The sequence below is a fragment of the Panthera leo genome, chromosome C2 (genome assembly GCF_018350215.1).
Source record: "Panthera leo isolate Ple1 chromosome C2, P.leo_Ple1_pat1.1, whole genome shotgun sequence".
NCBI classification, from domain to species: domain Eukaryota; kingdom Metazoa; phylum Chordata; class Mammalia; order Carnivora; family Felidae; genus Panthera; species Panthera leo.
In genome coordinates this window covers 37,173,973-37,246,061 of record NC_056687.1, presented here as the reverse complement: position 1 = coordinate 37,246,061, position 72,089 = coordinate 37,173,973, and the positions used below count along the sequence as shown (strand labels likewise).

The 72,089-nt window shown below is 33.8% G+C and overlaps 1 long non-coding RNA gene across 1 annotated transcript; it reads right to left on the bottom strand.

Annotated features, from left to right (window-relative positions):
• Positions 1-30,678: 30,678 nt before the first annotated feature.
• LOC122229965 lies at positions 30,679-50,271 on the bottom strand. Its single transcript, XR_006207217.1, has 4 exons — positions 50,223-50,271; positions 39,452-39,617; positions 35,481-35,534; positions 30,679-30,811 (listed from the first exon to the last, which is right to left on the bottom strand). It is a non-coding gene; the product is annotated as an uncharacterized LOC122229965 (long non-coding RNA).
• Positions 50,272-72,089: the final 21,818 nt, after the last annotated feature.

The following is a 72,089-nucleotide window of genomic DNA, read 5'->3' as shown; positions in this document are numbered from 1 at the left end:
TAAGTTGAAAGATTATGAAATGATTTATTTTATATAGAAGGTATGATTTCTCTATCACTTGTCAGGCTCACCCTGAATTATCAGTGATTCTATAGATACAATTAGCATGGTTACTAATATTAACATGAATTCTCCTCATTCATAAAAAAATGAATCTTACTAGTCCAAGCTGAGATATAGACCCTGCCCCATTTTTTTTCTCCCTTTATATACACATCATGTATTAAAGTCCAGGTTATCTACCTGTTCAGTATGTTTGTGTTCATTGATTCACTATTCTTCTTTCCTATGGAAGGTTAATTTTGTCATTCTGTAAGAAAAATTCCTTCTAATGACTATTTTCCTAGAAAGCTTAGCCCTGTATTCAGCCTATAGGCCTGGATTAAAACACTTTTTCCTTTCTTTGCTTTCTTTTCCTTTCCTTTCCTTTCCTTTCCTTTCCTTTCCTTTCCTTTCCTTCTCTCTCTTTCCCACCTTCCCTCTTTGTCTTTCTTTCTCCTTCCTTCCTTCCTTCCTTCCTTCCTTCCTTCCTTCCATCCATCCTTCCTTCCTTCCCTTATAACTAAAGAATGTTATTCTGAATGTCTTTTCAACCTTTGGTAACAGTACCCTAAAGCACAGGAATTTTCTACAATAGCAGAGCCTGAAAAGGATCTATAGCTATAATTTACCAATAAGACAGTCACTGGCAAAGAATCAGAGATTTTATGGAGAACTCGGTATGTAAAATTTCTTTTGGAAAAGAATGGAAAGAAACACTAAGACACAGAGAAATCACATACATACAGTTCAACTCTACATGCTATAATTGAAATGAAGAAAAATTGACTGACAATTATATTCTTTTTCTGAATATAGATTTAAAAGAGTATGAAGACATAAGTGACCTTTTTAAAGCAATTTGTAAAATTTACTGTGAACTAGTTCTTCTCTTCTCTGCCATGAGAAAGCTCCCTTGCCACACACAAAATTGCAGTGGCTAAAAAGGTTAAATAAAATTAGTAAAATGCTTCAGTTTGAATTTTTAATGATACTATATTCAAAAGCATGAGCTTGACTCGTGCTCCTCTCTCACAACCCTTTCTTTTACATCACATTCACTTTCCATTATATATAAGTAACTGAACTTTATCCCTTGAAGTATTTTGAAAATTTTCAACTAAACTGTGTAGGCAGATTCCACTTTACCCAAAAGAAATTTTGCAAAACACCAATTATTTGGAAATCTCTGCTCACAGAAAGTAGGGACAAATCTTTCATTGGGCTATACATTTTCTCTCTTCCTAGAGACAATACAAATTTCAAAAAAATTGTTTTGCTTATTTTAATCAGAAAAATCAAATTTAAATAACCATAGAGGTTTATATCAACCATGAAAAAGTGTGTTTAGTATATTTTATGGCCTACAGTCTTTGCCTATGTTCCCTACAGGAAATAAATGCAATAGTCAGAGTAATTGAGGAAAATTTAATAGACACACATTTAAAGGGGTAAGGAAAGGGTAAGGGAAAAAGAAAACAATGGAGAGTTTAATATTGGGGGGCTAGGAACAGAAGAACACTTTTACCACGTTAGGTCTGAAAGGACAGGGAAGGGATCATATATAAGGACTCAGAGTATAGAGAGCACCCAAGAGGTAGCACTTTATAAAGTGACTCAGCCAGTCCAGAGAGCAGTATTGGTCCTCGCTCTGTTTCTGCCCTGCAATATGCTATTGTGATACCCCTATCTTTTTTTCTTTTCTTTCCTTTTCTTTTCTTTTCTTTTCTTTTCTTTTCTTTTTTTCTTGTCTTGTCTTGTCTTGTCTTCTCTTCTCTTCTCTTTTCTCCTCCTCCTCCCCCCTCCTCCTCCTCTTCCTCCTTCTTCTTCTTCTTCTTCTTCTTCTTCTTCTTCTTCTTCTTCTTCTTCTTCCACTTCTACTTCTTTCTTCTTTTTCCAGGCACAAGATTAAATCCAGTCCCTACTATTCAATCTTGTTTGGAAGTAGAAGTTCTGTCAGATTCCATTTTGATTTCTGATTTGGATTATGATTTATTTTCTTTTTTATGAAATGTGAATCATTTCAAACATGACTAAAACTAAAAATAATGCTAAGCAAATATTCTACTTTCTCCCACTAGTGTTAGTGAATCACAATTTTCTGTCTAACTGGTAGATTTATTTTGAAAATAAAATATAATAATACAGAATAATTGTTGATGAGTAGGCTCTTCACAAAGGTAATATTCTGATAGTCAGCAAGCTTATTAAAATGTTCAATCTCTTTACTCATTAGGGAAATACAAATTAAAGCTACAATAAGATACCATTTTCTTTTCAAATTAGTGTTTTTGTTTTCTTTGGGAAAATATCCAGTAGTGGAATTATTGGATCATGTGGTATTTCTATGTTTTTTTTTAATTTTTTTAGTGTTTATTTATTTTTGAGAAAGGGAGACAGAGTACAAGCCAGGGAGTGGCAGAGAGAGAGGGGAACACAGAATCCAATGTAGGCTCCAGGCTCTGATCTGTCAGTACAGAGCCTGAAGCGGGACTCAAACTCATGAATGGTGAGATCATGACCTGAGCCTAAGCGGACTCTTAACTGACTCAGCCACCCAGGCACCCCTGTGATTTATATTTTTAATTTTTTGAGGAGTCTCCCCAGATAACTAAAATTTTAAATACTGATAATACTAAGTGTTGGGGATGATGTAGAACAAGGGAAACTCTCATTGTCTGCTACTGGGGAATAAACTGTAACAACGATTTAGGTTGTAGTATGTACAAAGTCTCAACACTGGTATACCCTACATTGAGGAAATTCACTGCTATGTATATGTAAGTTATATACATATAAATCAAAAGAAATGTGAATATATGCTCACCAAAAGATATGGACATGAATATTCCTAGGAATATATTCACAATAGGCAGAGACTGGAATTAACATAAATATCCATTGACAGTACAATGACTCAATGAATGAATAATACTTAAATATTAATCTGCAGCAGATCAAAATCCTCTAAAGCAATGAACATTAACAAACTACTTCTATTAAACACAGCAAGCACAAATCTTCTAACCATAAATCAACTTTAGTGAAGGAAGCTAGACACAATAGAACACATAGTTTATGATGCCATTTAGATAAAGTTCAACAATGGGAAAAACAAGCCTGTGGTGAGTAAGGAGAATGGTTGAAATGATCTTGAGAGAATTTTGAAGACACTGTTCCATTACCTTCTATATTCCTACATTGCTATTGAAATAGCTGATAAGAAAGGACAGAGGAGATAGCTTCCATGTTTGGATGTTCTATATCCTGAACTGGGTGATGATAGCATAATTTCATTCTCTTTACATAAGTTTATTAAGTTCACCACTTAGGATTTGTGTACTTTTTAAGGTACATTTTACTTTATATACCAAAAAATTATAACCATGTATAACTGATACAATTAAAAAACCAGATTTCTTTCTCTCTCCATATATATGTATAGCCATTATTGTGAACTTGGAAATTGAATTCCATACAGATTTTTATTATATTAGTATATATTGGCAAAGAGGTATAGATCTAAAAGTAAAATGTTGTGCTTTTTGGATTTCTAAATATATTTTCTATAAATGAATGAAACTGTAATTTATTAATATTTTATTTAATATATTTTAAAATGTATTCATATACATGTTTATATATTATTTATTCATTTTAATTACTGTATATTTTTTCATTAGTAAAATATACCAAAATGTATTCATCTCTTCTCTTATTATAGATATTTAGGATGTTTCCAGTGTTTCCTTATGAGTACAGTATTGCAGTGAACATTCTTAAACATGAGTTTCCATGGGCTTCCCATTGTAAACATACTTAAGATAGAAATCCTGGGTCATAGGCTACTGCACTAAAAATTTTTCAGACTTTATAAATGTATCTCCAGAGATGTTATTCCAAGTTACATATTTTGAAATATTTGAATGATTATGATCCCCATCCCTAATATTCAGAAGTATATTCTTCACCAGAGGTCCTTTCTGTAAGTATTTTCTGAGGATACTAAGAATAATTACATGATTGGTTGGTGAATTTTCCATTCATCTTGCACTTCTACTATTAAGTTACTCCTCCTATAGTTTTCTGGCCATTCTCTAAAGACCACATCTCTAGAACTACCAACCAATTACAAACCCTTCCTCAGACCTTGTTATTCTTCCCATACTTTTCCTCAAGTAACATTTTCCTGAAGACATTCTATTTAGAAATTATCATAAGGAAATTTCTCTTTCTCTCAATCCCAAATGTATTCCATTTCTAGAGGCAAGCATAGTCCAGAACAATTGGTGGCAGGTACATTTACTATCTTACACTAAGTCCCTATTAAATAATTATAATGTAGTCTGATATGGTTCCCATGGCTTGACCTATTAAATGTTTTCTATAGTTAACTTTGTTATTATGACAGTTTAAGCAAACTGTCATATTTCTCTGACCACTTCAAAACCTTTTTGACCATGTGTGGTAAGCTAAACATATATATATATATATATATATATATATATATATATATATATATATATATATTTCCCTTTTAAGCAACTGTCATATTTCTCTGATTATTTCAAAAACTGTTTGACTATGTGTGGTAGCAGAATAATGCCTCCCCAACCCCACCTCCCCATCCAAAATACCCACATTTTAGTCCTTGGAACCTGTGAATATGTTGCCTTTTAAGGCAAAGGGCCTTTATAGTTGTGAGTATATTAAGGATCATGATGTAGGGAGATTGTCCTGAATTATCTGCGTGAGCATCTTACTAGTGAAAGAAGGAAGCAGAAGAGTCAGAGTCACAGGAGATATGACAATAGTAGTATGACTGCTAACTTTAATGAAGGAAAGGGCCACAAAGCCAAGCAGTCTGGTAGCCTCTACGAGCTGGAAAATAAAGGAAACACATTTTCCCTTGGAGCCTCCAGAAGAAACACAACTCTTGTCAATACCTTGGTTTTAGCTCAGGGAGACCCATTTCAGAATTCTGATCTCCAGAACTGTAAGCTAATATATTTATGTTGCCTTAAGTTACCTAACTTGTGGTAATTTATTACAGTAGCAATATGAAACTTACACACTGTGTTTTTCATCAGCTCATTAGGGTAACATGAATGCTCTTTTTGTAGTATAAGCTTCTTGTTTTATACATACAGAATCTTCTCTTATTTCTTAATTCACTTAACATTTTTAAAACCTTTAGAACAGTGTCTGCCACAGAATAAACAACATGTTTGTCAAATAAATAAATAAATAAATAAACAAACAAATAAATAAATAAAATTTGGAAAGTATATGGGCAGTTTTTTAAAAAACATGCTTTTTTATATGCTCTCTTAATTTTTTCTCAGTTAATTTTTTCTCTTTCTCTCTCTCTCTTTCTCTCTCTCTCTCTCCCCTTCTTCCTTTCCTAAAATATTGGCAAAATACAGTCTAATAATATTGAAGAGTACAAAACTAAAACAAATTTGGGAATTAGGAAGATTTATTGACAAGGTAAATGGGTTTTGTTTGAGGCTATTTACGTTTAATAAGAAAGATTAGGCTCTCTTATCTGGACAGTAGGGTGGAGTGTGGAGACAGGGTTTTGAAAGTCTTGGGGTATCATTGTTTAGCATGCACATATTGACTGCACACTACATCCCACTACTGTTCTTTGCACTGGAACCTAAGTAGAGTGCCAATCTTTTGCTCCAGTATCTTTAGAGGTAGAAAATGTCTAAAATTTTCTGGAATTAGTGAATGGTCATTACTTCCCTCCTCAGGCTAGGACTAGTGGCTAGATAATATATTTTTATTAAATGTATTTTGAACCAGTACTTTAATTTTAAATGCTTAGTGTCATCATTTTCTTTTATACCACTTCATGTCTCCTACAACCCAGGGAAGAAGTAGGTCTTCAATATCACAATGTAAACACATGCCCCTGGAGTTAGGTGAATTTCTTTTATACCACAACCTTTTTTTTGTACTCTTGGCTTAGGGAGCATCCCAAAGATTTTCTCTGAGACTGATTGTAGTCCAAGCTTAATAGAATGGCTTTTCTGTTCTTTGGAAAAATTTCCCAACATGGATTTCCTGTAGGGATCAGTAACTGATCATAATATAATAGTATGTTTCTACTAGTCTTATGACATTTTCTTTGTTTATTGTTTCTCCTAATGGGAGGTGATTTTTGTTGTTGTTGTTGCCACTTTGGGATTTCATTAGAAATTATGGAGGAATAAAAGAGAGAGAAAAATTAAGGGTTTGTGGATTTGTAACATTTAAAATTACCAGCGTACTTCTGTCGTTCTCGGTGTGTTTTAGCTCTCTAAATGGTAACACCAGGTTTAATTTTAAGTCTGGGTGGCCAATAAATTAATCATTTTGCTAAACCCATTGAAGTGGTTTTGGTGTTTCTCATGGTATTTTATAATTCCCACTTCAAGGCAGCCTTACAAAGCACACTAGGACTACAAAAGGCCATTATTTTGTGTGTATGTGTGTTTCACTTTCAGTGGAATTGAAACAATATTCCATAGCATAAGGTATGATATTAGAGTCTTTATTCACAGCTTATAAAATTTAAACATTCCTTCTAAGTTTGCCTGTAGATCTGTGGTTCTCTGTGTGTATCTGAGTTCATTCTTCCCAGAAGGTAACAACATCATGTCCTGTATAAATATTTGTAGTTTATCACTTTTTAGAGAGATGTTACAACTAACTCGACTTTGAATGTAATTTCTCTGCATCCTTGAGGACTAGTGAAAAATACAGTCTTAGATTATTAGGTTTTCCTCCCTGCAGAGTCATTTGGAAGGCCCAGATTTTCACACACTGTTAAAGTACTGATTGGCTACTTGGTTAATCTGAGAATGCTTTGAGATTCGGTGGTTCTCAGCCTCTCACACCAAACTTGGAGCCGGGGAACACAGACAAAAATCAGACACTCTAGTGCTTATGGCCCCGCCTTCCTGAGGAACCACTCACACAGCTGCTCTGAGGCCAATACTTAATGCTTAGCAGGTTCCCATTCTTCAAGGATCTCTTTCAAGATTGGAAAATCTTTGTCTCTCCATCCTTGCTCTTCTAAAAAGCACTCCTTGTTTTTCTTTTACTCTTTGAAGTTTCTAGCATATTTAGTTTAGTCATTTTAGGTTTTTACAAATCACAGGAAGAATCATTGACTTGAACCAGCATCTGATACTAGGACAGCAAAATTGCCTCAGACAAGTAAATGCAACGTATGGCTAACTTATGGAAGAGAGACTCTAAAAGATTAAATGCAAAGTAACATCTGAGTAAATTATCTTGCCTCATTTATATTCATCAAATTAGTTTTTTTTTTGTACTGTATAAGTTATTTATTTATTTTACCTATCTGTCATGAAGTGAAGTCCCAGAGTTATCTAATAAAAAATCAGAAACCTTTAATGCTTTCAGACAGAAAAAGACTTTCTTTTGTTTTTAATGTTAAAGTTTGTTGTTGTCTTTTATGTTGGTGCATAAAAGGGACATTATTTCAGTCTTAGGAGATTGTATATTTTGAACAAATACATTGTGCACTTATCATGCTGCTTCCAGGAACATCAAGGGAATGGAGAAAACTTATCTGCTCATCTCTAATCCAATTCTCCTTCATTGGCTCCTGTACTTTAACTTCATGAGCAATATTTCTCAAATAAATGATATCTATTCCTATAAAGGAGAGTCCCATAATTCCATTTGAAATCTATAACAACACAAATTTCCTTTCTTTTCACAACTTATACTATTTGAAATAAAGTAGCAACTACACCAGTGAAGGAACTCTTTAGAGCTTTTACTAAAAGTATACTTTTAGGGTTTGCATTTTAACCACTAAAAAATCAGTCATGAAAAAATTATGTATTGGCCATGCAATATCATAAAAAAGTTCTAGGTCATGATTTTTTTCTGTAATATATAGTCATTTAATTTGGTCTTAATTTTCATCACTTCTTATACTAAAAGCATACATATCTAAATGGTAAATCATTTAAAAATATGTTTTCTAGCATATTTAGGAATGTTACTAGCAATGGCTAAAAGAGTATTGGATTGGAGTCATGTTTCAGATTTGTTTCTATTGCTCACTAGCCAAGACTTGACTTTGATTATATTTCCCCAACTGCTAAGTGGTGGTATTATTCTCTCTCACAGGGAAGAAAGAAGAGGAAGGGGGATGGAAGAAGGAGTGAGAAATAGAACAAAAGCCAAAATTTGGAAAGCAAGTGTATCATGACTCACAAAATAAACTGAACAAACAATGCCATGCAAAATAACTTGAGTTAAAAAATTTTTAACAGTAGCTTGTTAAGGCCATATTTTCTAGGATAAAAGCATAGAATGATTTAACTCTAACATTGTATAGATTCATGTTCCAAGGATGAATTCCCAATTTTTCTAGCAAATTGTCCATTTTACCAAATATCACTAATTTCTCCAGACTTCCCCTTTGAGACATTCCTGAGATTCTGCAAAGATTGCACTCTGCCTTGAAATTTTAATAAAGCCAGCTTTGCATGACCACAAGTTTTTCTGGTGGTCTTAATAAGAAAACTTCAACAGAAAAAACAGCTAGAAGAGACAGAAGGAGTTTGAGAGTATAAGTTGTATACAAGAAGACAAGCAGTATTATAGAAGGAAAAAAAAAGTCATTTAAAACCGCAAGACGAACATAGCTGTAGAAATTTGTGTGAATTATAGTCATTTGTGGCCAAATATTAACTGTAAGAATGACCTCGTAAAAAATGAAAAAAAAATTAAGTAACCAACTGGGAGAAAACGTGAGAAACTAAAGGAGGGAGGAAAACCGAATATGAAAAATAAGCATGAAAATGAAAAGAAAACAAATTACATTTTAAAATGGCTTTGACTAGTTTATCATTTTTGTTATTATCTGTTTAGGCAGTTTCTTTAGAGGTGCAAGAAAAACAGAAAACCATGAAGCTACTTGCCCAGCAAAGGAGTAAGTGATTACTAATTCAACTGAGATTAATCCAAACTCCAAGAAATAAAGCATCTGATACGATTTTCGGATATCTAGGATAAAGTGCACATATTTCAGACATTGTTTCAAGTGCAAAATGTCCAAGACATGTGAAAGAGTGACCTAAAATTAATGATCAATACACAATTCACAATTCACTCTTTAGGAAAAATAGATATGAAACACATAGTAATTCAAAAATAATTTTTGCAATTCCAATAAAAGTAGCAGATAAAAGTGAGGTTTTGAATAAGATAATGAAAAGAGCTATTATTTATTGAGTATCTTCTGTATGCCAAGCAATGTTTAAGGAACTTTAAATTATACCACATTTAACCCCAGTCAACACAGGTAGTATAATTGCCATTTTACAGCTGAGGGAATTGAGGTGTTAGTAGACTTATTTTTTAAGTTTATTTATTTATTTTGAAGTGGGGGGGGGGGGAGGTCAGAGAGAGAGAGAAAGAGAGAGAGAATCCCAAGCAGGCTCCATGCTGTCAGCACGGAGCCCAAGGTGGGGCTCAATCCCATGAACTGTGAGATAATGACCTGAGCCAAAACCAGGAGTTGGCAGCTTAACCCACTGAGCCATTCAGGTGCCCTGAGGTGTTAGTAGAATTAAGTATTGCTTATTAATCATGTTAGTCTGAATGCACATTTTAAACTCTTTCCTTTACTCCAGGCTACTTCAATGTATGCAGGATTGCAAACAGAAAGTAAGCTTAAGCCCGTCTCAATTATTTTTTTTTCATTTTGTTTTCATTTCATTTTTCATTTTGGTTAAAACTAGCATTGGATTAGACTGGAATCAGGCAAAGTTATGCTGTAATTAGTAGTAAAACTCTTAATGTGGAAAGTGTTTTTTAAATGTCTTTTAAGAGTATAAAACAAATAGAACATACTTGCACGCAGACTGTCCTGAAGCGTTTCATAATCAAAGGCATGATGGTATGGCTTGACTTATGCTAATTCTACTGCTGCAACTACATTACCACTATCAAACCACTATCAAATTACTACTACTCAAAAACATAATTTATTACATACTTGTTTGGTATGAGCCTGTGTGTGCTATATGTTTTATGTACCTTATCACATGATAGTTTTTAATTACTCAAAAACTTGTCATTACTACCATTTTGTAGGAAACAACTGAAACTCAGAATTTATTAAATTTCTCAGAATACACAGGAGGTGAGAGGCAATCCTAAAATTAACTAGAAGTCAGTTTAATCTTTCTACAGATTCTCTGATGATCAGAATAGCTAACATTAACAATACAAAAAACAACAGGTATTGGCAAGGATACAGAGAGAGGGAAACCCTCTTGCACTGTTGGTGGGAACGCAAACTGGTGCAACCATTCTGGAGAACGGTATATGGAGCTTCCTCAAAAAACCAAAAATAGAACTACCCTACAATCTACCGATTGCACTGTTAGGTATTTACCCAAAGGACACAAAAATACAGATTTGAAGGGGTACATACACCCCAATGCTTAATTTTTTTAATGTTTATTCATTTTTGAAAGACAGAGACAGAGCATGAGTGGGGGAGGGGCAGACAGAGAGGCAGACAAAGAATCTGAAGCAGGCTCTAGGGTCTGAGCTGTCAGCACAGAGCCTGACGCGGGGCTCAAACTCACAAACTGTGATATCTTGACATGAGCTGAAGTCCGATGCTTAACCGACTGAGCCACCCAGGCGCCCCCATACACCCCAATGTTTATAGCAGCATTATCAACAATAGCCAAACTCTGGAAATAGTCCAAATGTCCATTGACTGATGAATGTATACTAAAGAGGTGCTCTTCAGCAATGCTGTTTGCCTATTTAGAAGTCACTTCACTTTTGGAATTGAATTTTTATATGCAATTTTACATGTATTTTACATACAGTTATTCTGAATTTACTTTTTACAGTAACGATGAAATGGGCAAGTCAGACGTTAGTTTTGTTTTTGTTTTGTTTTGTTTGTTTTAACATAAGGAAGCTGAAGCTTAATTTTCAGTGCAGACAGTACAACAAGAGACGTGCCTAATCATATCCTAACAAAGATAGAGGCAGGACTAAAACTTCAGAAAGTTTTCTTGGACCACTAAAAATGCCTTTGTATTTGCCATACCTGTGTGCCTCCAGATTCAATAGTTTATACTATTAAAATGTCTACTTGACTGTCATTTCTTTTCTCTTTGCTTTGACTTGTTTTGTCCTGAATTGTCTTTGTTGTTGTTGTTGTTGTTGTTGTTGTTATCTTGCCCTGTCTTCTCCTGTCCTATCCTGCCGGATTCTGTCCTGCCTTGTCTTGTTTTGTCTTTCTTTCACAATTTTCAGTAGCTTTCTATTTGCTAAAGAAAAACATCTAAATTTCTAGCTTTAATTGACAAAGGTCTACTCAAGCTGGTCCTTACCTAACATTCATACTTTATTCTGCTATATTTTCCACTCATCTAATATTCTCCAGCCATGTCTACATTTTTATTGTTCCTACAATATTCTGGATTCATTTCCAATTTGTGCTCTATATATTTCTTTTTCTTCTGCCTAGATATCCTTCTAATTTTACCATTTCTCGCAATTACTTTATTAGGTGGCCATAAATCCAAATTTGTCTTACAGGATTAAAGTCAAAGTGCCAAAAGTGCTGGTTCCTTCTTTTTTTTAAATTTTTTTATTACATTTATTTATTTTTGATAGAGACAGAGAACATGTGGGGGAGGGGCAGAGAGAGAGGAGACCCAGAATCTGCAGCAGGCTCCAGGTTCCAGGCTCTGAGCTGTCAGCACAGAGCCTGATATGGGGCTTGAACCTACAAGCCACGAGATCATGACCTGAGCCGAAGTCGGATACTTAACTGACTGAGCCACCCAGGTGCCCCAAAAAGTGCTGGTTCCTTCTTGAGGCTCTAGGGCACAATCTGTCTTTGGCTCTTCCAGCTCCTGATGGAATCTGGCATTCCTTGACTTGTAGCTACATCACTTCAATCCCTACTTCTGTCTTCATATTACCTTCTTTTCTGTTGTCCAACTCCCCTCTCATGAGGACTTCTGTCATTACCTTTATGTTCTACCAAGGTAAACCAAGATAATCTTTCCATCTCAAAATCCTTAACTTAATTACATCTTCAAGGTCCCTTTTGTTATATAAAGTGATTCATAAGATCCAGGAGCAGGATTTTGGAGGTGTTATTTAGCCTATGACAAGAGAATAGAAAAAAAAATGTGAGCTATTTGATATCTATATTAAAAATAAATTAACAGGTGGGGTGCCTGGGTGGCTCAGTTGGTTAAATGCTCAACTTCATCTCAGGTCATGATTTCACGGTTCCTGAGTTTGAGCCCTGCATTGGGCTCTGTGCTAACAGCTCAGAGCCTAGAGCCTGCTTCAGATTCTGTGTCTCCTTCTCTCTCTGTCCCTCCCCTGCTCTCTAGCATGCTCTCTCTCTCTCTCTCTCTCAAAGTAAACATTAAGAAATAATTAATTAACTAACAGAAAAATTAAAAGTTTTAAAAGTATTCTGGCTCGTATATGATTACTCATCGTGGATATTCTATAGTTTTTCTTGATGCTAACCTTAAAGCTGAACTCAGTACTTATAGATGAAGAGATAATCAACTCTACAAAATATTAGTGATGAATGTGGATATTTTGAAGATTTTCATGGATACATAGGGGTGTTCATACTATATAACAAGTAATTTAAAGAAAATTTCATTTTTATTTTTATATTACTCCATAAATTACTCTTTCTGCCATTCTTTACCAGACTTCATTCTTATCCTTGCACTTTCCTCAAATCAGTCTTTAATATCACTTCCATTTTTTTAAAGACATATTATATACGTTCAAATTCTCTCAATCCTAACAGGTAGATTCAAGGCTCTGTTGTTCTAATTTCAGACTGTGCTTATTAAAATATTAATTTATTTACATGCTTCTCTCTATAAATGATGAGGATAAAGGTGGGCTAATCGTTTTGCTACAAAAATATGTGTTTCTCTTATATCATTAACTGATGATAAAAAATATTCTTACAAGAATTTATATTACCTATATTACCCCTGTGGGATAAAGTAAATCAGATTGGAGTATTACTTTTCTTCTGGAGAACTATATCCCAGAAGTAAATTGAGACAATTTTTTACAGAAGTCTAAAGAAATAAAAGAAATGGAGGATGTTTGACTCTATTTTTTTTAATTTTTTAATGTTTTTATTTATTTTTGAGACACAGAGGGACAGAGCATGAGCAGGGGAGGGGCAGAGAGAGAGAGAGACAGAAAGACAGAATCTGAAGCAGGCTCCAGGCTCTGAGCTGTCAGCACAGAGCCCAACATGGGGCTTGAACTCAGGGACTGTGAGATCATGACCTGAGCTGAAGTTGGACGCTTAACCGACTGAGCCGCCCAGGCGCCCCATTTTTTTAAATTTGTTTTTAACATTTATTTATTTTTGAGATAGAGAGAGACAGAGCATGAACAGGGGAGGGTCAGAGAGAGAGGGAGACACAGAATCTGTCAGTTGGCTTTGCTATAATGTAGAACAATTGACCAATAAATAGTAAATAATCTATTACTAAAATAATATATTGGATCATTTTTAAACTTACTATTAGTAATAGTGACATTAAGATAACTAGTAGTTGAAAAATTTGTACAATTTAATATGGACGAAAGAAAAACAGAAAGAAAAGAAATCAAATCTAGACAAAAATAAAGAAGGGAGCCTGAGTGGCTCAGTCAGATAAGTGTCTGACTCTTGGTTTCAGCTCAGGTCATGATCTCATGGTTTCATGAGTTTGAGCCCTGCCTCAGGCTCTGCACTGGCAGGATGGAGCCTGCTTGGTATTCTCTCTCTCACTCTCTCTGCCCCTCCCCAGTCACACTATGTGTCTCTCAAATAAATAAAATAAAACCTTAAAAAAAGACAAAAATAAAGAATAATGGTAATAAGAAGAGATAAACTGAAAACTATAAAATATGTTATCAAAAACAAGGTCAAATCTGTTATTAGTAAAAGTAACTAAGAATGGATTGGATAAGTATGATGTAAAATTAATAAATCACATATTGGGAAAAAAATAGACTACTTTGCTGCAAAAGTCATATCTTTAAACCCCTTAACAATATAGGGGCTGTGAAAAGCTAGAACATATAAATTAGAGAATGTTAACTACTTTAACATAATACAAATTGAATATTGTAGACAGAGCATTAAAAGGGAGAAAGATTGTTTATGCCCATCAAGTAAAAATAAACTAAAATTTCATAAGTAAATATAGGTAAACACCTTATATTTTCATGATTGATCAAATTACTTTTATGAACTTAAAGTAAATTATTTAAAAACACAGTGAGGAACATTAAATATGAGTGGAAAATTTATAACTGTTATGTATACAAATACCTTTCTGTTAATAAGTAAAAAACTTATATGAGCAAATTAAGAAAATATTATTCCAGAAGGAAAAATGAGCAAAAAACATAAATAGTTATTTGCTAAAAATATTAGTCACAAAACAATGTCCACTAAGAAGACCTAGAATAAGTAGCATTGCAATAGTATAGAGCATACTTAAATGCACAAATTTGGAATTATAAATACCATTCATCACTATAAATTACCAGGGTTCCTTGGAGAGATACTAATTATAGGGTTGGGACACAGAAAGTATAAGATAAACCTGGAACATCTTGTACTGAAAATTAAGGAAATGCTCAAATTAAGATGGGGAAATATCTAAAGGATCAGAAGCCATTTGAAAGATCTCCCACTGGCCAAAACTGGGACAATTTGAGTATCAAATTAAAGAATAATGGTCACAGATTATAACCCTTTTCATTAAATTAAAGTCTATGTGTTTTAGTGATAGACAGAAATTAAAGAATATATAAACAAGGAAATATCCACTAAAACACATAGAAAGAAGAATTATATTTTAAAGTTATCATTTGGCAAACTTCAGAGTAATAATTTGGAAAAGATTTGTGAATGGATACTAAAACTACTGTGTATATATTTGATGAAGAATAAAATATTACATAGCCTCAAAATATCTTCCTATAAAGTGTGTATTAAATAAAATAGGGCAAAGCAATTTTGCAGTGATAAACCTAGTAGATATCACTTAATCAAGTGTCAAAATTAACATCAAGATTGATGGGAGAAATCCAGTAAAATGCAATGAAAAGAATACAGCATTACTTCTGTGATATACTGAGCAAAATTTCATAACCTGATTCTGAACATAAAGAATGTCAGACAAATCCAAAAAAAGGGATATTTTACAGACTACTTAAAGGTAAACAAAAGATTTGAGAAACTTCCAGAGTGAAAGATATTACATATAGAAGACAACAAAATCTTGACATGATACTGAATTGGATCATTTTGACATAAAACAAATTACTGAAACTTGAACAAGATTTATGCATTACATGATAGTAAAGCATCAATCTCAATTAACTGATTTTTATGTTTATATTCTCATGTAGGATAGGGTTCTTGTAGAATATGTGCACTTAAAATATTCAAAAGTAATACAGCATTATGACTGAAATACAGCATTATGATGGAAATTAGACTGAAAAATGTATGCTTCTTGAAACTTTGTAGCTATATTATTTGTGGACTAATTACAAATTGAGGATTTGAGATATCTTCTCATTACCATTAGAGCCTTAATATTCTCAGGGACAACAGTACATCCAAATAACATATTTAATTGGTCTCTTTACATAATTAAGAAGTTAAACGTTATCAATAAGATACTCTGATATTTGTGCAAATGAAGATTTTATGCAGAAAAGCCTTTGTAATAATTTTATGACAAAAGTAAGAACTATGATCAACTTGTTTTCCCTTAATTTCTCAAGTAACTCAGACCATAAAATCTCTAGACTGAAAAGAAATCAAAATATAATGCATAGGTTTTCATGATTAAGCTTTTCAAACTGTTAATTTAGACTTGAAAAGGGTTTATACATTGAATTTGTTAAAATACTTGTAGTCATAAATGGATCAAATTATTTAATCTTGAAATTTATAATGTCATTATATCACTACATGAATCAATTAATTTTAAACCTGTAACATAGTTGATGTAGGAATGACATTATACAGAATGTTCTTTTTCTATAAATATTAGTACTGACAACTCTTAGTAAGCTATTTTGCAACCGTGGTACTATTTGTGAAGAAGCTATGCATTTATTCAGAGTTGAATGTAGTTTATGAATTATCCAGAATTATTTTTTAAATCAATCTGCTTCCTATTGCCAGCTCTTTGGAAAGTTTTGTTTGCTCCCCCATATAGACTATTCTGTATTTACCTCGTCATTAATCTCTCCCTCCTTCTTCCTCTTTTTCTCTTTCCTCAAGCAACTCCACCTTATAACTGCACAAAGAAATACCCTTTAGATCTGATGCAGTAGCATCTCAGTGGTTCTAACACCAGCTCACCAACCTCACCAATCCTGATTAAAATGGAATTTGTCTGGTGGAAGGGAAAAAAAAAAAACAGCAAATAGAGAAGTTTGTTTGGTTTTGGTTTTGGTTTTTGTCTAAGCTTAATGTGCCTCTTCAAATATTTTCTGTAATAAGTTATGTAATAGTTGTGACTTTTTTTTTTACATTTATTTATTTTTGAGAGATGGAAAGAGACAAAGCACGAGCAGGGGAGGGGCAGAGAGAGGGAGACATAGAATGCAAAGCAGGCTCCAGGCTCCAAGCTATCAGCACAGAGCCTGATGCAGGGCACAAACCCATGAACCATGATATCATGACCTGAACCAAAATCTGATACTCAATCGACTGACCCACCCAGGCACCCCAATAGTTATGACTTATTACTGAAGCCATTTAGGGACATATTGCAGTACTTTTGAATCTCATCTTCTTAGTTTTCTTAACATTGCTTTGTAAATAGTATGGAAAGAGCCCAAATGTCCATTGATGGATGAATGGATAAAGGAGAAGTGGTGTATATATACAATGGAGTATTACTTGGCAATCAAAAATAATGAAATCTTGCCATTTTCAACTACAGGGATGGAACTAGAGGGTATTATGCTAAGTGAAATTAGTCCAAGAAAGACAAATATCATATGACTTCATTCATATGAGGACTTTTAAGATACAAAACAAATGAACATAGGGGAAGGGAAGCAAAAATAAAAGCAGGGAGGGAAACAAAACATAAGAGACTCTTAAATATGGAGAATAAACAGAGGGTTGCTAGAGGGGTTGTGGAAGGGGGGATGGACTAAATGGATAAGGGGCATTAAGGATTCTACTACTGAAATCATTGTTGCACTATATGCTAACTAACTTGGATGTAAATTAAAAAATAAATTTAAAAAATTACTTTGTAAATGCTTCCCTTTCCTTTGTAGGCTACTTTTTTCTCATATTAAGAAAGCCTTCAAGAACACTATTAAGCCACAAACCTTTTTCAACATCCAGGCCAGTCCTAGATGATTTAGTTTTTATTCTTTCTAAGCTCTAAACTTTCTTATACATATTGGATATTTCCTTTCAAGATACCTATGGTCACTTGAACCATCTGTGCCACATCAAGCTCCATACCTTGCTGCACAGAGATATTCTTTTTTCATTTTTGTAAGTTTTTATTTACAACCCTGTTAACATACAATGCAATAATAGCTTTAGGTGTACAATATAATGATTCAGTGCTTCCACTCAACACCCAGTTCTCATCACAAGTGCCCTCCTTAATCCCCATCACCTATTTAACCTATCCCTTCATGCACCTCCCTTTGGGTAACCATCAGTTTGTTCGTGATTTGCCTCTCTCTCTCTCTCTCTCTCTCACTCTCTCTCTCTTTTTCTCCTTTGCTTGTCTGGGAACATATTAAAAGTCAACAAAAAGAGAAATCTCACTCTCACCTTGACTTCTCATTCATAATACCTCCTTTCCCAATCCAGACTGCACATTTTTTAGATTTAGCAGTCTCAAACTGTACCCCTTTTGCTCTACAGTAATATCACATTTATTGCTTTACCTCCAGGAGGAACTTTCTAATCAATCCTTCACACTATTATAAGAGTGTTTTTTTTTGTTTGTTTGTTTGTTTTTTTTTTTTAATCCAGAGATCTCAGCATGTCATAGTGTAAAATTCTTTAGTGGTTATATGTGTATGGAGTTCAGGATAATAGTTGGGGCTGAAGTTATAAATGTGTAAATTGACATGTCACTTAAATTGTTAAGACTTGATAAGATCAGCAAAACTAGTGAGTTAGATGAAGAAAAGGGTAATATGTCTGTGTTCTTGTACTAGACAGCATTCAAAGATTTGGGAGAAGGGAAGGAAACAGCAAAGACAGAATGGTGATATGAGATGAAAGCAAGACAGGGGTGCCCTGGTGGTTCAGTCAGTTAAGAGTCCAACTCTTGATTTCAGGTCAGATCATGATCCCAGGGTTGTGGGATAGAGCAGTATTCAGCTCTGCACTAAGCATGGAGCCTGCTTAATATTCTCCCTCTGCCCCTTGCCCCTCTCCCCATCTAGTGCTTTCTCTTTCTTCTTCTTCTTCTTCTTCCTCCTCCTCCTCCTCCTCCTCCTCCTCCTCCTCCTCCTCCTCCTCCTCTTCTTCTTCTTCTTCTTCTTCTTCTTCTTCTTCTTCTTCTTCTTCTTCTCCTTCTTTTCCCCTCCTCCTCCTCCTCCTCCTCCTCCTCCTCCTCGCTCTTCTTCTTTTGAGGAGGGCAAGGGCGCCTGGCACCTGGGTGCTACACACACACACACACTCTCTCTCTCTCTCTCTCACAAATAAAATAAGTAAATAAATAGATAGATAAATTAATAAAATTAAAAAAAAGAAGGCAGCGGCACCTAGGTAGCTCAGTCGGTTAAGCCTCTGACTCTTGATTTCAGCTCAGGTAGGATCTGAAGGTTCATGTGATCAAGCCCTGAGTTGAGCTCTGCACACTGAACTCTAGGACCTGCTTAGGATTCTCTGTTTCCTTCTCACTCTGCCTCTCCCCGACTCATACTTTTTGTGTCTCTCTCTAAATAAATAAATAAAGTTTAAAAAAAGAGGGAAAGCAAGACACTGTGCTATAGTAAAAGATGAAAGCTAACAAATGCTCAGTGGACTTAGTCATATCCTGGTCAGGTCATTGGTGGCACTGACAGGAACAATCTTGGTAGAATGTTGACAAGGAATGCCTGAGCACAGTTTCTTTAATAGAGAATGGGAAAAAGGGATTTATAAAAAAACCAAGTTAGACACCTCTTAAAAATATAATTTAACTGCGAAGGTGGAGAAATAATGGGTAACAGTAAGTGGGGCAGTGACATACATATTTGTTTTTTCAATAAAGATGAGGTATTTAAGACGTGTTCTTATACTGATGAGAAAAATTCAATAGCAAGAGAAAGTTATGACTTTGGGAGGACAGAAGAACTGTTTGAGAGTAATTGGTGATATAACTTAATAATATGTGTTGTATGAGATTCTGTCTTTTCTCTTTTTTAAAAAAATTGCCCTAGATAGAGGAGGACCCTTTCTCTATAAAATTTAGGGAAGTTTTGTTATGTTCCTTTTCAAAACTTATTTGAAATTTTCAGTACTTGTATGGAAATATTAGTACATTTATAATAAGAAATTTATACATTAACAGAGTATATCCTAAAAAGTTTTTCTGATTTTTTTCTGCCCTGTATAAATATACATGGCTCATTAATTTGTTAAGTCAATTCCTATGTATTACTAATATTATAGATGATATTTTATGTTATATTATGTGTTTATACATTTTAATCCTGCTAAACACTTCTAATAATTATAATATTTTTGGGGCACCTGAGTGGCTCAGTCGGTTGAGTGTCCGACTTCGGCTCAGGTCATGATCTCACAATTCGTGGGTTTGACCCCCATGTGGCTCTCTGTGCTGACAGCTCAGAGCCTGGAGCCTGCCTCAGAGTCTGTGTCCCCCTCTCTCTCTGCCCCACCCCTGCTTGTGCTCTGTCTCTCTCTGTCTTTAAAAAATGAATAAACAATATTTTTAAATAAAAAAATCATAATATTTTGTTTTTAGTTTTGTTGGATGTTTATGTATAAGCTTATATATTCTTCAAATACTGTGGTAATTTTTTTCTTTTATTATTAGTATTTTTAAAATTTAAATCCAAGATATTAACATATAGTGTAATAATGATTTCAGGAATAGAATTTAGTGATTCATCACTTACATATAACACCCAGTTCTCATCCTAACAAGGGTCCTTCTTAATACCCCTGAGCATTTAGCCCATCCACCCACCCAACACCCCTCCAACAACCCTCAGTTTGTTCTCTGTAATTAAGAGTCTCTTATGGTTTTTCTCCCTCTATGTTTTTATATTATTTTTGCTTCCATTCTCTTATGTTCATCTGTTTTGTATCTTAAATACCACATATGAGTGAAGTAATATGACATTTGTCTTTCTCTGACTAATTTCGCTTACCATAATACACTCTGGTTCCTTCCACATTGTTGCAAATGGCATGATTTCATTTTTTTGATTGCCAAGTACTATTCCATTGTGTATATATATACACCACATCTTCTTTATCTGTTCATCAGCCAATGGGCATTTGGGTTCTTTCCATACTTTGGCTATTGTCTATAGTGCTACTCTAAGCATTGGGGTGCATGTGCCCCTTCAAAACAGCACTCCTGTATCCTTTGGCTAAACACCTAGTAGTGCAGTTAATGGGTTGTAGGTTAGTTCTATTTTTAATTCTTTGAGGAAACTCCAGACTGTTTTCCAGAGTGGCTATACCAGTTTGCATTCCCAACAGCAGTGCAAAAGTGTTCCTCTTTCTCCACATCCTCACCAACATCAGTTTTTTTTTTTTCCTGAGTTGTTAATTTTAGCCATTCTGACCAGTGTGAGGTGGTATCTCATTGAGGTTTTGATTTGTATTTCCCTGGTGATTTGAGCAATATTGAACATCTTTTCATGTGTCTGTTTGCCATCTGGATGTCTTCTTTGGAAATGTGTCCATCCATATCTTCAACCCATTTCTTCACTGGGTTACTTGTTTTTTGAAGTTGAATTTGGTGAGTTCTTTATAGATTTTTGGATACTAACCCTTTATTAGATATATCATGTGCAAATACGTTCACCCATTCCATCGGTTGCTTCATAGTTTTGCTGATTGTTTCCTTCCTCATGCAGAAGCTTTTTATCTTGATAAGGTCCTGATAGTTCATTTTGCTTTTGTTTCCCCTGCCCCCAGGGACGTGTCAAGTAAGAAGTTGCTGTGGCCAAGGTCAAAGAGGTTGTTGCCTGTTTTCTTGTTTAGAATTTTGATCACCTCCTGTCTTACGTTTAAGTCTTGTGTCCATTTTGAGTTTATTTTTGTGTAGTGTAAGAAAGTGGTCCAGGTTCATTCTACTGCATGTCACTGTCCAGTTATCCCTGCACCATTTGCTGAAGAGACTGTCTTTTTCCCATTGGATATTCTGTCCTGCTTTATCAAAGATTAGTTGGCTATATGTTTGTGGATCCATTTCTGGGTTCTTGATTCTGTTCCATTGATATATGTGTCTGTTTTTGTGCCATACTGCCTTGATGATTACAGCTTTGTCATACAGTTTGAAGTCTAGAATCGTGATGCCTCCCGATTTTTCTTTTTCAGGATTGCTTTGGCTATTCTGGGTCTTTTCTGGTTTAGAAAACAAATTTTAGAATTGTTTATTCTAGCTCTGTGAAGAATGTTGGTTGTATTTTGATAGAGATTGCATTGAATATGTAGATTGTTTTGGGTAGTATAGACATTTTAACAGTATTTGTTCTTCCAATCCATGATCATGGTATGTTTTTCCATTTTTTTGTGTCTTCCTCAATTTCTTTCAAAAGCTTTCTATAGTTTTCAGTGTATAGATTTTTCACCTCTTTGGTTAGGTTTATTCCTAGGTATATTATGGTTTTTGGTGCAATTGTAAATGGGATCGATTCCTTGATTTCTCTTTCTGCTGCTTCATTATTAGTGTTTAGAAATACAACCAATTTCTGTATATTGGTTTTATATCCTGTGATTTTCCTGAATTCATGTATCAGTTCTAGCAGTTTTTTGGTGGAGTCTTTTGGGTTTTCCACATAGAATATCATTTCAACTGTGACGAGTGAATTTGACTTCCTCCTTGCTGATTTGGGTGCCTTTTATTTCTTTGCACTGTCTGATTGCTGAGGCTAGGACATCCAACACTATTCTGAATAACAGTGGTGAGAGTTGACATCTCTGTTGTGTTCCTGACCTCAGTTTTTCCCCATTGATGATGATATAAGTGGTGGGCCTTTTGTATATGGCTCTTATGATTTTGAAGTATGATCCTTTTATCCCTACTTTCTTGAGGGTTCTTATCAAGAAAGGATACTCTATTTTGATAAATGCTTTCTCTGCATCTATTGAGAGGATCAATATCTTTCATTTGTATCCTTTGTTTTATTAATATAATATAAATAATAATTATATAAAATAAAATAATTAATTATTAATATAATAATAATAAATATAAGCTCACATTGATTGATTTGCAGATACAAACCAGCCCTGCATCCCAGGAATATGTTCCACTTGATTGTGATGAATAATTATTTTAATGTATTGTTGGATCTGGTTTGCTAGATTTTTGCATCCATGTTCATCATGGATATTGACCTGTAGTTCTCCTTTTTAGTGGGGTCTTTGTCTGGTTTTGGAATCAAAGTAATGCTGGCCTCGTAGATGGGTTTGGAAGTTTTCCTTCCATTTCTATTTTTTGGAATAGCTTCAAAAGAATAGGTAGTAACTCTTCTTTGAATGCTTTGTAGAATTGCCCTGAAAAGCCATTTGGCCCTGGATGCTTGTTTGTTGGGAGATTTTTGATTACTGATTTACTTTCTTTACTGGTTATGGGTCTGTTCAAATTTCTATTTCTTCCTATTTCAGTTTTGGTGGTTTATATGTTTCTAGGAATTTTGTACTTGGTGAGGGCTGATTTGTGTCCCAGTATGTGATCTGTTCTGGAGAATTATCCATTTGCAGTCAAGAAAAATATGTATTCTGCTGCTTTAGGATGAAATGTTCTGAATATATCTGTTAAGTCCATCCTGTCCAGTGTGTCATTCAAAGACATTGTTTCCTTGTTGAGTTTCTGCTTAGATCTGTCCATTGTTGTAAGTGGGGTGTTGAAGTCACCTACTATTATGGTATTATTATCAATGGGTTTCTTCATGTTTGTGATTAATTGATTTATATTTTGGGGTACTTCACACTGGGGGCATAACAATTTAGAATTGTTAGATCCTATTGTTGGATAGACCCCGTAATTATGATATAATGCCCTTCTTCATCTGTTGTTACAGTCTTTATTTTAAAATCTAGTTGTCTATGGCAACTCCAGCTTTCTTTTCATGACCATTAGCATGATAGATGGTTTTCCATCCCCTAACTTTCAATATGCAGGTGTCTTTAGGTCTAAAATGGATCTCTTGTAAGCAGCATATAGATGGGTCTTGTTTTCTTATCCATTCTGATATCCTATGTCTTTTGATTCGAGCATTTAGTGCATTGACATTTAGAGTGAGTACTGAAAGATATGAATTTAGTGCCATTGTGTTGCCTGTAGAGTTGGAATTTCTGGTGATGTTCTCTGGTCCTTTCTAGTCTTTTGTTACTTTTGATCTTTTTTGTTTTGTTTCATCTTTTCTCCACTCAAAGAGTCCCCCTTAAAATGTCTTGCAGGACTGGTTTAGTAGTCACAAACACCCTTAGTTTTTGTTTGGGAAACTCTTTATCTCTCTTTCTATTTTGAATGACAGCCTTTTTGGATAAAGAATCTTTGGATATGGAGGCCTGGGTGGCTCAGGTGGTTAAACATCCAACTGCAGCTCAGGTCATTATCTCACAGTTCATGGGTTTGAATCCCATGCCAGGCTCTGTGCTGACAGCTCAGAGCCTGGAGCCTGCTTCAGATATCTGTCTCCCTCTCTCTCTGCCCCTCCCCTGGTTTCACTATGTCTCTACCTCTCAAAAATAAATAAACATTAAAAAAATAATAATCCTTGGCTGCATATTTTTTCTGATTCAGCACATTGAATATATTCTGCCACTCCTTTCTGGCCTGCCAAGTTTCTGCTGATAGGTCTGCTTTATCTGTCTTCCCTTACAGGTTAAGGACTTCCCCCCACTCTTGTTGCTTTAATAATTCTTTCCTTGTCTGTGTATTTTGTGAATTTGACTATGATATGTCATGGTGATGGTTGGGTTTTTTTTAATCTAATGGGAGTTCTCTGTGTTTCCTGGATTTTGATGTGTGTGTCCTCCCCCAGATTAGCAAAGTTTTCCACTATAATTTGCTCACACAAACCTTCTGCCCCTTTTTCTCTCTCTTCGTCTTCTGGGACTCCTTCAATTCAGATGTTATTCCTTTTTAATAAGTCACTGAGTTCTCTGTCTTGTATCATGCTCTTTGCCTTTGTTACCCTCTTTTTTTTTCTCACTTCATTATTCTCCATAATTTTGTCTTCTATATCGCTGATTCACTGCTCTCCTTTGTCCAATCTGCCGTCATGGCATTCATTCAAGATTGCATTGGTTATAGCATTTTTAATTTCATCCTGATGAGATTTTACTTCATTTTTCTCTGCAGAAAGGGATTCTATACTTTTTTCAACTCCAGCCAGTATTCTTGTCATCGTGGTTGTAAATTCTAGTTCAGACATCTTGCTTATTATCTGTATTGAATAAGTCCCTGGCTGCCATTTCTTCCTGTTCTTTCTTTTGGGGTGAATCCCTTCATTTTGTCATTTTAGAGAAAGAAAAATATAAATAAAATTAAAATTAAAAAATTAAAATAAAAAAATTAAAAACAAAACAAAAAAATCAAATAAAAGAAGCTAGATCCTAAATTTATTTTGGTCTGCTTGTTGAAAGCAGTTTGATAGAATAGAGAAAAAAGGAAAAGAAAAGAGAATTTTAAAAAAGGCAAGAAAAAATTTAAAAATTAAAATGAAAATTTATATAACAAAGTAGACTAAAATGAAATAAAGAAAATGAAATAGAATAAAAAAATTAATAAAAAATAAAAAAAATAATTAAAAAATAATTTTTAATTAAAAAAAGTAAATAAATTTTGTTTCTCTTTCTGTGTCCAAGAAAAAGAAAAGAGAGGAACAAAAAAGAAATAATTTAAACAAAGTCAGAAGCAAAGAAACAAACAAGCAAGCAAAAACCCAATAAACAAACCAGTGAACAGAATGAAACCTGAATAAAGTAGACAGTTTCCCCTGAAACTCAAACTATGAAACACTCTATAGTCCAAATGCTAAGCAGGCAGTGAGACTTGTGCTGGTCTTCCAAGAGATGTGCTTCAAGAGTGCAGTTTGGCAGAGCTTAGTGTAATGGCTCTGTTCTTCATTAGGTGGCGCTGCTTAGCTTATTGGGGTGGACCTTGTGGTGCACACGCAGGTATGCGTGTATGTGCGTGTTCAGGAAAGGTGGAAATGGCTTCGCCCAGCTCTTGGTCTCTGGCAACTGACCTCTAGCACCCCTCCTTTGTTTCAGGCCTCCATCCACTCGCCACCTCTACTCTGTTAGTGTCTAAGCCTTCTGCCTGCCATGTAGCACTTCTCTCGAGAGTTTTATCTCAGATGGGGTTGTGTTTCAAAGCCCCTCACTTTTGAGACTCCTGTGACTTGGACCCACGCAGAAGTTGTTTCTGAGTAATGCTGGGTGCCAGCTTGCCCCAGAAAATGTTCATGCAATTATGCAGTGGCAGAGGTTCCGAGATTTTGATGAATCACAACACACAACCGGTGTCAGGTTTAATTGCACTCTGGTGTCTTTGTCCCAATACCAGCAAATGTGGCTGCTCTCTGGGGTCCTCTGGGATCTTTGCCTGTGGGGAGGCCATATGACCTCTATGAAATGTTCTCCAAGCAGGGGAACCACTTCTCCCCATGTGACACACAGACTCCTTGGACCCTGATGCCTGCTCCTGGGGACTCACCCTATTTCCTCACCAAAGCATTGCCAGGCACTGAGCTCTGGAATTTCGGACTCTGCACTCCACTGTTTATAGCATCCTAGTGGTATTGAAGCCCTCTCCCTTCTCCCCGTCAGTATCTTTGGGGAACAGATTTTTTGCTGAGTCCCCTGTAAATGTTTTCACTCTCTCTCTCTCCAGCTACTTTCTGGGGGTGTTTCTTGCACATTCCCGGTGAGCTGCACTCTCTCCCTTCCCCTTTCTCTGTCTTTTCTTGGAAAAAACAGCTCCCTACCCTTCGCAACTTTTCTCTCCCCCAGTTCACCTCTCCATACTATGTACCTGCTGAGATCTGTAGCTCAAGTTATGCACATTGTTGTGTTGATCCTCAGATCAATTTCCTAAGGTGTGCAAAATGGTTTGGTGCTGATCTAGCTGCATTTCAGGGATGATAAAAGCTGAGAGTCTCCATGCTGCTCTGCCATATTCCCCAAAACCTCAATAATGTTTTATTTATTATTTCCATTTTAATCCTTCAATCTGTTTCTTTTACTTTTCTCTGAACTTTGGTCAATACCTCTAGAAATATATTAAATATTAATTGTGTTATATTGAAATAATCATATTTATAGATTTTTGTCTGTAGCTTTAAAGTTCCTACAGAAATGCCTTTTATTCCATTTTAAAATCATAAATATTTGTTAAATGATATTGTGTTTATTACTTAGGGTTACCTTAAAATAGTGCCACAAGGTGAGTGACTTGAAACAATAATTACCTTTATTTTCTCCAGTTCTAGTGGCTGGATGTCTGAAATCAAGGTGTTGATATGGACATACTTCCTCCAAAACCTATAGGAGAGGGTCTTTCCTTGCCTCTGAGCTTCTGGTAGTAGTGATCAGTCCTTGGCCTTCCTTGGTGTATGGCCACATTGCTGCAATTTTTACTTCTGTTATCACATGACATTCTTTCTGTGTGTCTCTGTCTTCTCTTTTTATAAGGGCATCAGTCATTTTGGAGTAAGGCCAAACCTACTCTACTCCAGTATGACCTCATCTTAATATGACCACATCTGCAAAGACTATTTCCAAATAAAGTTATATTCACAGGCTCTGGGGATTAGGACTGCAGCATATCATTTGGGAGAATACAAGTCAACAGTTATTAACTTTTTTTGTGTCTGTGAGATAATGAAAAGCTCTTCTCTGACTTTATTGCAAAGAAAGATAGACTTTAAATGGAAAGAAATTAGCATAAGAAAAAAGGTCACTTTGTAATTTAAAATGTAAATTCATCAAGAAGATACAAAAATTATAATTATCTCATAAAAATGGATGAATTTTATATTTTGTTTATATATGTTCAGTCCTTTGGAATTTGTTGATGCTTTCTGGCCAGCATATAGTCGTTTTTTATAAAAATGTTTACTTTTTAAAATTTTTATTTAAATTCCAGTTAGTTAACATACAGTCTCATATTAGTTTCAGGTGTACAATATAGTGATTCAACAATTCCATACATCACCTGGTGCTCATCACAAGTGTACTCCTCCATCACTTATTTCACCCATCTCACCACCCACCGCCCCTCTGGTAACCATGTTTGTTCTGTATAGTTAGGAATCTGTTTCTTGATTGTCTTCCTCTCTTTTCTACCCTTTACTCATTTGTGTTCTTTCTTAAATTCCACATATGAGCGAAATCACATCTCTTCTCTGACTGACTTATTTCATTTAGCTTTATACTCTCTGGTTCCATCCATGTTGTTGCAAATAGCAAGATTTCATTCTTTTTATGTCTGAATAATATTCCACTGTGTGTGTGGAGACATCTTCTTTGTCCATTAATCAATTGCTCGACACTTAGGCTGCTTCTATAATTGTCTGTTGTAAATAATGCTGCTATGAACATAGGGGTACATGTATCAATTTGAATTAGTGTTATTGTATGGGAGTAAATACCCAGTAGAGTGATTAATGGATTTGGGGGTAGTTCTATTTTTAATTTTTCAGGAACCTCCATACTGTTTTCCACAGTGCATGCTTCAGTTTGCATTCCCACCAATGGTGCATGGGTGTTCCTTTTTCTCCACATCCTCATCAATACCTGTTGTTTCTTGTGTTGTTGATTTTAGTCATTATGACAAAAATGTTTGTATTTGAATTATATATGTATTTAGTACATATTAGATATAGCGCTTTCTAAATATTATTTAGAAATAATATTTCTAAACAATAGGATGTTCTAATTGGGTTGTTTAGTTATCTGTGTTGTTACTGACTCTTTTCTCCTGAGTGATTTTCTTGTCAGTTACTGAGAGATATTTGTTACAGTCTTATTAGGATTATGGAGTTGCCTCTTATTTTCCAATTATCTTTTCAGTTATATCCTTTTTGTTTCATATAGTTTGAATACGTGTTTTGAATTATTGTATAGTCTTTTTTTAATGTTTATTTTTGAGAGAGAGTCAGAGCGTAAGCAGGGGAGGGGAAGAGAGAGCAGGAGACACAGATTCCAAAGCAGGTGCCAACTTGACAACAGAGAGCCTGACGTGGGCCTGAAACTCACAAACCATGAGATCATGACCTGAGCTGAAGTTGGATGCTTAACCGCTTAATTGACTGAGCCACTCAGATGTGCCTTTGCTTGCTTGCTTGCTTGCTTGCTTGCTGGTTGTTGTTTTTTTTTTTTTAGAATTATTGTATAGTCTTGAAGATTGACTCATTAATATCAAATGTTGGTCTTTGTCTCTGGTAATGCTTCTTGTCTTAAAATGTACCTTATCTGATATTAGTAGAACATCCACTTTCTTTTGATTAATCCTTTACAAGGTCCATCTTTCTCCAAAATTTTATTTTCAAACTTTCTTTATTTTCATATCTAAGGTGTGTCTTTTTTAGAGAATTTTTAATACTGTTTTAAATGAAATGCAGATTCTATCCAGGCTGAGAACAAGTAAATCATCTAAAGATTCACAAAAAAAAAACAAAATATATACTGCTTGGAGAACATGGTTTTATGAGATAAAGTTAAATAGATCAATGCTTATTCAAATACTCTTAGTTCTGGTGACATAGAAATTTTATTTTTTTAAAGCAGTGAGGCATTTACTAATTTACCATAATATAATATTTTATTATTTTCTATATTATTGTACAAACTAGCAGAGGGAAGAAATTTGTGCATTGAGATGAGTTAAGAAATAATACAGTAGGATCAGGAGTGGCTTTATTAATGCACAATTGCAATGATTGTGACCATTATTGATAATGTGAAAGTAGAAGGACAGAAGAAATAGTAAATCCTTTCTGACCCAGAGGAAACAGAAAAAGGGATTTATTATACATTTTCTTTTTTAAAAAATTAGTGATTTAGGTAGAAATGATGTTTTTGAGGTTGAGAAACAAAATGCATTGAGATTAGTTTTAGTTTAGTTATTATTGACTGTGGGCTTTCCAGAAACAAAAAGTGCACATCAAGCAAAATTAAGTTTATTAGACTTCCAATAATAAAGGAGTACAGAATTTTAACATTTAACAGCACCTTAGTGTTGCCTCAAATCAAGGAAATAAAAGGATATTTACAAGGCTTTTGGATGCAGGCTATGGTCTTTTAATTCTTGGATGGGGAAAAAGATGGTAGAGTTTTGGTAGAGTTTATGGCATATTAGTTTTACATCAGTGGGCATACAAAAGAGAAGTGTTGAAGCAAATTCATGAACCTGCAGTTAGTAGATAAATATTTAGTTCATTTATAGTAGTTAATGTAACTCACTAGATGTATTTTTCAGTATTTTATGCTTCTTCATCTCTGATGGTTACTGGTTCTCTGGCAAAAGAAAAAGGACAAACAAAAAACAACATATGGAAGCAAATACACACCTAAAAATGACACACAAGTGGGGTGCCTGGGTGGCTTGGTCAGTTAAGCGTCCCACTCTTGATTTTGTCTCAGGTCATGATCTCACAGTTCATGAGTCCAAGCCCTTATTAGGCACTGAGCTGACAGTGTGTAGCCTGCTTGGGATTCTCTTTCTCTCCCTCTCTCCCTCTCTCTCTCTGCCCCTCCTGCCTCTCATATAATAATAAGAAAACACAAGCAAACAAAAAACCTGTGCATTGGTTATTTTGGAAGGCAAAATGCCTCCTATTATCAGACCTAACACTTATTTTCAAAACAGCAAAGTTTACGTTTCACTGTGGGAAAGAAGTGTCCTAGAACAAAGAGAAGCCATGTGTACCATAGGAGAGACACTAGAATTGGGAGCAAACATGAATGGGGAATAACAAGGGAAAATAGAAATAGAACTAGGGACTGGGGGAATCCTATAATTCTTAATCGTGAACTTACTGTTGGTTTTCTTTTCTTTTTTTTTTTTTCCATTCATGATCTGCTTTTCTACACTACAGTTAGTCCCATAATATAAGATATTGCCCTATTCTAAAATGCAACCACCAAGGAAAAATGACACTTCATGCTTTATAATTTCTTTAGTGTGAATTGTAAATGATTTTTTAAAACCCTTTTCTGACGGAAAACAAATTATTCTATAACCTACTAAGTGGAGTTCAAACATTTCAATCACACAAAATACAGTGTTATATCATTTCAAGATTAGTACAAAAATATTGTTCACTTTCAACTAACTATGTTAAAAATGGAGAGATTTATTTGTTTGTTTTCATTTGTTAAACCATTTAAAAAATATCTTAATCATTTGAGAATGTCAAAATTATCAGAGGCCATATCTTCTACACCAGCTCACAGAAGATATAAACTTTGGTGAACTTCACATCTGTTTGGTAATGGGGTCTGGGAAGAAAAACAAGCAAATCTTATTATATTCAAGTTAAATTATGGTGGAGTTCTATCATAAGAGTTTGGCCTCTACCTTGATAACTTAGTTTGAAAGAGCTGTTTAGCCATTCTGTTCTTATATTCTTCATCTGTAAAATACAAATACTAGCATAAATGATGATGAACAATGGAACATTTTCCACTGATGCTCATAGTAAGATCTTCACTTACAGACTCTTCTCCTTACATTCTTGCTAAACTCAAATTGCCCAACCAGTGGTTACTAAACTGAATCTTGCTGTCTGTGCATCCTGTTCTAAGGTTAACAAAATCTCAGTTTGCACACACCTTCTGAGATTTATTTTTAATTGAAGATTAATTGACATACAGTATTGTATCAGCTTCAGGTGTACAACATAGTGATTCAATATTTATATACATTATTATGTAACCACAATAAGTCTAGTTACTGTCACCATACAAAGTTGTTACAATATTATTGACTATAGTCCCTTTGCTGCACATTACATCCCCATATCTTATTTATTTTATAACTGGAAGATTGTACCTCTTACTCCTCTTCATATATTTTGTCCACCTCACCACTACTGTCCCCTCTGGAAACCATCAGTTTGTTCTCTGTATCAATGAGTCTATTTCTATTTTGGTTGTTGTTGTTATTTGTTTCTTTTCTTTCATAGATTTCACATACAAGTAAGAACCTACAGTATTTGTCTTTCACTGTCTGACTTATTTCATCCATCCAGGGACTTCTTACGTCCATCCATGTTGTTACAAATGACAAGATTTTATTCTTTCTTACTGCTGAATAGTTCTATTGTTTATATAAACTACATCTTCTTTATGCATTCATCTATTGATGGACATTTAGATTGTTTTCATATCTTGCTCATCATAAATAATACTTTGATGAACAGGGATGCATATGTTTTTTCAAATTGTATTTTTTGTTTTCTTCAGATAAATACCTAGAGTTAGAATTGCTAGGTTGTATGGTAGCTCTATTTTCAATTTTTTGAGGAATATCCATACTGTTTTCCATAGTGTTACACCAATTTACATTCCCACCAACCAGTGTACAAGCATCCTCTTTTCTCTACATCCTTGCCAACACTTGTAATTTCTTGTCTTTTGGATACTAGGCACCTTGACAGGTATGAGGTTCTATTTCATTCTTCTCATTGTGGTTTTGATTTGCATTTCCCTGATGATTAGTAATATTGAGCATCTTTTCATATGTCTGTTGGCCATCTTACTGTCTTCTTTGGAGAAAGATCTATTCAGGTCCTCTGCCCATTTTTAATGAGGTGTTTTTTTTTTTTTATTGAGTTGTCTGAGTTTTTTTAATATATTTGGGGTGTTAACCCCTTATAGGGCATGTCATTAGCAAATACCTTCTTACATTCAGTAGATTACCTTTTCCTTTTATTGATGGTTTCCTTTATTATGCAAAAGCTTTTTAGTTTGATATAGTCCCACTTGTTTATTTTTGCTTTTGTTGTCTTAGCTTGAAGACACAGATACAAAAAAAAATATTGCCAACACGGACATCAAAGAGCTTACTTCCTGTTTTCTTCTAATTTTATGGTTTCAGGTCTTCCATTTAAGTCTTCCATCCATACAATTTATTTTTAAATAAGAAAGTGTTCTAGTTTCATTCTCTTGTGTGTAGCTAAAATTCAGTTTCTTCAACACCATTTATTAAATAGACAGACTTTTCCCCAATACATATTCTTCCCTTCTTTGTCATAGATTAATTGACTATAGGAGTATAGACTTATTTCTGAGCTCTTTATTCTGTTTTACTGATCTCTGTGTCTGTTTTTGTACCAGGACCATACTATTTTGATTACTATAGCTTTGTAGTACAGTTTGAAATCTGGGAGATTGATAGTGCCAGCTTTGTTGTTGTTTTCCCTCAAGATTGCTCTGACTATTTGAGGTCTTTTGTAGTTCCATACAGATTTTAGGATTACTGTGTCTAGTTCTGCAGAACAAATGCCATTGTTATATTGATAGAGATTGCACTGGATCTGTAAATTGCTTTGAGTAGAATCGACATTTTAACAATATGAATTCTTCTAATCCATGAGCACAGTTTATCTTTCCATTTGTTTGTGTCATCTTCAGTTTTTTTCATCAGTGTATTCCAGTTTCAGAATACAGATCTTTTATCTGCTTGGTTAAATTTATTCCTACATATTTTTTTGATATGATTGTAAATGGAATTGTTTTCTTATATTCTCATAGCTTATTATTAGTATATAGAAATACAACAGATTTCTGTATATTGATTTTGTATCCTAAAACTTTTCTGAATTCATTTATTAGTTCTAAGTGAATAATTCTGAGAACAAAACTAAATCTTGACTGACCTTCCCAACTTATAAATCTGTATGCTAATTATTCCTTCCCAATATCCATCTTGCAGTGTTCTCACATTGAAAAGTTTTTAATGAAGGCTTAAACTAATTGATTTTGATTTAGTTTTTCTCATCCCATAGATTTAATGCCTGGGAAATATTGATAAAGATAAGACATGCCAAGAAAACTATTTCTCCTTTATTATAGGCCTCTGTGGCTGGAAAGTGTGGTAAGTTCTTCACCTGTCTGGTATTTTACCATTTTGTGTCAGTGTGCTGCTCAAACCTTTATGTCATCACTATTATCATCTTTGGATGAGATTCCTCTACTTGTTTTTATCACTGCTAGGACCCTTTAAGGTGAGGCAAGAGTGCAAGGATTCGATTAGGGGGAGCTCACTTGTATTTTTCATTCCTCACCACTGGAAGGCAATAGACAACTGTCAGTTGGAAAGCTGACAACAAGCTGGTGCACTATTTGCATAGGTGCCTATACCCCCAATTATTTGAACACTTCAAGGCATTTCACTTGGAGAATTCATAATTATAATAGCCATTTTGAAGAGATTTTGATGTAAAAATTTTGTTTATTTGAAAGGTGTCAAGACACAAAGGCTACAAATCTGGTAAGGAGGTTGCATCGCCATATCTATCTAAAAAGGGGATCATTTGAGAGAAAGGTTATTTTACTTAAATAATCTCTATTAACTCTTCTGTGAGAGCCAGTATGTGTGTATGTTCAGGTTTCAAAATGGGCTTTCTACCTGTAATCATTCTTTCTTGCAGAGGGATGATAATTAACTTGTAAGAATAATTTTTGTCTAAAATAAGCTTCTTCTTAATTTTCCTCTATGTATGTATGTGCATATGTGTTCTTCTTCTGTTTTTTCCTTCTCTTTGGTTATTTTGTATATTAGTCATATTTTTTGTTATTATGGTTGCAATCTTAAGAATATATACATATCTGGATACATATTCAAATGTTTCATAAAGAAAGAAAATTATTGGGTTGCCTTGGTGGCTCAGTCAGTTAAGCGTCCTACTCTTGATTTTGGCTCAGGTCATGATCTCATGGTCTGTGAGTTTGAGCCCCACATCAGACTCACACTGACAGTGTGGAGCCTGCTTGGGATTCTCTCTCTCCCTGTCTCTGCCTTTCTCTGTCTCTCTCTCCCTCTCTCTCTCTCCCTCTCTCTACATTTCTGTCTGCCCTGTTTGCATGCTGTCTCTTTCAAAATGAATAAACTTTAAAAGAAAATAAAAGGAAAGCAAATTATTTTGCTGTTATTTTTTGCTTAAAAAATAGTCTATATTAAAAAAAATCTTCAACTGAGCATGTAATAGAGTGATAGCTTTGTTAGCTAGTGACTAGATCAGAAAAAGCTCTGTCGAAACGAGTATTTCTAAACAAGATCTAAGGAGTAGTTGCACTTTAGTTTATGTATACTTATGAATTATATTAATAATGTGTACTGTATCTCATCAATTTTTGAATCTTTAAACAAATTAGCATTATTAGGTATATTGATGCAAATATCCATCTCCTTCTACATTTTATGTAAAATTAACATCAACCACTATTAACATTAGCCACTATTCTAGTATATGCAATACTAAAATTAAAACTTATTTAATTTTAATAAATTTTCTACATTGACTTCTGAGGGTCAAATGAGCTGTCATTAATTTTCACAAATATATATGATTTTGAATATAAAAAATTGTAATCAAATAACTTGTGAAAATGGATGTCTTTTTAAAAGGTTAATCTCATGAATAAATTCTTAAAACATTACTGGTAGGGGCACCACACCTGGGTGGCTTAGTCAGTTAAGTGTCTAACTCTTGATTTCAGCTCAGGTCATGATCTCATGGTTCACAAGTTTGAGCTCCTCATTGGGCTGTGCACTGATAACATGGAGCCTGTTTGGATTATCTCTCTTCTCTGTTTGGCTCTCTCCTGCTTGTGCTCATAAGCTCGCTCTCTCTCTCTCTCTCTGTCTCAAAATAAATGAATACACATTTTTTAAATATTATATATAATAAGAGCCAACTGTTTATTTCAATTATAATTTTCATATTTTTAAGTAATTTTAAGACCTTACACTAATATTAGATTGAGTATATGAACATTTTCAAATTAAGAAAAAATTATAAACCTCAGTGTCTAAACTTTTTATTTACCCTATTCTTATACATTGTAGAATGTGCAAATGCCTTTTGATAATGCTATATATATATGTGTTTATTTTCCTTATTTACTTTAACATTTGTGAAGTTGATATAAAATATACACTTACAAAAATAAAGAATTATGGAGTTTGTGATTTTCTATCTTCCAGTTTTCTCTGTCTCTGAAGGGAAGAAACAAGAATTGATAACTTTGGTTAAAGGTGTTAATAAAAAAGTGTTTGGGACTATGCTTAGCATAATAATTACAGGGAGACATGAATATATACAAGATAATAGATATGGTTTGTATATTTTTCAAAGATGACATTACAGTTAATTGATATAGGAATTGTAATATAAATATGCATTGGCTTAATATGTTGATAAAATCATTTATAATGTAACCTAAAAGTATGATTTATGAAGGTATGATTAATATACCTTAATATAAAACCATGAATGTGTTAAAATTTTGATTTATTTGACTCAATATTAATCTCTTTATTCATAAGGAAAAGTTTATAATTTTTTTTAATGTAAAATACTATATATAAGAAGGGCTAGAATTTCTTTCTTTCTGTGAAACAAAATTATTCCTTGCCAGAAAATAATCTGTTATTCTTTTTAAAGTTATGTTCCTTATAATCATTGTTCCCAATATTTTCCAATAACTATTTATTCTAGTCATTTTTTCTTGAATATTACTTTCCTACTTTTCAAGATCAAATTCAAAAGAGTATGAAAGGTAGTAGAATATGTCACCTCAAAATATGACTGTAGGAGTTCAGGACATGCCACCCCACAATATGCCACTTTGGTATATTATTTTCAGTTGTAGCTCTCTGAAAACAACAAATGCAGGGAGAATCTTTCTTTGAATTCCTCTTATCTGCCTAAAGATAGATCCTCCAAAAGGAACTGAATTGTCATAATCCCCTTCCCTGGAGTTTGTCAACCAGGGAAGATTGACTGCTATCACAGGAGAGGAGACTAGAAGTCAACACCACCCTCAGACAAATACTGTTACAAACTATCATATCTTCTATCTATTTCTCTAAGGGCCCATTCAATTTTCCTAAAAACCATATCTTCTCTTCTAAGAGGCCTATATCCATCCGCTTTCCTTTCTCTGTTAAGATAGTAAATACTATCCTAAATTTTAAAGGTATATTTTTGAATTATTCCTTTTTCCTGGCTATCTCCTAATATATACGTGTACTATACATGTTATTAAACTTCTGTTGTTTTTCTCCTGTTAATCTTTTTTTTTTTTTTTTTTAATAAGAGTCTCAACTAAGAGCTCAGACAAGGTAGAGGAAAAATTAGTTTCCTTCCCTATAATAGATACAACTATTAAGATGTCCTTTATGTATAAAACTCTTTGTGGGTTTCCTGGAATAGTCACCAGGTAATAAGAAGATTTGCTTCTTTGCCTTTTAAAAAGAAGAACAATATAAATAGTTAAGTTTGATTGTTCTTTTCCAAATTTTAAGTAATTTCTAACTAAATAAGGAATGAAAAACCTAACAGACTATGAGAAACATGTAGTCTTCATAATTTTATTATGTAAAAGTAAAATATAGTAATACAAATATGTTTAAATAATTGTATACCTCTCAGTATAAAATAAGCATACTCAAATTCAAGTATACAATCTGGTACAAAAACTGTCTTTAAGTTAATTTTTGTTTCTAAATATTAGTAATATCTCAAGTGCAATTAGTGGCAATTGTTTATTATGTTTTATTATTACATCAGAGGCCCTAGAGATGGTCAATATCTGCCCAGTTTATATCTGATGATTTCCTGGGTAATCACTGACTAAATCATTATGTGTTAATTGTGTGTTATTCTTCTACAGAGCATTCCTATTTTTCCATGCTTTTATTGCTGGCTAACAAAATAATAGAAACAAACAGATTAAAATCTTAAATCAGCATAGATAGGGCAATTTCACTTAAAATTTTTGAAAATATTTCTAGCATTTGTTCTATCATCCAAACTTAACCCTGGCAAAATTGTAAAGATGAGACCTAAGTAAGAACCAATCCATAAAGATCATTTGAACATTAGCAAATGCATTTTAAACAACTGTCTTAATCCAGTGGATTTGCTTTCTTGATCAGGACTAGGAAAGATAAGTAGGATATTAAGGGGACATCTCACGGTCTATTAATGATCCTTTCTTATGTTGCTTAGCAATGATGAGGGAGCATAAGGCAACCAATGCCCCACAAACACCCCACCTCGGGGTGGGATATGTGTGATACTCCTCAGGTACTCCTGGCTGCATCAGAACAAAGGAAAAGGAAAAACAAATGGTTTAATGATAAGAGAGATCAGTCATGAAGGACATTAATCTCCATTAGTTTACATATGTCTTAGTAAATTATGAGAAAAAGGCAATCTTATCAATAGCCTGATCTCCAGAAACCTATAGACTCAGTTTCCTGGAGCCCCAGCATCACCCTTCCCTCCACAGTAATGTGGGGAACAAAGGCAAGAAGGAAATGACAGGTAAAATTAAATTTCTTTTTAACCTGCAGCCCATTGACAAATACTTGAGGCAAATACAGAGCCTAGTTCTCCAGGAACCCCCTACTGTCCTATTGTTAAACCTTACTAAAGGAAAAACAACCTTAGCTTGACAATAGCTAGGCCTCTGGTATTTTAGGAGTCTTCTTTAGCACATGAAAGTCCTTCTGGAGGCCTCTCTTTTCCCTTTGCCTCCCCCAACTCCATAGTATACAACCAGTCACTCCTCACAACCCCAGTGCTGTTCTTTCTGCTCACGGGTCCTGTCCCTGAGATGAGATTTTGGAGTGGTGGTGGTAGGGGGTGGTGGTCCAGAGTCAACTGACCAGAACTCTTGAAGACGTCTTTGGTGAAAAGGTGATTTTATTAAATCACGGGAACAGGATTTGTGGGCAGAAAGGGCTGCACTGGGATTGTGAAAAGTGACTGATTATATACTGTGGAGTTGGGGGAGGTAAAGGCAAAAGTCATGGCTCCAGAAGGACTTTGGTGTGCTAAAGAGGACTCAAAGATACCTGAGACCTGGCTGTTGTCAAGTTAAGGCTGTTTTCCCTCTAGTAAGGCATTAACATAGACCAGTTGGGAGTTCTGGAGAAATGTTATACTCTATATTTGCCTCAAGTATTTGCCAATGGGCTGCAGTTATAAAGAAATTCAATTTTACTTGCCATTTCCTTCTTGCTTTTTTTCCCCACATCACTATGGAGGGGAAGGTGATATTAGGGCTCCATGAAACGGAGTCCATAGGTTTCTAGAAATTAGGCTTTTGATAAGATTGTTTTTTTCTCATAATTTACTAAGATTGTATAAACTGATGGAGTCTCATGTCCTGCATGACTGTGATCTCTATCACTTAACCATTTGTTTCCTTTCCTTTCCTTTGTTCTTGAGAAACCAGGAGTGCCTGAAGAATATTACACATATCCCTATTTTTGGGAGTGGGGGGGTCAGGCAATGTGCTAGCTTTTACTTGACCCTTAGCTTGCCTTATGGTCCTTCATCATCTGTGCTTTAATAAAATCACCTTTTTTGAACCAAATATGTCTTAATTCTTTCTTGGCCATCAGCTCTGAACGCCCATCACTCCAAAACCCCACCAGCAGAGTATTCCCATATCTTATTCTGCTCAGAGTCTTAAATGCTTCTTTGTAACTACTAACTACTAACTCCAGAGATGATGGCCACCATCATAGAAAATCAAAATACCAAATTTTAGCTATCCTTCAAGAATCTTAGCATCTGAATGTTTCTCCTTATCCCTTATTACTAAATGCAAATTAAGAAGCCAATGGATGAAATTAAGTTCCCATTTTCCTGTTCCTATGTCTTGTCTCATGATTAGCATACCTTGTTTTCCCCATATTTTTCAAGAATCTGAGCAGTGAACAATTCTCAGAACAATACTAAACTTTGAGCGGCCCTTTTTAATCAGCCTTATAAAATCTTTCAGCTACTTACTTCCTGCAGATACTCATTTTTAGCTTTTCCCCATATTTCAGCATTCTTAAATACTTGAGTTAATGACTTTAGTTGTTTCTTTTTCTTCTTTCAGTGTAATACTTACCTTACAGAATTGTTGTTAATGTAAAATATGTATGTAAATTATTTAGCACAGAACAGGCTTTACAGATGACCTGCTAAAAATGGTAGTAATACTGTTGATGCCAATAATTAAACAACATCCATAGCTGGATTTCATTGGATGATGATGATGATGATACCAATGAAGTCTAGGAAAAGTAAACAGTAAATAATTAGGTAGCAACTCAGAGCAAGGAAGCAAATAATTAGGTAGCAACAATGGAACAGTGAACTTTATAAGTATAGACCAAACCCAAAAAGAGGGCAACATTGCCAACAGCAAACTGAAACGTAAAACAGCAGATTACTTTGGAGATTTTAAATTAATATTTTCATTAGTAATATCGCACAGTGTTGTGGATTTCAGGTCATCGTTTCTTTACTGATGTTCCTCCCAAATTACCTGCAGACATTTTTGAGGAGAGTGAATTTTATTGGTTTCTTGTTTCTGTGCCAGCCCTCTAGAAACAAATGAGATTTTTTCCTGCCATACAAGCCTCTGACATTAGGATAGAAATACTAACGAAGCAATTTATGTCCTCATTGTAACAGGCTAAGTCTAAAAATTTGTAGAGTCTTTATACCAAGTTTTGTAGTGTTAAGTAATGGACTTACACATTTTTGAGAAAATGTTTAGATTCACAGAGTGGATTTATTTTTAAAGTGCTTAAGGAAACTTAGTATGTGAAACTCCAAACCACCGAAAGGCCAATCTTGCCTTGAGGGCACAGACCCATTAGCACTTGTTCAGGGTCCCATTCTTTTCCCAGGAGAAGATCAATCTTGGCAAATAAGAAATCAGTGGTCATTAATTCTTTGCATTTGTAAGAGAAGTTGCTTCTGAGCTTTATTCTTAACTCAATCCACCTGAGATCTAGATTTCTTAAGTGAATTGACCTTTAGTCTGGTAGCCAGAGTCTTTATAGAACTGTATAGTAGTTCAAGGTTTAGAGAGGTTGGATCTGTTCTTAGTGGAGTTATCTCCTGACTTCAAGAGGTAAATGCGGGTTAAAATTTACTAGGGCAAGCAGTTTCTAAGGGATACCTTTTGTAATGTGATTGTCTGAAGATTTACTGGGAAATGTTACCCGTGTCTCTCTGTATTATAAATTATTTTAACCACATATGTAAGTGGATTCAGTTAATTCAGATTATTAATATTATTCAGATAAAGTGATTGCAAATTAAACACTAAGGTTTTTTGTTTAAGTACTTAATTTTGTTCAGGTTTTATGGTGCTAACAACTTTTGTTAGCTTCTCTGTTACATGACCAAAATATAGTTACCTCCTTTCCTGTAAATGCATACTATTTCTTAATTGAAAGGGTGAGGTTTTTTTTTCCACCATCTTTGAATATAGGCTGACTTTTGTAGGTTGCTAGACCAATAGATACAACAGAAATGACAGTATAGCTAAGTCATAAGAAGTTTCACAGCTTTTGCCTGGACCTCTTGGAATGCTTTTTCTTAGAAAACTTGTACTGGGAGACATCAGACAGCATGGTAAAAATTGGAATAACTCAGGCCATTTTGGAGGAAGAGATACCATGTGTAGGGAGAGAGAAGCAAAGAGACATCAAGACACTAGACATAAGAGTTTAAAAATCCTGTTCTAAGTGGATCCTGCAGTCTCAGCCACAACAGAAACCCAACCCCTGAGCCACAAAATTATGAACAAAATGAAATAGTTATATTAAGTGACTAAATATTGGGCTGATTTTAACAAGATTGATAGCTATAAGAGAATTGGGTAGTAGATCTAATTCCATAACAAAACCTAAAACAGGTTTCATTGCTTTGAGATTGTCAGTCAGAAGTTGGTAGAGCTTTGAGGAGACTTCTGGTGATTATTCTGAAGATGAGTGAGGAAATGTTATTGGAAGTGGGAGAAAGGGGATTTTACAATGTAGTAGAATAGATTTTGGCAACACTGTCACCTGTAATAAAGTGGAAAATAGCAAGGGTAAATAATAAACCTTTGTTCTGGCATGGAAAATTTCCAGGTAGTATCTAGAAAGTTTCAATAGTCTCTTCTACATGCCTGTTTATAAAATAGAGAACAGAGATCAGCTAAAGAAGGAACCATTCAGTTTTTGAGAAGAATTTTAATTTTTAAAGTATATTTATTTATTTTGAGAGTGAGAGTGTGTGTGAGCGTGTGGGCTAAGGGGCAGAGAGAGAGGAGATGAGAGAATCCCAAGCAGGCTCCATGCTGCCAGTGCAGAGCCAGACCTGGGACTTGATTGATCCCACAAACTGGAAGATCATGACTTGAGCTGAAATCAAGAGTTGGACACTTAACTGACTGACCCACACAGATGCCCCAGTTTTTGAGCAAAAATTTTTAAAAATATGCAGAGGACCCAGGACTTGCTGGTTTCAAAAAATTTTCATCTCCATTACTTCTTTGCTAGAGATTATCAAGGTAAAAAGAGAAAGAATCTAATTTAGTATGGAACAAACAGTAGGCTTTGGGGTCACTTTTATGAAAGAATGGCTTCAGTATCCTGTGTTGATACCTCTGGAAGATTTAAGGATACCTCTAGAAGATTTAAGGCCATCCCTGTTAAGACTTTGTAGAATCTTACAAGATCTTCTCAGACCCTCTCTGCCACAAAAGCATGCCTCTAAGAATCTTAAGGGCATGCCACACTGACCCTTTTAACCAGATAAAAACACTTGTAAGAATCTTAAGGGAAATATTGCATACCAACTTGACTTTTGAGCCAAATCAGAACAGAACTTGTCTTGAAATGTGGATATGATTTCCATATAATGGAGTGGATTAAAATCTGATACACTACAGGCTCACAAAGTCTTAAACACATTATATCAGCTTCAACAAAAAGGAACAGAGATAATATAAAATACAAATAAGTCTTTGAGCCCTTAAACTTGTTTATACAGGAAACATACTGAGAAGCTTATTTCATTATGATCATGGTCTGTTTCCTATGGAAAAGAGGGAGAGAACCAAGAACTCAGAATGTGGAACAAAGAGACATAGAATAATCATCAAGAAATTGGAGACATGGGCTAGGCTGGTATGGGTGTGAAAGTTGAAATATCTTAAAGGATAAAATATTGTCTTTATCAAGGGGAGACAGAAGGAGGCTGATGCACACAAGAGACACCAATTAAGTAAGTGAGAAGGCCATCTCAGAAGTGGATCATCCAGCCCTAGTCATGCCAGGCAAGCAGAGCCCTCTCAATATCTGATGCATAAAATGATAAGCAATGTTGTTTTAACACATTTAAGTTTTTGGAATAATTTATTATATATTGATAAATAAATAGGTAATTGGAGCTTGCCTTTCTTTACTATATTTAGTATAATTAGTATAATTATGAATTAACCTCCCTTGAATCAGTAGAATATGAGACTTAAATCAGAGCTGCAATACTCAATGCCCCTCAGGGCTTCACAGCATAAGCAAAGTTAGTTACTATATACGTGCTCAACAAAGTAGTGTTAAATGAATGAGCTCCTTGAACTTCTGCTTTGACAAGACATTCTCAGCATATTTATTGGCTTTTAACTGTTATCATCCTGAAGATAGACACTTTGGTAAGTCATTTGGAATTCAGTGCTTACTACAGTACAGGCACAGTGTTAATATTATCCTCACAATAACACTTGTTGACATTATTGTTGAAAGTTAGGTTCCTTGGGATAGGTTAGCAAGAAGGATGTTTATAAGAGACTGCTCTTGAGATCAATATCTCCGAAAGGAAAAAGATTGAAACAGGAGTGAAGAGAGGGAGGTGACTTGTCATATACTTTAACCAGCAGTGTTGGTTTACACCATGGAGAGCACTGGAATTGACTTCTAGTCAAATCAATACATCCTTTCAGAGACTACTGTAATTGTTTATTATAGTTTTTTATAAATTGCAAATTAATTTGACAAGACCAACCTGCGCAAACCTTACCAGCAAAGTTGAAAAATTCTCACAGAAAAAAATTACAAAACAGTCCCGAAGTATGCAAGTGAAAAGAATAATTGAATACCAAGATTTATGATTTTATAATAACTTCTGTATAATGTTTTCCAATTTAAAAAATTAATAAATTGCTTGTGATCTGGAAAGCTGCAGTTTATTTGTAATACATTTTAAATTTCTATCACTTCTAGTCACTTGTCTCTATGTGTTTTTATAATAGAGAAAACAGTATGTAGTTCTGAGTTACCTGGATATCTCAGGATTGTGGTAATTAATAATTGTGCTAATATTCTTAATCCTAATTTTTAATCATCTATAAATACATAAAAATTCAGCCCAAGTATTTTCAGTCTTTTACCTTTATTCAGAGAGCCTTTTTAAAAATAGGAATATTTTCAACATAATTTTTTTTTGAAAAAGCTATTTTTTTTAATATTTATTTTTAAAGTATTGCCAAATTTGGATGTGGCAATTAGGCCATCTCAGTAGAATTCAGTTTCACTGTATAATATAAATGTATCTAATCAAAAAATAGGAATGAGGGGCACCTGGGTGGCTTAGTCGGTTGAGTGTCCGACTTCTGCTCAGGTCATGATTTCACAGTTTGTGAGTTCGAGCCCCACATCGGGCTCTGTGCTGACAGCTCAGAGCCTGGAGCCTGCTTCGGATTCTGCTTCTCCCTCTCTCTCTGCTCCTCCCCTGCTCACATGCTGTCTCTCTCTCAAAAATAAATAAAGATTAAAAAAAATAAAAATAAATAGGAACGATATGAAAATATTTTTCTCAAAATGTATTGCAAGGAACAGTTGTAGAATTTCAGAATTAAAATTTGTACCATATGGAAACTCCCATCAATCATTCAATTTGTTTCCTCCATAACTTTTTGTAGCAATAAATTTCAGTGTATTTCTATAACATGGTCTTGTTTACAAGCTTTCTTTTCTTTCCTTTCCTTTTCTTTTGTTTTTAAACTTTTTTCTATGTTTATTTATTTTGAAAGAGAGAGACAGCATGAGCAGGGGAGGAGCAGAGAGAGAGGGAGACAGAGAACCTGAAGTGGGCTCCAGGCTCTGAGCTGTCAGCACAGAGCCTGATGCCGGCTGGAACTCATGAGCGGTGAGATCATGACCTGAGCTGAAGTCGGAAGCCCAACAGACTGAGCTACCCAGGTGCCCCACAAACTTTATTTTCAATAATTAAAAGTTTCTAAAACTAAAACAGATGACTTCTTTTTATTTCTTGTTCATTGACATCTTTGAAGATTTCCAGCCAGTTTTGAAACAAATGTGATCAAATGTAGAGGACTCACTTATGAAAGGTTCAATAGAATTACAGTCTACTGAAGTTGATTTACAAAATACCCTTTAGCAATTTCAAAACTTTCTAAAATTTAACTGATGTCTGGCAAAGTGAAAATGCGTATTGCTGCACTAAAGAAATGATGATGATGGTGATGATGATGATTGAGCAACTTCATCACAAAAAAATTATGTATTTCAGTGATTTCTGTATGTATACTTTGACAATTACAGATTTTGTTTCAGTTGCAAAAATATCACTGCTCATTTGGATGCAATTATGAATTATTTATTCACATGACCAATTTCAACCGCATTGGCTGAATAGGATTTGTAATTTAGAAAAAAAAATTGTTCTTATCAAAATTCTATGAGTCACTGAAATTTGTTAGTGTTAATATTATTACTGATAGTATTACTACATAATACAATTAATTTTACTCAATGGACAACTTTTTAACTGAATTTACAAAATTTCAAAATCATGTACAGTGAACTTCCAAAAGGTTTACTTTTATTTGATTTATTGGATAAAACATTAAATTATTACTTGAATAATCTTCCATGTTTTTCTACTTGATACAGCTATTAGTATAAATCTGGCACCATTTAAGTGTTTGTGAATGGCTTCTCTTGTAACTGATGCTATAGCAATAATTGAGATTTTTTTTTTTTTACTTAAAAAAAAACTTAGGAGTCAAAAAGACCAAAATTAATTTGGAAGAAAAATTATTTACTAAGAAGCCATAAGTTAGAGTGATATGAAAATGCATATTCTGCAACTACATATGGTAAAATATCATTTTGCTTCTTTTCAGGTTTTGTGCAACCTTTATATTTATTATAATTTTGCTGAGAAATAGAAATTTAGTTCTTAATTTTTATTTGATTTCATCCTAACTTTTTTGAACCACTGGCACCTAAAATCCAAATTAAAAAAAAATGGCATTAAACATAAAATAAGCAATTGCAGATTTATACCACTCATGGAATTGATTAAACTGCTTTTACAAAAACATTCATATTTTTCTCTGCTTGTTCTATGGTGGTACTGTTCACTTCATCTCTCACATATATTGCACATATGTCTGATGTATAATTTCCCACATTTCCTACTGACTGCACTAACAGGTAGCTTGGCAACTTCCTGCATCTCATAAGCATAGGCCATGACAGAGTTGGCTGGCACAGGTGGTTTACAAGGACATCGTGGTTGAATAATTTTCCTACTACTACACAAGGCTGGAATGAGTTAGTTGCTTCTAGATTATCTTATCCCTTAGCACTATATTTTTTATCAGCAAGTGCCCTCAGGAAAAGAATGATGAGTTATCTTTGCTCATTTTTCAAATTTAATCACATGTTAAATTGATAACTCTTACTGAGCATATATCATATACACTAGTAGATGATGCCAGGTAATGAGAGGAATCACTAAAGATCTACTAAACCAATTCTGATTTATTTTATCTAATTCTTATTACTACTTTATTTTTAAAAATGAAAAATTGGGGATAATTCCTAAGATGGACAAGTGCTCTTCCAGGAATACAGCCATAAACTAGGACTTTAGAAGGCAAACAGAAAAGCCCATCAGACTATTTATAAGAATCCTGAAGTGTCTTCAATTATTTATAAAGCTATAATATTGAAGAGAAGAGAAAAGTCTCTCAGATTAGCTCTCAGGAGCTAATTGAGTTCAGGTTTTGGTTAAAGGAATGAAATGTGTTTTAACATTTGGAGCTATCCATACATAAAATTTAATATGTTGAAAGTTAACATTTTATATTTGTAAAAATATTCAGGTAGAGGGTAGATGAACATCTACTCTTAATATTGTAGAGGAGATTCCTAATTTGGGTAGGAGTTTGGAAATGGTGCCCTCTGTACAATCTACAGGTTTTTATTACCTACAATGAACAGTAATGTGCATTGGTGTCCCACTACAATGCAATTTACTTTACAGTAGATTCAGTAAAAGTTACTCAACTATGCCTTCATGCTAAAAAGCAATGAGGCAATCAAATGAACCTATTGTAATTTGTCTGGTTATGGAATTACCTTATAGCATAGAAAACCAAGGACAGAAAAAGGGCATGAGGCCCAAAGCAGGAAGTGGCAGAATTAGAGAGAGGTACTGGCAGTTGAATCATTATGAAATTGTAGAGTACATTTTTTTTTACTATAAAACACAATTCAAATTTTATAACTATTCAGTGTCAGCACCCACAAGTACATGCCAGATACTAGGTCCTGAATGAAGAAAGTTATATATATATATTTTTTTCTATGCTCTTCTAGGCTTTCTGCCATGTGGTGCTCTTTGATTTTCAGACAAAGCATATGAAAATGTATAGGTGTGCGTGTGGGGTTTTTCTCGTTGTTGGTTTTTTGTTTTTTTCTGTTTTTTTTTTAACTTTCCTCAAAATGGATACAAGAAAAGATATAAAGTTTTGTTATTTTAATGTTAGATTTCTACACACAATATTCCTTGACTAAGACAATCTGTTTTAAAAAATCTGGGCATTTTGACTGATTCTAAAATATAGTAAAGATTCAAATTGATAAGTTCTATAGGTATTTGTTGTAATATATTTATGTTCTTGTATATATCAATGGTTATATACTGAATGTGTCCTCACAAAATTCATTTGTTGAAATACTACCCCCAAATGTGGTATTAGGAGGTATAATGACTATGGGAGGTGATTAGTTCCTGTGGATGGTGTCCTTAAAAAGGAATTAGTGCCCTTCCAAAAGAGACCCCAGGGAATTTTCAAGAACCTTCTTAAATGAAGGACACATCCAGAACTTGGAAGTCTGTGAACCAAGAAGCACGTCCTCAACAGGCACCAAATTTGCTGGCTCCTTGATCTTGGACTTTCAGACTCTAGAACTATGAGAAATTTCTGTTGTTTCTAAGCTATGCAGTTTGATAATTTCTTATAGTAGCCCTAATGGTCTGAATCACTAACATTTTATCTATACCATATTTATGGTATAGAAATCATGTTTTCCTCCAAAAAATTTTTCTTCTTCCCCTCCTAAATCATCATGCAGCATATGATATTAGAAATCTTTATAGATAGATGATACATAGATAGATAGAGACACAGAGAGAGAGAGATGATAGATGATAACTGAAATGTTTCTGGAAGAGTTGTAGATTTTAGTTTTGTTGACTGTATGTTTATTAAGCTCATGAAAATGACATTTGCATATATAAAAAATGATCATCCTTATGTAAGCAAACATTAAATGATAGTTATTTAGAAGATGAATATATTTAAAATAATGGATTAAATCACAACTTCTTTCTTAAGTCATTTCTATAGTGTTGTCAGCCTATTGATATACATAAGCCAGTTTCAAATAATAGCACTGACATGTGAGGGATAAATGAACAAACATTTTTAAATGGCCAATTTCTAGACTTAAAAAAATCACTTTAAAGACAGTATACAGAAGTGAAAGATAAAACTTTTAAAGGAAAATATATTTTCTTCAACTTAAGAAAAATTAAAGAAATCACCTGCTAACTGCAGACTTTTCCTAGAACCCCTTTTTTCTACTATTCTAGGCATTCCACATTACAAATTGAGTCTGAACTATACCTCTTAATTAGTCTTGAAAAATAACATATATAACTAATCTCATAATAGCATATTGGTTACATGAGTATAATTATTATAAATAGATATCTTCACACTGATGCTTATATTTGAGAAGAATAGATGATTATGGCTAGGTATTTAATGATGAGTTCTTAATAAATGATATAGAAGTGCCTCTCTGGTTACCCACTACATTTTATTCTTGAAAGATAAAAAGTTAAAATTTCAAGGCTCTATTTTCATACATTATAAACTTTTCACATTATAGAAAATTGTACCCATTAGCAAAATATCTTAACAGCCTGATTGTGAAATGAAGTAATTCTTACACCTTTGTTCATATTCCGGTAGAAGAAACTTTCTTTACCTTCTCTGCAGCTAATTCTACAATCTGTACAATGAATTCTGTCCTCTTCCTTTATGTGAAGGACAACACATCTGCCTTTCTTCCTTTTCCTATCATTTCTTCTTCCCCTTCATCACATAAACCTGCTTATTTTTTTTTCTTAAAAGCGTCTGTTCTTATAATTTAACTTCCTTTAAGATAACCATGTTTACTTCCTTCTTAATTCAGAATCTTCTGATAAGAGTACTTTATATCCAGTATTCCTGTCCTCTTTACTGCCTTCCATTCTCTTCTCTCAACTTCCTGCAATCTGATTTTTATTCTGTCAGCTTCACTGACAAAGCTCTTACTAAAGTGACTGGCATCCTCTTCTTGTTCAAATTAATGGAAATGATAATTCTCTCTGTATATCTTATTTTCTTCTCCAAAACTTGTCTTCAATTCACTCTTTAAATTTGGGGGTTAGTTCCTTTATTTCTTCAAACTTTTTTCTTTATTTCCCTAAAAACTCTCCCTGGATGATCTCATGTACCTAACTGTCAATTTGCCCAAAATTTACATTTATAGCAAATGTTGAAACAAGATCTGTCCTAACCTTTTTTTTTTTTTACTTCATCTGAATTTCAATAAATTGAATTAAAAGAGAGATAAAATGTTTTCCTTTTAATAACAAAATATTGGAAGATATCTCTTTAAACAAATATATAGAATATGTTTTCTTGTTCTTTCTTGTTATTATAAGATTCAGGAAAATAAGCATGGAAATACATAGAAACTTGAAATTGCAACTACTCTAAACATAATTTGAAGCACATGGAAAGCATTGCTCCAACTTCCTTTCCATTGCTTGACCTTCCTCTCCAACATCCAAATATGCCCAAAGACTTTCAAAGATGGGGATCTTTCTTGGACAACACATACTCTAAATTATATAACTAAACAGCTTTCTCCTGGTATATTTAATCTATCAATTTTTAATATTTTTAAACAATTTTAAAAAGTGCCAAGCAAAATAAATCTAATTATTTGTATGAAATCTTTAAATAGTTGAAAACAGAAAAGATGCTCCTTTCTCATCTCAAGGTTGGTTGTTCATCTCTTAATGGTTCAATTCAATGAATAATTTTTTCCATGGCACAATTTTTGGTAAGCCACCAAATTTGTGGTGATTTATTACATTAGCATTAGAAAACAAATACAGTCTTCAAGCACTGGATCATATTGAACTTCTTTTGTTGTCTACATAGCAATGATTTTTAATAATTGACCTCCTTTTATTTTCTTGTCCCATCTCATAATCTTGTCTAAAATGGGCATTAAGTTTTCCAATCAGGGTTTTGTGTAATACAGTTTATTCCCCTGGTGAAAATTGGTACATTTGGTCATCTTCAGTTTTTGTTGTCACTTTTTCGTGACCTGACAATCCTTATAAGACTCACAGCAATAATTTGACAATTTTATAAACCTAGTTATGTACGTTGAGATCTAATTTGTTGAGACAAATAAATGTACTTTGATTTAGATTATTCATTTTATAATCAATATACTTACATTGGTATCCACAAACCGATACAGCTTCAAGTTGTTGCTGTTGCTGTTGTTGGTTTTCAGAATGAGTATCATTCTTAAACAGGAGGGGGAGGGGGAGCAATACAGGAGCTGAGTCATTGAGTCATTCAGCTTTCACCATTTTCCATTGTTAGCGTCACACCATTTGTAATAAGGAATCAGTCCGTTCTTTCCTTGATATTTTTCTTGTTCTAAGCTTAATCAGTGTTGCCTGAGTGCTCAGTCAGTTGAGTGTCTGACTTCAGCTCAAGCCCTGATTTCACAGTTCAAGCTTCATGGCAAGCTTTGGGTTGACAGTAAGTGAGCCTGCCTTGGTTTCTCTGTTTCCATCTCTCTCTGCCCCTCCCTGGCTTGCATTCTCTCCCTCTCCCTCTCTCTCTCTCTTTCAAAAATAAAAGTTTATTTTTTAATTTAATCAATTCATTTTTCAACTTGAGACTTTTTCCATGACATATTAGGCTTTAGGCATCCTTACATTGTTTTTAGATGTCTCTTCACCTCTTTTATTTTATTTTGGAAATATGTGGCTTTTAAAATTTTATTATTGGGGCAACTGGGTGGCTCAGTCAGCTAAGTGTCTGACTTCAGTTCAGGCCATGGTCTTGCGGTTCACAAGTTCGAGCTGTGTATTGAGCTCTGGGCTGACAGCTCAGAGCCTGGAGCCTGCTTCAGATTCTCTCTCTCTCTCTCTCTCTCTCTCTCTCTCTCTCTCTCTCTGTGTGTGTGTGTGTGTGTGTGTGTGTGTGTGTGTGTGTGTCTCACTCTCTCTCAAAAATAAATAAACATTTTTAAAAAATTATAAAATTTCATTATTTGCTCCCCCAAATAACAGTGAAACTAGGTAGATTCCTCTGTATCTATCTTGGGTTCTTCCTTATAGGAATTATTCAAAATTTTAGTCTCAATTTCACATTTAGAACTTGTCTCCCTTAACTTGATAAACTTGTTTTTCACTTTTGGAGACTATATTATTCTCAAAAAGTAAATTTCAAATAGCTATTTTCTGGCTGTCCCAAACAGGATACCATTGCATTGTATTCATGATAGTTTTCTCCTTTTGTAACATCATTTATTAAATGTCCTCTGTTATTAAAACACATTATTTATTTAAATAAGATAAGTCACAGTAAATTTAGGAAAAGTGATGAACAGAATTTTTACAGGAGAAGTTTTGAAGACTCTGAGTTATCCACCCTGCCTTCCAGAATTAAAAGCATATTTCCCTTTAAATTCAAAAGAATTTTTAGAGTTTCCATAGCTTGTGTTTATGTTTTTGTCTTTCCCAGATCTAAAAGAAACACTGAGTTACATTTTTTTTTTGGTCATGAAATTATTAATGTTATTTACTGTTGTAAATCTGTGAAAATTTATATAGCTGTTTTTTGGTTCACCTTGTTAGATATTTCATGAAAATACGTTTGTTCTTCTTGCTGTTGATGTTGTTCTTGATATTGCATGAATTTCACTTCTGAGAACATTCTCAGAAGTTGTCGCAAAAATTTTTTTAAGTATTAAATGTGGAGCAATGCAGGGTGAAAATCGGGATTTATTTCCACTTTTCTAAGAATAACTAAAAAATACCACCAAAATTTCAAGGTCACTTAGCAGTCTTTTTATATGTAATAATATTACTTCTAGTGTTGGAAAAACAAATATGTGATAAATTAGGAATCTGTCATATTTTTCAACACTAATGTTATAATGTTGCAGTTATATCATTAGATCACAGTCATTTGTAGAAATGTATTTTAAAATGTATCTCTGTATTTATTTTTATACTAACATGAAGCTATTGTAGAAATTTATGTTAAATTTCCTTTGTCTCTCCAATTTCAGAGACATTGTAACATATTTTGAATATCTTAATCCATAAACTGTGATATTAGTAGGTCAGTTCTTGGCACAAGTGTTTATAAAAATAACAATAAATAAAAAATAAGTAAGTAAATATTTTTTAAAAGAGCAAAAGAAAGGTTTTCTTCAAAAACACAAAATCAAATCTGACCATAGCAAAGATCAGAAATCAAGTGTACTTACTTCATAATAACTCCTACTTCTATTTAAATTCTTCCTTTATAATAGCTGCATATATACATCTATTTATTCCATAATTATAATATTAAGACTAAATTCTAAATTCTAAATTTTGAATTCTATTTTTTTAATATTTTATGATCATTTTGAATATATAAACACCATTAAGAGTTTATGAGTGCATCATTATGCATGACATTATTTGAAATAACATAAACAGGTATCAGTCCTCTTTTCTAAAAATAATACTGTATTATGCATTCTGGGTCCCAGTAAAGTAACATAAGGATCATCCACCAATGCTATAATTACCTGAAATTTGAACTCTTTCAGAAACTTTTAGCCAGTATTATTAGTGGGACACTTTAAGAATTAATCTATGGTTTTAAGGGAAGTCAACTATGTATAAGGAGAAATTGACTATTTTGAAAATCTATACATGCTACAGAGCCTATGTATCTAATTCCAAAATGGGATACAGATGTGTTCAAAAGTAGGTGATGTAGGTATGTAAGTTTGATGGTGGAATAACCTAAAATAAACCTCCATGTATGCTACTCCATGTGCATTAGGCTAAAATGAGATCGACCGATTTTAACATTCTGGAGTCCAGTCTCCGAAATTTAATTTACTTCTAAGTTTCACTAGACCAACTAAGCACCATTTGTTCTGACAAACGAGTGGGAAAAATCAATCCTTTGAAATAATGGAGAAGACTATTTAAAAAAAAAAAAAAGCTGTGGAATGTCTGTATTTCTACCGTTTCTATCAGGTGTTGCTCTAAAAGATGTTATTTATAGTGAAATATAATTGGGTCACTTCCAGTGATGAAAATTTAGCTTCCTTATTATCCTGGACACTATGGCTCATCTCCTGTTTCACGTGTTGGCTGGATTTTCATGGTAATATCTTCATAATGATCAAAAGAAATGGCTCAGTTAATGGGGTTATCAGTACAATGTTAGATGCTGCCAAAATCTTTTGGCTCAAAATCAACTGCTATAACTGTGTCCAATATCTTTTCATCTATATCATAACATGTAAACGAAGAGAACAAAACCTTTAAGCTTTAGAATTAAAAGGACTATATAGTATGATTATATATTCAAAACTATAATATGTAATTGTTATTTAAGAAGTTAACTATTTTTTCCTATTTATACATTACCACCTATTTCTTTTCCAATGAATCAAGAATTAAAATATGTGGAGATATTTGATCTTAAAAGTAATCAGATAAAATAACATTTACTTAATTTATCAAATATTAATCAGAGATAAATATTTTCTTATTGAATAAATTGAAAATAATTACTATATTAGCAGATTCTTTTGTTAGCCATTTTTGAGAAAATGAGAAATAAAAGTTTACCTCCCTTAAGTTTTATCAATTGTTGTTGGGGTGGGGGATTGGGAACAGAGTCACAGAGATTTTCCACCAAAATCATAGGAGGGAATCATTCTGGTTTATGTGATTGATGTTTTATGGCCCAATCTTGAATAAAGGGTCTTCAGTCTAAGAAAAAAAAATGAGAGCAAAACATTTTCGGAAAACGTAGCAAGATATATTTGTTCACCTTGAACAAATAGGAAAGCAAAGTCTTAGGGAAGATATTGATAATAAGTCAGTTATCTTATTTTATGTTAGATCATTAGGTTTAATCAAGCTAGTTGCAAGAAAGGATGCTTTCTTTTTGTGCTTCCTGCTGATCTACTGAAACCTTGTAATCTTTTTTTATGCCACAACTCAGTTGGAATTCTTGTCTGAACCCATATTACTCGATGCAGGAAAGGGCTTTTGAGAAAATAGGATAATGTTATTCACATTGAATCTTTGAACCTTTTTTTTTTTTCAAGAAGGAATTATTGATTGTGTCAGCATCCTTCACACTGCATTGCAAAGATTCAATGTGGAACAACGATTCATTCTATAAAGGAACACAGGACATGATTGCCCTGCCTCCCACCCTATTAGTACTTTAACATTGGACTGAATTACCCAGCTGTTTTGACATACAAATCATCCCAATTGGTTTCTAACAATATAAAATATATTTTTGTATGCTGCTGTCATATTATTTTATCCTATTACATTCACAAACCTTATTTAGGTATTGAAGTGTGTGACCAGATCTCTTGATATAAGGTTAATTGGAAAAAAATAAAAACAAAAAAACAAAGTAGTACTTATCTATGATCTGGTTCAAAACTAGACCTTATTGTAGCTTACGTGACAGACCATTTTTTGTGTGTGTGAATATAAACTCAACAATAGAGTGCAAATTGAGGGCACATAAAATCTACATACCAGTGATAGACATTTCTTCATCTATCTATCTATCTATCTATCTATCTATCATTTCAAGATATTTTAAACTATAGGGTCATACTTTGAGTAAATGATCAAGAAAAATTCTATTTTGCATTGAAATTTTTATTTGTAATAGCTTTCATGCAACATAGAAAATTGATTAAAACCTATTTCTGTATCCAAAGTATACTGCCGAATGATGGAAATGAAAATCCAAAAAAAAATTTAATTGACTTTTCCAGAAAGGATTCTGTTTATCTATCAGATGTCTACATGGTTTTAAAATTTTTAAAACCCTTGATTTTCCAGAATTTGAATCACTGCTCCTCAAAGGCCCTTTACATATTTCCTCTTTATATAGGAAATAAATTTATTAATTTTCATGTCTTTATAGTAATCTAGAATTTAACATAGTATCATCAATTCTAGTAATGTTTTACAAAAAATACAATATCATATTAATATCTCAAGTAACATATATTGCAAAGTTTAACAGAAAATCCCTACTGCCTCTCACAGGATATATGAAGTTATTTAAAAAATCAACAGAATTTGTGAACTTTCCAAAGAATTCACTCAGAAAGTCCAAGATTGAATGGCTACTTTGAATAAAAAGAGTGAAGTTGGAGGTGTTAGTATATGAACCTTCTGTAAAAAAAAACAACAAAACTCTGTTAATGTTTTATTTTTTTGAGAGAGAGAAAGAGAGACAGAGTGAGAGCAGGAGAGGGGCAGAGAGAGAGGGAGACACAAAATCTGAAGCAGGTTTCAGGATCTGAGCTCTGAGCTGTCAGCACAGTGTCCATGGGGCTCAAACCCACAAACTGCTAGATCATGACCTGATCTGACACTGGATGCTTAACCAACTGCAGGCACCCTGCACCGTCTTTTAATCATATAAACATGTACTTGGTCTTGTAAAATAAAGTAATTTCAAAGAACACTTTCACTACTCTCTTTTGGTTTGTGTATGTGCTTTTGCTCGCACATGTGAGAAACTGTTGAAGGTTCCAAAAATTGTGGTTCAGATCAAGAACATGCTCTTATTAGTAGATAAGACATGCATTCTTGAGAGAGCCAAGCCAACTATTTATTGTTTTTAGGAAGTATAAATGCTTTATTGGGAAATTACTCTTTATTTCATTTTTTAAAAATTAATTAATTTATTTAAAAATTTTAGTACAGTTAGTAATATTCAATTTTACTGAAGTAAACAGCACTTTACTTCATATGTGTGATGATGCTCTAAAGTGAATGAGGTAAAGTCAAAATGGTGTTCAGAATTATTGCTGTCATAAACATGTGATTCTGGATCAAGGTTCTGTTTATGATGAGACACAGACTAGCTCATTTAACAACATGCGTAACACAGAATTTGCTCATAAGTTTTACCTGCCCACAGAAAAATTTATAGATTTTTGTAGTAGGAAAACGTACAATTTCTGCTGTAACACCTCCAAAGACACAAATTATTTCACAAAACTGTCAGATCCTTTTCAAATATTCTAATAATAATTTCCTCTTACATGTGAATCACATAAAATCTTAGTTCATGATATTGAATCATAGCTTCTACTAAAGTGACACTTCTCACCACATTTTTACATGTACCTTAAAAACCTCAGTTTTGGCTTAGCCCAAGCTGTTTTCTTCATACATGATATTCTTCTAATCTGTTCTACATGTTTCCAGAGATTCTTCTATTTTTATTATTAATCTAGAATTTTCATGTATGACTTGATGTATATCTAAAATAAGATTCAGAAGTTAACAAATCCAAGAAGACACTCTTCCTACCAATCTCCTCCCCCTTGGGTACTCCCTGAGGCAAGGCTTGACACCTGGTGTGAACTGGGTAGTACACATGGATGTACCACAAATGCATTGCAGGTGTGTGCCTTTTCTCAGCATCCAGATGAAAATGCGTGTGGCCAGAGGTCCTAGACTGGTCCGGCTGCAAATTGCCATCTCCCTGCCTTAAAGTGCCATAAACATCATAATTTTACGTGTGTGCTATGTGAAAATGTTTTGAATATAGTGCTATAATAATACTTGTTTATATCATTTTCATTGACTTTCATTCATTTCATTGAATGGTTAAAACTAACTCTTCTATTTTTCCTTATACACCAATTTTATCTCCCTAAGGAAGATGTGAAGATCACAAAGGGTGGAGACTTGTCTTCTGCACTTTTGTATATATGTGAAGATCGTGGTAGTGCTCATTAAGGTTATTAAATACAGTTTTATACCTCACAAATGAAGAAATGAATTAAACAAGATTAGAGCAGTGGAGATGAAACAAAAATTCTATACCACTCTTTATATTCACAGAAAACATTAGAAATATCTTAACTATTTGTATGTTTTTCTAACCTGGTGTCACCTGAGTTGCATTGGAAAAGTTATTCATAATTGAGAGCTGAAAAATATTCTGCAGTTTGGATTTCTATGTGGTTGTAGTTCCTTCTGAAATTGATTTACACAGAGTTAATCCAGTTTAAGATTTTATGATTGGGCATTTTCTTTATTTGGTATCCTAAAATAAACACCCAATAATTATCCTACTTTAGTAAAATAAAGAATCAGGATTTCTAATTTTCACTTCCTATGTGCAACCCAAACTAATTTATATTCTGAATACTGGATATATTTTCCAACTTGTGAATTTTTCAGTTTGACTATATACTGCTTTTTCTTAAAGATGGTGAGCAATTTAATCACATGAAAAATGTAACTTCCCAACAACTCTCTTTAATTTTCATTATTTTCATATTATTGAATGTATTTTCAAAGATGAAAAAGGAGGTCAGCTGTAAGAATTTAACTGTATCAAGTCTTTTGAGATGCATTTAACACCTTTGTTGGAAGTCTCAGTAGAGAGGCATATCATTTGATGGGTATATAAACTGGCATTCTTCCCTTCTCAGCCACAACTGCAAAATAGTTTTTGTCCTACTGGTGTGGTTACTTCCTTTATTAAGTAAAATAAAATTAATATCAATTGTATTTGAAAGAGTAGTTTTGTGGCCACCCACAACTTGGAATTTTCATGATTTCAAGAGATTTTATTTGTACTATGTAAATAATTACAGATGTGATATGAGTAGCAATACCTGTACTTGTTCTCACAAGTCTAGGACAAGAGTTGGGAACTGGCTGTTAATTAATTCTTGGTTGAAAGATGAGCCAAGAATTAGGCTAAGGTGAGCCTAATATTTACCTAAGGGGAAGTATGCCAGTGAGAGAAAGAAAAGACCCTAGAAATGATATGAAGAAATTTAGGCATTGAGACTTCAACTCTTCTTAGCTGTTGGACACCATTTGAAATATCTGTTAGCCTCTTAGAGTGAAACAAAACAAACCAAGGATAAGCAAAAATAAAGTGTTATCCTGTGATGGTCATGGGGACAAGTATATCTCATGAATTAATGTGTTTGAAGTTTTATTGATGTTTTTGATTTCTTTATGTCTATTTTCATTTTGAGAGTTTTCTGTTTTTCATTAATGGTGTGCATATAATAATCAAATCCAAAGTTGCCTTCCTGTTGCATAGAAGTGTGCATTACCAGACCTTGAAATATTCACTCCTCCTTAAAGAGTTTCTGGGAACAGATGGAAAAGAAGAAATTGAAATAATTGTCTGTTTGTAAATCTTGATTTTTCTCTCTCTTGATCTTTTCTCATTTCTTCTTTTCTCTATACTCCCATTGTCCATCTATCTGCATTATTATGTTTTCTACACACATCTAGTCATAATTAGAAAGACGTTCAAAAGAGAGAACCGAAGGAAAAGGAAGTGATATTTCATGAAGTATGTAGGAGATGGGGCAAAGTACCTGTTTAAAGTGGTGATGCTGAATTAAGGTTATTAAAATGGGCAAGAAACTCAAATGAGAAAAAGTGAGAATTGAGTACAATTGTTCATGAGGCTTAACCAACTGATTTTTTAAAGTATGGTCTTTTCTTAAACAATTCATTCAATAAATTTTTTGTGCAGTGAATATTTATTGTTTTTCATGTTTTAAAGTTTATTTTTCTTTATTTTGAGAGAGTGAGAGAGAGAGAGAGAGAAAGACAGAGCCAGTAGGGGAGGTGCAGAGAGAGAGGGAAAGAGAGAATCCCAAGCAGGCTCCACACTGTCAGCACAGGGCCTGTTGTGGGGCTCAAACTCACAAACAATGAGATCATGACCTAAGTCGAAGTCAAGGGTCAGATACTTAACCAACTGAGCCTCCTAAGTGCCCCATTGTGCAGTGTATATTTATTAAGATCAGTTGTATGCCATATATTTTCAAAATACTGAATATAGAATGGTAAGTAAGGCAAGAGTTCCCACAGGAAACTAACATTTTAATGAGAGCAACTGAAAATAAGTAATAAATAAGTAAACAAATACATAACTAACAATGGTAGCTGTGTGCTATTTATTAAAAAAAGTATTATTTTTATATATTTGCAAAAAATAATTTAAAAAGGCATATTTTAATAAAATACTATTTGCAGTATCACCAAAAATATTAAATAACTTGTTATAATATAAGAAACTACACAACACTACCAAGAAAAAGGATAAGTAAATGGAGAGATAGACCTTGTTCATGCAACAGATTATCAGTACTTTAAATAAATGTAATTTTTTCCTTTGATTTATGAATAAAATGCAATCACAAACAAAATCTCAAAAAAAAAAAAAAAACTAAAACTAAGCAAGCTGAATGCAGAATTCACATTGAAAGTACAAAAGACCAATGAATAGCTAAGACTGTCTTCAAGAAGGAAACAAGGAGGGAACATTTACTTTACTTGATATCCAAATTATAATAAAGTTATAGCCATTAAGATACACTGCCTGAGGATAAGACAATAAATAAAAGTAACAGAACATAGACCCCATGAACAAACTCAAGCACATTGTCCTTTGATTTATGACCAGCATGGCTCTGCCTGACAGGAGGAAATGGAACATCATTTTAATAACCCATTCTCAGGCAATTGAGTAGGTATAGAGGAAAAATGAAATGATCACTATCTCACACTCTACAGAAAAACTAATTCTAGGTGGATTGTAAGTCATCAATACACATCTGCCCATTTATTTAAGTCTTAATGATTATTTTCAAATTGCTCTCTTATTTTCATTTAATGAAATTATATTATAATTTTTTTATTACTTTTTTAGTGTTAGTTTTTCTCGTGTTCTTTGGATTTTTGTTTTCAGGTGTATCAAGAATTAATTTGTTTTTCTCTTTCCTCTTTCAGCTCATCTTTCCATTGTTTTATTAGCTTATTTTCTTTTGTTTTGTTTTATTTTTTTCCTGTACCTTCTCCCTGGCTTCTGATAGCACTAGTCAACAATGAGCTCATTTTTAGGTGGTTTGGTATTTCCCATTGTGTTAAAGATGTAATACTTAAGATATAGACAGCTGAACTTGGCTACAGATTTTTTTTTTTTTTTGACTCTTATGAACAGAGTTCAATAGCAGTGTCTGCTTTAATTTTTTTTAATATTTATTTATTATTGAGAGAGAAAGAAAGAGCATGATGGGGGAGGGGCAGAGAGAGAGGGAGACACAGAATCCGAAGAAGGCTCCAGGCTCTGAGCTGTCAGCACAGAGCCTGACATGGGGCTCTAACTCACAATCCATGAGATCATGACCTGAGCCAAAGTCGGATGCTTAACCAACTAAGCCACCCAGGTGCCCCAATAGCAGTTTCTGCCTTAAAAGTGGTAATACTGCTTCCAATATTCTGAATAAAACTCTTAAATATTTATGTATGAATCTGAGGTCTGGCTGCAGTCCCTGTTACTGCTTTCATTTTCATTCTGAATCTTGGCCACAAAGATATTTATCTTGTGTTTGTAGACAGCAACATCTCTCTCTCTCTCTCTCTCTCTCTCTTCCTTCCTATTACCCATCCTTCTCTTCCTCCCCCTTCTCTCCTCACCTCCCTTCCTCTGTGATGTGTATTTGTGTGTGTGTGTGTGTGTGTGTGTGTGTGTGTGTGTGTGTGTGTGTATTTTATCTAGCATCATTGTACTATCCATATGTCGGCAGTTTCTTTATCAACTAGCATTTACCTTCACAGACTTCTATTAAGCAATGACCTGGATAAAGAAACCGTGTCACTGATCATTTAATGTAAAATTATAGGCACCGAGGGGCGCCTGGGTGGCTCAGTCGGTTAAGTGTCCGACTCCGGCTCAGGTCATGGTCTCACGGTTCATGAGTTCGAGCCCCGCATAGGGCTCTGTGCTGACAGCTCAGAGCCTGGAGCCTGTTTCAGATTCTGTGTCTCCCTCTCTCTCTGACCCTCCCGTATTCATGCTCTGTCTCTCTCTGTCTCAAAAATAAATAAACGTTAAAAAAAATTATAGGCACTGAAATGTTCATGGAGTTCAAATGAAAAACCTAAGTATCTCAGATATAATAAAAGATACATTATTTTTAGTCATCCATTAAAAAAAACAATACTAGTTTCTTCTTACTTTACCTAAAATCTCAAGTGTTTTCAGTTGATAATATTGCCTTTTGGAAAACCCCAAATTTGAATAGTAGCATGTCAATTCTTTTCACAGTAGCATTTGACTTAGAATTGATATTGCATAGAAAATGCAGACAACTAACAATTATTTTCAGTATTAATTTACAGATTATTCCAAGAAATAATCAATAATGATTAGACTCAGCTTTTATAAATATTATCTATATATCTAATTACCACTTTAGAATGAGCTAGGTTATAAATATGTTTGGATAGAAAGATTTAATAACAAGAGGTATAAAATTTGGACTATGGACATTATACTTTATCATTCTCTTTTTAAAATAAAAAAACTAAAAATTTTTGGTATTTATTATCTTGACAAGTTTCCAATTTTCATACTCATTACGTTGCTATAGCAGATATCTGAGTTAAGCTAATATAGTCATTATCTATTTAGGAATTCTAAGAATAGTGTGTGCATGCTTTCCTTCCTAGAATCATTTGCCATTTCAGTACAGCCTTCATTTCATTCTTTATTTTCTAGGACTTCATTATCTATGCTAAGCCTGACATTTTCCAGATTGAAGATACTAAATTTGTCTTTTTTGACCATCTGTGTTAATTCTTGTGCTAAAACCATCACTTATCACTTTGCCCTAATTAAATCCAACTGTACATATCATTCAATGCCCTAATAACTCCTTCTCTGCAATCTTTCCTCCCTCTTTGACAAAACCAAGTTGTATCTAGGCTGACAGTGACTCTGGCTCAGTGTCTCCAAGATAGATGAGCATGTGCTGTAAAAAGGAAGCTGCCTTGGAAAGGGCCTTTTTACTTATCACCTTGATTGAGCTTTTCCATTTTTATCCACCATAAGGAGTTTTAATTTTGAACTTCCTCTTTTGCATTTCTAATGAAAGCATATAGCTATGATCACTTTCACCTTTGCCTCATTTGCAGTGCTCTCCTTAGTCAACTTTCACACATTTTCCTTTGTAATTTTTGTCTTTTGTATTCCATCCACTTGACTTACATATACAAAAGACAGGGTGCCTGGTTTTTAAAAATTTTATATTTATAAAATAAAAATTTTAATGGTTTATATTCTATTTTTAAGGAGTGCAACTCACTTGTGCAAGGATTCTTTTTCATATTTGCTAAATTTCCAGATAAATAAGTCATTATTAGTCTTTCTCCACCTCCTCTGATTCCCTTAAAGTTTGCCTTTGAGCACATCATTGTTGACTGCCTGCTCTGATGTGAAAAGAATTCCTGTACCATCATGTACTCAAATAACTAACCCCACTGGCTATCTTTCAGGTTAAATTGCCTTCCTTTAGGTTAAGCATTTTTTAGAACTGCTCCATTCTTGTTTGCATGTTATAAATTTAACTTTTAATTTGACAAAGCAAAATTTTATCTTTGTTGAATATGACTTTATTTGTCCAAAACATACTCCTCTTTTCTTTTTTAATTAATAGATTTTTTGGAGCAGTTTTAGGTGTACAAGGATATTGTGTGGAGAGTGTAGAGAGTTCCCTTATATCACTTCCCCCAGGTTCATCTCATTTCTCCTTTTATCAATATCTTATATTAGCATAATACATTGCTACAATAGAGGAGCCAATACTAATACTTTATTAATTAAAATCCATAGGTTACATTAGGGTTCACTCTTTGTATAATACATTCTGTTGGTTTTGACCCATATATAATGACATGTATCCACTATTACTGTATGAAACAGCAGTTTCACTGCTTCTCCTGTGTTTCACTCATTCATCTTTTCTTCCCTCCCCCAGAGCCCTTGGCAAACAGTGATCATTTTACTGTCTCCATAATTTTGCCTTCTCCAGAATGGAATATAACTGGAATCATGCAGTAGATAGTCTTTACAGACTGACTTCATTCACGTGGCAACATGCATATGAGTTCCTCCATGTCCTTTCATGGCTTTATAACTTATTTCTTCTTTATACTGAATAATGTACTATAGTTTGTTTATCCATTCATCCACTGAAGGATATCTTACTTCCAGGCTTTGGCAATTATGAATAAAGCTGCTTTAAACATCCATGTGCAGATTTTTATGTGGACATATGTTTTCAGCTCCTTTGAGTAAATACCAAGGAGCATGTTTGTTGGATCATATGCTAAGAATGTGCTTTGTTTTGTAAGAAACTGACAAACTGTCTTCCAAAGTGTTTGTACCATATTGCATTCCCAAGAGCAATGAGTGAGAGTTCCTGTTGCTCCACAACCTTGAATTTGGTGGTGTCAGTGTTCTAGATATTGGGCATTCTAATAGGTGTGAAATTGTATACAATTGCTGTCTTAATTTGCATTTCCCTAGTGACATAAGATACTGAGAACCTTTTCATATGTTCATTTGCCATCTGGATATTTTATTTGGTGAGGTGTCTGTTAAGGTCTGTGGTCCATTTTTAAACAAGTTTCCTATTTTCTTACTGTTGAATTTTAAGAGTTCTTTATATATTTTGGATGACTATCCTTTAGCAGATGTGTCTTTTGCAAATATTTTCTCCCAGTCTGTGGCTTGCCGTCTCACTCTCTTGACATCGTCTCTCACAGAGCAGGAGTTTTTAACTTTAATGAAAACCAACTTATGGTTCTTTCGTGGATTGTATCTACTACAATCTAGGTTATCTAGGTTTCAGGTAGTGTCAGTCCTCGAACTTTGTTCTCCTCCTTCAATATTTGGCTAGCTTTTCTGGGTCTTTTGACTTTCCATATAAACTTTAGAATTAGGTTCTTGATATCCACAAAATAATTTGCTGTGATTTAGTTTGGGATTGCAATGAATATATAGATCAAAATGGGAAGAACTGGAATCTGGATAACATTAGGTCTTCCTATCCAATAACATGGAATATCTCTATATTTAATTAGCTCTTCTTTGATTTCATTCATCAGAATTTTGTAGTCTTCCTCATAGATCTTGTGCATATTTTGTTATATTTTTTCTAAGTATTTCATTTTGGGGAGTGCTAATGCAAATGGTAATGAGCTTATACTAGGAAATTCCACTCATTAATTAATATTATATACAAAAGCAATTGACTTGCATAATAACCTTTACCCTATAATCTTGCTATAATTGTTTATTAGTTCTGGGAAGTTTTTTTTTGTTTCTTCTTTTAGATTTTCTGTGTAAGCAATTATGTCATCCTTGAACAAAGCCCTGTGTTTCTCCTAGGCTAGCCTCTAGAAATTGTATAACTTACCATTTTTTATTTAGTTTGGTGATACATTTTGAGTTATAATTTATAAAATATATAGGTTTTATGTCTAGATACAGCTATAAAAATATAGATATCCAAATATTCAAGCTCCTTTCATTGGAATGACTATCCTTCCTCCATTAAATTCTTTCACCAATACCACGCTGTCTTGTTTACTGTAGCTTTATAGTAAGTTTTGACGTCATCAATCCTCCTACTTTGTTCTCCTTCAGTATTGTGTTGGCTGTTCTAGGTCTTTTGTCTTCCATATAAACTTAAGAATCATTTTGTTGATATCTACAAATTAATTCACTGGGACCTTGTTTGGGATTGTGTAGAATCTGTATATCAAGTTGGAAAGATTGTAGACGTTTTACCAATATTGAGTATTTCAATGCATGAACATAATATAATTTCAGTTACTTCTGCTGTCTTTGATTCCTTTCATCAAAGTTTTTTGGATTTTGTATATAGATTCTGAATATATTTTATTTACCTAAGTATTTCATTTTTCAAATGCTATTGTAAATGTTACTATGATTTTAATTTCAAATTCCTACTGTTAATTGCTAGTATATAATAAAGCAATTGACCTTTGCATATTAACCTTGTATCCTGTAATCGTCTATAATCACTTATTAGTTCTAAGGGTTTTTTTTTTTTTTCCATTTTTTGTTGCTTGTCTAGTTGACTTTGCATCATCCACAAAGACAGTTCTATTTCTTCATTCTCAATCTATATACCTTTATTTTCTATTCCTTGTCTTATTGCACTAGCTCGGTCTTCCAGTACCAGGTTAAATGAGAGTGGTGAAATGGAATATCATTACATTGCTGTTAGTTGTAGATTTTATAGATATTCTTTACCAAGTTAAAAAAGTTCCCTCTGTATCTAATTCTGATAAATTTTATAAAGTATAATTGTTGAATTTTGCCATCCCCTCCCCAAATTAATTGCCATTATCACATGAGTTTTCTTTTCTAATCAGTGATGTGGATTAAATTGATTTGTGAAGGTGGAACCAGTCTTGCATATGTGTAATAATCTCACTTGGCCATGCTGTATAATTTTTATACGTTGTTAGATTTGATTTGCTAATAATTTGTTAAGTATTTTCCAAGTATGTTCATGAGATGTATTAATCTATGTGTTTTCTTACTAGCAATGTTTTTATCTGGTTTGAGTATTAGGGTAATACTGGCCTCATAGAGTGAACTCAGAAATGTTTCTTCTATGACTATATTCTGGAAGAGATTAGAGAGAATTGGTATCATTTATTGCTTAAATGTTTGGTAGAATTTACTAGTGAAATGATCTGGGGCCTGTATGCTCTCTTTTTTGGAATTTTATTAGTTATTAATTAAATAACTGTAATAGATGTAGTCATATTCAGATTTTTATCATCCTGCTTGTTTTGGTATTTTGGGTCTTCTAAGGTATTGGTTTATTCATCTAATTTATCAAATTTGGGAGCATATGGTGGTTCATAGTATTCTTTATTGTTATTTTGAAGTCCATAGAATCAGTACTGATAATTTCCCTATTACATTTGTGATATTAATAATTTGTGTTTTTTCTCTATTGTCTTTGTTATTGTGGCTTGAGGTTTATCAGTTATATTGAACTTTTAAATTCAGGGGCACCTGGGTGGCTCAGTCGGTTAAGTGTCTGACTTCAGCTCAGGTCACAATCTTGCGGTCTGTGAGTTCGAGCCCCCCATTGGGCTCTGGGCTGATGGCTCAGAGCCTGGAGCCTGCTTCCGATTCTGTGTCTCCCTTTCTCTCTGCCCTTCCCCCATTCATGCTCTGTCTCTCTCTGTCTCAAAAATTAATAAACGTTAAAAAAAATTTTTAAATCAACTTTTGGTTTCATTGATTTTATCTATTATTTTTCTGTCTTCAACTTCATTAGTTTCTACTCTAATACTCATTATTTATCTTCCTGTGTTGCATGAGAATTGAATTACTCTAATTTTTAGTTCCATAAAGTATTGAATTTAGATCTCTCTTCTTTTCTATTGTATGCATTTGATGTTATAAATTTTATTCCAAACACTGTTTTTACAGCATCCAATGAATTTTGATAAATTCTATTTTCTTTTGTCGTTATTATTATTATTATTGTTTGAGAGAGAGGGAGAGCGTGAGCAGGGGAGAGGGGCAGAAAGGTAGAAAGAATCTTAAACAGGCTCCACAAGTAGTGCAGAGCCCAATACAGGGTTCCATCCCATGACCTTGGGATCATGATCTGAGCCAAAATTAAGTTGGATAGTCAACTGACTGAGTCACCCAGGTGACCCAATAAATTCTATTTTCAATTTTGTTTTGTTCAAAATCTAATTTTCACTTCTATTGAGGTTTTTCTTTGGCCAATTTCTTACTTAGAAGGGTGTGGCTTAATCTCCAAATATTTGGGAATTTTCCAGCTATTTTATATCATTATTGATTTCTATTTCAATTGCATTGCAGTCTACATAGTGCTAGAAACTCCTGGGTACTTTATTTTCACAGATCTTACTTCCAGTGTTCCCACTAGATTCTAATCATGAAGAGCCAAGAGACATCTTTTTTGGATTCTAGCAAGGAAGATGAAGAAAATTGGAAGCTATTGATCATGTTATCTTCCTACAGAGAGCATTTCCTTTGCTTCTTGTAGGAAGTTTGTGCAAGGGAGATTTTTACTTAGCCTAAATAAATAACCAAGCCCATTTGAATTATTTTTTATTCTTTGTTAGAACTGGACTATTTCACATTCACTCTTACTCCTACAGCATAGCCCTGGAAGGTTCCACCAAAAATCTTGGGTATTTACCAGGTCTGCTTCTTTTTTGTGGACAAGAAACTCCCAAAGTTTTCATCTATCTATCCTTGACTTTAAGGGGAGCTTTACTCAGACTCTCAGCTTCTTAATGACCTCTTTAATTTGCTAAAGTTTCAAAGAAAAGAATGTTGCCCAATGCCTTTTTTTATTCTGTGGGCTTTTGCTCTATAGGACCTTGAGCCCTCAAGTGCTTGCAACTTTTTTAAGCTCCTCTATGTCTTCTCACACTTCAAAAGAAATGCTTTATACAACTTTTTTTCTTTGTAGAAGATTGGTCTGAAAAAAAGCTATTATACCTTATATTATAAGGGAAAACTTAAGATAACTCTTAAAAGCCCATATGATTTTTCCCATATAATTTTAATTTACCAGATTTCTGAATCACTTGCTTAGTCAAGGGATGGATATTAACACAGACTACATATTATTTTTACTCTAAAAAATGTTTTAATGTTTATTTTATTCTGCTCAGGCTGTGATACCAAAATAGCATACACTAGGTGGCTTAAGCCACAAACATTTAGTTCTCACAATTCTGGAAGTCCAAAATCAAAGGACCAGCAGATTTAGTTCCTGATAAGGAACTTTTTCCTGGCTTGCTTATGGCCATCTTCTTCTGTATGTATACATGGCTTTTCCTCAGTATGTGATCAGACAAGAGACAGAGAATTCTTCTGTCTCTTCCTTTTCTGATAAAGCACTAATTCCCTTATGTGGGCACCACCCTCATGACCTCACTTATTGCCTCCCATGGTCCCCATATTCAAATACCATCAATTTGGGGGTTAGGGTTTTAACATGTGAATTTGGAGGGGGAGACAAATATTCAGTCCCTAACAATGCTCATTTATTTAATCATTTTTAAAAATTTTAAGTGAGTGCATGTCCTGTGTGAGGTATAATTTATGTCACAGAAGATACAATGGTTGGCTGAAACCCAAGAGCCTTTTGCTTCAGAATTAATTATGTAGTGTAGAAGATACACAAATATAATATGGAATATTTACTATAATGAGTCTGAAAGTATGAAACTATACAAAAGAAACATTTAACTTTGGGAAGATAAAGAACAAAAAGTGATGTTTATATTTAATCTGGAACTGAATAAAATTTAGGAGACAAAATAACACTGGAATTTCTAGAGGATATGATATTTTAACCTGAAAAATATAATATGTAGATACTCAACGGATCATGGTAAAATAAATGAATTTCATCATGGCTAATGTATATTCTCAGGAAATTAGAAATTAGTATATTTTATATACTATATGCATATCCCCTTTCTCTGTCATCTGAGAGGACCCAGAAATAATACTTCCCCAGCCCAGACATCTTTTACTAATATCATTTTACATATGTAAATGAATAAATAAGTACTCTAAAGAGAAATGTTTTAGGACTGGGGCAGGAAATATACAAGAAAATCATGAAGCATCTGATAATGACAGAAAATAAGGAGGTACCCCCCAGTATAGCCACAATGATGAGCTATGTCAAAGAGACACATAAGCCAACTAAAAGAGCTCCTAAAAAAGATAAATGTGGAAACATTTGAGAAAAGAAACTAGGATTGGATTATAGCCCAAAATTGAATGTCAAGATCCATAGTCCAAAAAATTCCATAAGTCCATAAATAAATGAATAGATAAATAAATGTAAGAGAATACTCGGATAATTTATGTAGATACTCTGTCCACTAGTAGGTGGATCATACCTCTCCACATTAAAAGTATAGCTGCATACAGTGACATCTTTACAAAGACATCCTTACGAAGAGTACAGTATGGGAAGTGGGAGGAAATGAATAACTTTACAAGTGGTGAAACTTGACAAGCACTATCTCAGGCAGGTGATCAAGGTTAACATCAACAGTAATGAGTGATGTTGGTAGTATATAGCCTTGATAAGATGTGATAAAAATAGCACTTTACCTTTATGTTCTTCCTCCAATAAAACCCATAACCTCAATCTAATCATGTGTAAAACATCAGACAAATCCCAATGAGGGACATTCTATAAAATATCTCACCAGTACTCTTCCAAACTATCAAGGTCATCAAAATCAGGGGAAATCAGAGAAACCATCACAACTAAGAGTATATTAGAAGACGTGGTAACAGAATACAATGAAGTATCCTTGATGGGATCCTGGAACAGAAAAAGAATGTTAGGTAAAGGAAATTCCCCCGAATAGAATAGTCAATTATTATTGTCAAGCCTCATATTACTCTGGAATGGCATATAAGAATTTACACTAAACCCAAGGAAATCTGAAGACATTAGTTACTAATTTATCAATATTGGTCTATTAATTGTAACAAATGTACCATACTATTATTAGTGCTAATAATTGCAGAAATGCATATGGACATAAATGGAAAATGTCTGTACTTCTTCACTGCATTTTAGTAAATATAAAACTATTCTAAAATATAAGTTTAATAAGATGTTTACATTTGACCCCAGGAGCAGTAAATCAGTGATTGGAGGGTCAAATTTTCAAATACTTGTTACAAATAATATGAGAGATTTGACAAGGAAAACAAAGTAGAAATAAAGATTGTAAATGTTAATTTTATCATAGTGCTATTTATCTATTTATTTGTTTATTTTCTGTTCTTCCTTCTTCCCCAGTGAAAAATATATCTTGTTCACCACTAAGTCTCTAGAGCTAGGGGTACTGCCTAAATTATAATATATTTCCATTATCTATTAGTGGAATGATAGAACTTTTGAAAAATTGAGGGAGTATGATAAAGATAGAATGAGGATGAAGTAGAGAAGATCTCTTTTGAAGAGAATGTGGCATTTACATGCATACGTCTACCCTAGATTGTTGTCACAGAAGTTCACCAGGGTTATGGGTTGATTTTTATTAGAAATAATGACTATCAACCTTATGCCAACATCTTAAATGAATCATAAGGGTTAGTCATGAAGTAAGTAGATTACACTGACCACAAAGAAAAGAGGAAAATATTCTCAAAGTAATTTATCTCAAAAAGTAGGTTTTTAAAAGAGGATGAAAAACCCTGGATTCATATTGGCTTGCACAATTTATGTTCCCATGTGAATCCACATCTCTGTTAAAAGAAATGGCACATTGCACTGAAAGTGGTATAATGGATGCAGAGGAGGAGTTGGATTTCATGGAATTTCTTATATGCTTCCATAGAGAAAATATGAGACTTGGCAATAATAATTGACTATTCTATGTGGGAGAAATAAGACTAAGTGGTAGGAGATGATAACATTCATATTTTTCTACTCTAACTTGACTATAAATTTTGGAGGTTGACACAGTAAGAGAAATGATAATCCTCTATTTTATAGTTAGTTGTTTTTCTTCTCTTTGGCTTACTGATGAGGCAAGACCAGAAATGCTTTGCTTCAAATGCAATCTGCTAGATATGCTTCTTGAAAAATCAGATTATACTTTTATTTTGTTTGAAACAATACTGTATTTAGGTTTCAGGTCCATACAACTGAGCTTAAACTTTGATAATCTAATTTGTCTTCTAAATTAAATGGATATATGAGTTCATGACAGAGCTAATAAGAAAATATATGTAAATTGTCTTTTAATGCTAATGTCAACTCTTTTAAAGGAAATGATGTCAAGAGAGAATTGGCCCACATATTGAACTCCCTCCCTCACAAAATAATATAGGAATGTTCAAACCCCTATAAAATAATAATTCTGTGAAACTAGATAGTTGTGAACATCTGAAAAACATGAGATTTGGACAAAATTAGGGTCAACTGCTCGTTGCCAGTCAGGTAACAGAAACAAAAGAAGGATTCATCTGTAAAGGTTTCTGTTGTTGTTGTTGTTTGGTTTTTTTGTTTGTTTCTTTTTCCTGCTGAATCCAGACAACTGTCACACTTGCAGCAGCAAGAATATGAAGTAAAAGTAGAAATCATGGGTGGAGGAAAAACAGAAAACCTTTCTATTATTCTATTAGTGCCCTGAACAGGTATATTTTGTAATAATATCCACCCCAGTTTTTTTTTGTTTTTTTGTTTTTTAGTTTTTATTTTCTTTTTGGGTTTTGTTGTTACTGTTGTTGTTTTAAATATATGATATGCTATGTAAAACAAAGATTTATTACCTCAATCTTCTAAGGTATGGGGATAAAAGGGAGTGTAAAACACAGTTAAATATTGGTCATCACAACAAATACAAAGAAAACTGAAACAAATTGTTCAGCAGAGCTGGGATCACTATAATACACTTGGTGGAAGTTTCATTTCACAAGAGGCCTTAGAACAAGCATTCATAAGGATCAAGAAATAAGAAATGAAATCAGTAGCAGAAAAGAAAACAGTATATAGAAAAAAACCTCAACACATCTTTTTCATTTCAAGGAACAGCAACCAATGTCTTCGATAGACTTGGTTGTCCATGATAACAATAAATATGTTCCTTTTTGCAGCCCATTGCATAAGCCATGGCCAAGAGTCCCATGATCTAGCAAAAAACAACTTTTTACAAAGTATAAACTATATCCTTCTAATTGAGAATTCTACCTTATCTCTAAATAATGCAATACCAGGGGTGGCTTGGTGGCTCAGTTGGTTGTGTCAGACTCTTGATTTTAGCTCAGGTCATGATCCCAGGGCTGTAGGATCAAGCCTTGTATTGGATTCTGCACTGAGCTTGGAACCTACTTGAAATTCATTCTCTCTCTCTCTCTCTCTCTCCCTCCTTCTGCCCCTCTCACCATCAAAACAAACAAACAAACAAACAAACAAACAAACAAACAATACTGGGTAAAAAATCTTGTCCTCTTTCAAAATCAGAAGAAAAAGGAAAGAAGTAAGGAGGAAAACACCAGATAGATTTATAAAAAGATTTAGTTTTGAAAAGATGAGAATTTCAGTCACCCATAAAATTAGATTTACTTTATTATAAGGAACTGAACTCGCAAAAATTTATAAACCATATTT